General features: G+C 43.4%; 2 protein-coding genes across 4 annotated transcripts; one reads left to right on the top strand and one right to left on the bottom strand.

Moving 5' to 3' along the window:
* Nucleotides 1-34,317: 34,317 nt before the first annotated feature.
* Nucleotides 34,318-50,148, bottom strand: SUPT7L (SPT7 like, STAGA complex subunit gamma). Of its 3 annotated transcripts, none has more exons than XM_052805414.1 (5): nt 50,055-50,148; nt 48,883-49,548; nt 41,601-41,925; nt 39,488-39,725; nt 34,318-34,803 (listed from the first exon to the last, which is right to left on the bottom strand). In XM_052805414.1, the coding sequence occupies exons 2-5, from the start codon at nt 49,293-49,295 to the stop codon at nt 34,541-34,543; spliced, it is 1,239 nt and encodes a 412-aa protein (XP_052661374.1). In that variant the 5' UTR covers nt 49,296-49,548; nt 50,055-50,148; the 3' UTR covers nt 34,318-34,540. The 3 variants fall into 3 exon arrangements, with proteins under 3 accessions (XP_052661374.1, XP_052661371.1, XP_052661373.1); XM_052805411.1 differs by lacking the exon at nt 50,055-50,148 and adding an exon at nt 49,887-49,956; XM_052805413.1 differs by lacking the exon at nt 50,055-50,148 and adding an exon at nt 49,817-49,895.
* An 11-nt stretch (nt 50,149-50,159) lies between these two features.
* On the top strand, nt 50,160-67,467 carry SLC4A1AP (solute carrier family 4 member 1 adaptor protein). Its single transcript, XM_052805410.1, has 14 exons — nt 50,160-50,708; nt 51,529-51,712; nt 52,417-52,539; nt 53,411-53,471; nt 54,350-54,489; nt 54,626-54,786; nt 55,548-55,617; nt 59,286-59,475; nt 60,320-60,431; nt 61,031-61,265; nt 62,049-62,123; nt 63,192-63,262; nt 65,480-65,552; nt 66,783-67,467. Exons 1-14 carry the CDS (start codon nt 50,181-50,183, stop codon nt 66,830-66,832), a joined length of 2,073 nt encoding a protein of 690 aa, XP_052661370.1. The 5' UTR covers nt 50,160-50,180; the 3' UTR covers nt 66,833-67,467.
* Nucleotides 67,468-71,412: the final 3,945 nt, after the last annotated feature.

Raw genomic sequence — 71,412 nt, 5'->3', positions numbered from 1 at the left:
CGCCAGCATGTCAGAATTACTGCACCCAAATTACTTCCCAGACGTGATTTTTAACTAGTAGCTTCCTACAGATTGCAATCAAGCCTAGAAAAGCTGCTCCACCAGCATATTCCTTCACCATTTGAAACAAATCCCCCAAACATTTGAACAACGTGGCATACTGTCTGTCTCTGCTCTACTCCTTTCCTTATGTTTCTAATGCCAGATAAATATTGCCCATTGCCAATCACAGTTCTACCCTTTTACTGCCTCTGTTAATTTGTAAACACAAAAAAGCCAAGCTTCATCTTCTCCTTGGTGAGATGGGATGCAGTAGCATTGTCTCTTGATCTCAGCCTTACTTTTGTTTTTGCTTCACTTAAGGAAATTCACAGACTGGCTTTTTTTTTTTTTTTTTTTTTGACTTCAGAGTCAGGTTATGTGCAATCTTCCATCTGTTTGCATTCTGCCAGTCTTTTCCTGGGCAGTCTGTACCTTCCCATCCCAACATCCCAGTGGTACCCCATCATCAGTGACCTGTGCTGTGACTACCTACAACGAGCTCCCATTCTTCCTTGCTATCTCTTACGCTCCCCGAGCACGTACAGGCCACTCACCTGCCCTGCCGCTGCCCTTGCGCCTCCTTTGTCTGACATTTCATGTCTTTTATGCAGCAGGTCTTTCTCCTTTTCCTCACCAGTAGGTTTTGATCCTGTGTCTTACTGACTCAGTGAAAAGCCACTGGCACCCAGAGGTGGGCAAGCAAGCGTGCGGGAGCGTGCTTTTGCTGCTTACCCCATGGCTGCATCCTTCCTGCAGCCACCCACATGGTCCTGGGAGCAAAAGCGGGTCCTATAGATAGCTAAAGGACAGCATATGACTGTTAACTGTTTTTCACAAGCAATCTAAAAAATCTCCAGCATTTTAGTGTCTGCCATGAAATTTATTGTTTTCCAATAAACTGAAAATGCTTTGCTTACAAAACAACCACTTTCCCCTTTTTATTTTTCCTTCTCATCTTCTGGAAATTGTCCAGTAATTGTTTTTTGGTTTGTGGTGGTTTTTTTGGTTGTTTTGGTTTTGTTTTGGGTTTTTTTTTTCCCACAATAACACCCTTAAAACATAGAGGAAAGGATACTTTTCTAGATAAATGTTTATTTTTTCTGTAAAACGGCTTTTATAGAAAATATTTAGCTGGTACTATAATTTAGTGATTTCTCTCTGCTAAGTACAACTTACCCCTCTTCTTTTTCTTTATGTTGTATCCCCAGCTTCTTCAGAAGGTGCTGGGAATCCATCCTGCAGGTCCTGTGATGCTATATCAGCTGCATTTACAAAAAGTCAGGTAAATATATTTGCCCTTTTCATTCTCAGTTCAATTTTATCTCTGTTTGTATTAATATGAGCAGTTCTCTTTTTCTGGGGTGGGTGGAAGGAACTAGGAAAAAAGAAATAAAAATCCATACCAAAAACCCTGCTAAGCAGGGGCATTACCTTCTCCTTTCCTTGTCTCCTGTCTTTCTGGTGCATATCCAGGAGAGATGTAAGCAGAGCAGAGGAATTCTTCTGTGTTCCCAGCTGAAAAGTGGGAAGGACGGGAAGGAAGTGAGGTGAAGAGAAAGATGGAAAAACTCCAAGCACTGCTGGGCTGCAGTCCATGAACTCGCTGTCCTCTCTTCCTGATTACTTTCTGCCTGCGATTTTCTCAGATGCCTTCTCACGCTTAGCCGCAGAGTCCCAAGCCACAGCACAAGGGAAGTGCTGTGTTTCCTCCAGTGTCTTCTCCTATCTTTCCTCAGACTGCTTGGCAAGATCATTCCCTCTCTCTTTCGGGGCTCCTCTTGACACCTTCCAATGATTTTATTTTCCTCATCCTATCCCTCTCTGCACTCTTCCTTCTCACTTTTTATACTCTTTTTCTCTCCCTTGCCCTCATTTGGGATGATATGCCAGTATGCCAGGTTCTGAAATCGACCCTCAAGCACTGAAGGTATCAGCTGTAGAAATCTCTGATCTGTTCAGAAGTCATCCCTGAAATTCATGGTATGGACCAGCATAAAAGAACAGCATAAAAATCAGAAATGCTAAAGCACAAAATTAATTACAATTACTAACGGACATAAAGCCACAACCAAAAGTGCTAGGGTATCAGCAGAGGCAGAAAAAGAAAAAATACAGGCTATTATTTAATGGGAAAAGAAAAAACAATGGCTGATATAGAGAAGGATGAAGTAGCCTAATCCATCTCTGGTTCAGGCTTCATAACATACTTCAAAAATTAATTCAAACAAGGGGACAGAAATGCAAGCAAGAGCACAGAAAGAAAAAAATCTTGAGATAAATGACATACGGTCAAACTATCAGTGCCTTCTGAAATCGACCCAGGTGCCAGCTGTAGAAATCTCTGATCTGTTCAGAAGTCATCCCTGAAATTCATGGTATGGGAGAGATCCCAGAAGACACAGGGAGGGCAAATACAATATCTCTGTTTAAAACAAGGGAAAAGGAGAAAATGGAAAAATGTAGACTAGTCAGTCTCCCCAGAAAAACACTAGAACAGTCTATTACCAGATCAATATATTAAAACCCAAAGGAAAACCAGTTGATAAAAACCAGTTCAGCGTAATGAATTTATCAAGAAAAAAATCATTTCAGTTGTTCACTTCAATGAAAAGTACGCCAAATCAGTTGTTCATTCCAGAGAAAACTAATTTTCCTCTTTGGCAAGGTAACTAGCTTTGTGGACAACAAAGAAGTAGTTGAAATATATGTTTTAGCAAAGCTCTCAATATTGTCCCACATGGCCATAAGCAAACCAAGGAAGTACATTCTACCTTAGCAGTTCTTCAGCTTTTTGGACCCTTGAGCATAGCTGGCCATAAATTCCCTTGCTGTCTGGCCTTACCATCAAAGTTTTAATAGGAAAACATTCATAAGAAAGAATGCTTCTTTTGATCGAGTGCAGACCACATGCTATGGCTTTGCGGTGGCTCATCAGCAATTCACAGATGATGGTGTGGGAGTCACTGGCCTATACAAAATTGCCTGTAAGTGCAACTAGGTAGAGAAAAACCCAAACAGGCAAAGTGTCAGGGATTAACTACCAGTCTGAGATTCACCTGGATCCCAAAAGAATCTGTTGCAGTCCCGGATCTGTTCCAGTTCTTCATCAGTAACTTGAACAACGGGAGAGAGTGTACATTATAAAATCCGCAGATCACTCTGACTTAAGAGCACATTTGTAGAACAGGACCTGAATTCAAAATAATCTCAATGAATTGGAGAAATGGTCTGAAATCAACAAGGCACAATTCAATAAAGCCTTCAACAAAATATGAAACTAGGAAAAAAGAAAGCGAATGGTGAGACATTAGGCAGGGAATAACTGATAAGTTAGAAGCGTGTGTTTCAAGATACAGTGAAATGCAAACTCAAGGTGAATCCGGTCTCATTTTGGCACCTCTTACTCAGTGTCGCCTGCAAAAATCATGAGGAAATCTCTCTGTGCTATCCCACCCCAGTGAGGGCTGGGCTGGTGTCTGGTATCCAGGGCTGTGCACCAGACATGAAGACCGAAGCAGGTGAAAATGTAGAAGACAGCTGCAAGAAAGACAAAAGCTAAGGAAGCATGGCACCAGAGGAGATGGTGAAGGACACAGCATTGTTTGGCCTGGAAAACAGGAAAGGTATTTTTTAGAAGAAGTTGTTACAAAAAGGTTTCCAATGGAAATTGACCTTTTTTTTTTCCCCTTTTGCGCATTTTGATGTTTAAAAAATAAATTAAAAAAATACACATTCTTTCATCGTATCTGTTTTAGAGCTTAGTGGAGGGTTAGATTCACTCCTGTTATTTTCTCTTCACTCTACTGAGTTAAAAAATAGGATGATGAAAATGAAAACAGAAGGTGAACTGGCGAGAGAAAAGTAAAAAAGTTAGAACTAAAAACTTGTTATCCTGCCAATTTTCAAAGATGGCTGTTAAACAATAAAAGATAAAATCAAAATAATTAATGTTATTTCCTCTTAATTAAAAAAATATGAAAGAAATGGGAATACTTCCTATTGTTTTCTATGAAAGCATAAACTGGATATTTTCACCAACTCTGGATGTTTTAGCCCTTCAAGCTGCCTCAAGAGCTGAGATTATCCACCTCTGCCACCAAAGACAAGTGCAGATATCACAGGTCCCTCCTCATGACACTCTCCGCTCGGCTTCCTCCCAATGCAAGCTGAGACTTTATTGGCAGTACCACAGTAGGGATATTTTTTTTTTCTGTTATTCTGTATTGGTTTGGCCACCCTGTTAGCAACAAAATAGTTCTTCATCAGAGCTAATGCTTCATCTTTGATCATCCTCCTAGTTTACGTTTCTCATGTCTTTATTCACATCTCACAACCCTCATTATTATACACATTTCCAAAATTTCATCTCCCAAAGGGCAGAGAATAACAGGGAAGTTGGAATTTAACAAGATTTGGCACTAAGCTTTGATTTATTGAATCAAAGGACAAGGGGAAGGAGCACAGAGAAAGGAGAGGGCAGGAGAGGAGGAGCGCACAACAATAATTTGCAAAGATCTTAGGTGCCAGCAAAACCTTGACTGTTAATGACCAGCTGCTTTCTGCAGTGCTGATGGTGAGGAGAAATCTCTCCAGCCTCCTGGCCCCACAACTTCCCCTGGCATGTGGAATCAGGGAGGCAGCTAAGATGGAGCCCAGCCAGCGGCTCGAGGGCTGTTACCCTCCCCATGTGCAGATACGGACCCCCCCTGGGAAGGTGCCTCCCCCCAGGCTCAGCAAGCCTATCGCCCATCCCACCGCCACCTCTCTCTGCAGGGTGAGACCACAGGCACAGCCCAGCTCGCTCTCCCTCTCGTCCCACCTCTTTACTCAGCTGTGTGGGAAAACTACTGACCTCCCACCCCTCCTGCCATGTCCCCCTTCTGCCTAACAAAGCAGCTCCACGGGTCAGAGAGAGCAAGGTCAGCCCAAGGGGAGGGAGCTGTGGTGCACCCCAACACCAGCTGCATGCCTATGGCAGCAAAACAGGGCTGCACAAGGGGTGCTGAGATGGGACCAGAGAAGGTAGCTGGTCTCCACCACCCTCCCGCTGCGCAGCAAGGTTGCTGTTGGCCCTGAACAACTGAAGATGGTGTTTTTGACACAAGTCCATCCGCCAGAAGTGTGCCAGAAGAGCAGCAATGTTTAACGCCCCATGAAAACCTCCTGCTCCTCTCCTGATAGGAGTCGCTGCTCCCCACAAAAGCTTATCATCTCCAGCATCGCTGACTTCAGTCACCCCTTCCACAGATCAAGGATGCAAAAACTGAACTGCACTTGGAAATGCTGCCTGCTTCAGCTAAACGAACAACAAAACTGCCTAGCAGTTTGCAGCTCTCAGGACAGAGGGAGCAGCTACCGGGAGCCCACTGTGGGGTCATGGAGGGAGACAATGCTCTTGCTCCCTGTTGCACAGCTATGTGCCATGGAAAAATAATAACGGCTCCATCTGCAAGAGCCCTCTAGCTGTCGACACCTGCAGATACACAAATGCTTTGCAAAAGACAGACAGACACATTTCCCAATTTACAAATCATTACTCGGGACACCAGAGGTACAGGCAACCAGCCTGCACAGTCAGAGAAGGCAGAAGTCAGCATAAATTTATCAGAAGCTTTGAGATCCTCTGTGCAAATATACTAACCATGTGCAACACAGAAAGGATAGACTGAGCATGGGAAGAGATGGCATTACCGCTGCTTGTGTTGTCCCTGTTTGCTGGATAAACAAAGGACTCCCATAGACAAACGAAAGACTGTGAGTCTAGCACTTTTCCCACTGATAGCTATAGAGATAAACACACATGTGAAAAGGGTTTCTTAGAATAAGCTGGACTGTTTTGGCTTTTGGCACTGGAAATGACAGAGGTTTGTGTCAGTGGGGCTCCAGAGTACATTAATCCTTTATAAATGTTTTTTAAATAATACATGTGCCCTGAAAGAACATGTGAGGACCTGCTTATTAAACTGAGATCTAAATTTAAAGGCATATTTGGGGAATAGCATCATTTATTAAACTGGTGCCAACACCTTCCAGTCTCGCAGGAAGCCTGCAGCACAAACATCCCCTTCCTGCCCTGCTGGATTGCTCACCAGCCCCAGCAAAGCCTGCCCTACCCTGCCAAAGCAGAAGGGCAGGGAGCTGCATGGCCCTGGGGCACCGGGATGGTCTTCCCATGGCCACTGCCAGGCCAGACCAGTGCCCCCATCACGGGGAGCCCCTGCCAAGCCTCCCTACTGAAGGGCTTGGTGCAGAGCCCAGCAGCAAGAGAGACAGCGAGCAGCAACCCGTGAAGTCCTTGCTTCCCCCAACAGAAAGCCAACACATGATGCAGCGTATATTAAGACATCCCTGTGACTTTTGCCATGGCTGTTACATGCATCGGCTTTGGCTTCTGAACTTCTGAGCTAGCAAACTCTGTAGAACATGCTTGTTGTAAAGCACCTGGACAACTTCCATGCTTAAGGCAAAGCTCACAGTAAGTGTTTTGGTCTGTTGCAGACCTGTTGACCTACCTTCAGAAGCAGAAACATGTATGTCCAGAAGCTGAGTTCTCCACACAGACCCTACCATCCATCCCGGGCCCCAAGTAGGTGCTGGGCTGGTCTCTTGTAGTTGACTCCAAAACCAAAGTTTGATCCTGACAGCACTGTGCTGCCCAGATGAGTTCGCTGATGCCTGACTTCATCTCTTCCAGGGTACGTGTATGTACACCTGGAGCTGTGTCTGTGCACCTCAGGCCTGATCTGCAAAAACATCTGCTTTTCAGGTATGGAGTCTTCCTCTCCCTCACTGTGGTTGCAGGGTCCTTTAGCAGTGGGCAAATGGGGATGAGGACTACCCGCAAACACCTTTAATCCACTTGTGCTTTACAGAAGCCCCAGACCAGCAAAGATTAATATCTGGTATCTCTGGGAATTAATCTAGATGGAGATGTAGTATGGATGGATCTTCTAGCCACTGCTAAGCCATACTGGCAATTCCCCTTTTGTTCTGGCACGACAAGCAGGAACACCAGCCGCCTTTTCTTGGAGAGGCAGCCTCTGGGCAGAGGGTGCATTTGGGGATCTCCAAGTGCTTGGGCTTTAACCTCACTGTACTAGAGGAAGCACTATCGCAGAGGAGATGAGAGCAATTAGCACCCAGCCTCCTGCCATGAGGCCATGCATGGCAGGGTGAGGAGCAGAGCATCAGAGATGTGAGCTGCAGACCTGAACACCTCCCCCCTCCCCTTGGACCAACACAGGGTCCGCCTGGCCCAGGGCTTGCTGCTGGCACCAGGCGTCCTAGTTTACCTGCTCAGTGACAACAGTTTTGACAGCGTTTATTATCAGGTGAACAACCTCATGCCCAACAAAAGCATCAAAAAAATAGAGACAGAAAAAGAGAAATTCCTGACATGGCCTAATTTGTGGTGTAACACCAAAGAGGTCTGCAATAAATTGGAAATTTTCTTCACATAGCAGAGATCAATAAATGTAATTATTTGGACTTAAACCTCATGAATTCTGAAGAGCTTCTTGGATTACTTGGAGAATAAGTGCTATTTTATACCATGTCAAAGCTGATCAGAATAACAAAGCCCACAGCAAAGACCCCATCAGCAGGAATGAAACCTTACAGTATCTCACTATGCCTTGCTCTTCTTAAAGGAAAATTACCAGGGCAGAAATCATGTTAAGAGAATTGATGTCTCCTCTCTCGAGCTGTTAACAAAGTGAGGTGGGCTTGTAAACCTCTCGTCACTCCAGTCTCCATCTCTGATCTGAAACCTAACACATTCTTCAAATTTCATTTGTTTTCCTCAGTGACACGGGCTCTTCAGGCTTATGCTTTCTTTAAGATGGATGGTGAAGTTAGACAGGACTGGCTGTCAGAGATGGGGCCAAAATCCAAACCATATTGCCACGGGCCTGCATTCTGGGATTTGAGAGAAAACAGGATTGGCATCCAAGTCACCCTTGATATTGGAAAATTAAAATGTGAGCAGCAAGCTAAGTCAGACGCAAAACCCGTCCCGGTGTGGTCTGTTCCCAGGACCTTTACGTACACTGGTATGAATCAGGGGTAATTCCGCTAAAGTCAAGGTACTGCTCAGCTGGAAAACTGGCATTAGACGAGAATTTCTCAGGCCCTAGGGTTGAATCATTTTCACTCCCCATTAATCCTCCCCGGTTTTCTGGCACTGCACAGGGTGGATGCACTGAGCTCATGGCAGTACAGGACAAAGTCTGAAACAAATTTTTTCCTAGCAGCAGCCTACCAGCCCAGAATTCTATGCATTTTAACCAAGGCTACATGCTGGAGCTGAAATGCTGTCCTTAGAGATCAGAGTATTTAGGTTGCAGTAAATGGAATTTTAACCAATTTAGATGGTGCATGACCTTGTCTAAGCTGAAAAAACAGGTCAGGCTCTCCTGTGAACCGTGTGGCCGAGCAGCCCCTTCCTTGCTGCCAAATAGGCGTGTCTGTCTCTGTGCACCACTCCCGGGACCTGGCACCCACAACCTGCCTGAATACAACCTGATAGTCACTGTTAGGGCTCTGGTGTAGAGTTATGTATATTCCAGGTCAGCATCTGAAACACTCAAGCAGAGGCAGACCACAGACCCTGGCTTTTACAGTTCCTGCAAGACAGGCTTCATGCCACGCTATGTGCAGAGAAGGCTGTTCTTTTCCACTTAACTAAAACGTGAGGGAAAAGTGCATCCCAGCCCTTTGGCTAGAGCCTGAAGAAGCTGTCACTCCACATGGTTGAAAGTTGCATGTGGAGTGAAAGGGGCTGGTCAGTATAGGCACAGAGCTGTAATTATCCCAGCAAGTCTTCCTGCTAGAAATACAGATTGTCTTTGGTTTTGTCAACCTGGTTCAGAGCAGTTCCCAAACTAAAATAAGCAGCAAAGTCCACAAAACAACTTCTTAAAATTGTGGAACAGTGTTGTTGGCTTGATTCACCCACCCCACCTGGCTGCAAGGACAGAGCCTACAGGCAAAGAGCAGGTGCCTGTGAGATGATGAAAAAGGATGAAAATGCCTGCAATTTCCCACACTTCAGGAAACAAGCTGGAAAAAATCTTCAATGCAGGAATAAACTTGAAGGAGAAGTGAACTAAGCAGTGCCCTTCCTTTGCATTTCCAGCCACTGCAGGACAGGCCACCTTACAAGGCTGCTACTGAAGGTGGACCCACACTGGGATGTGAATCCTGCCACTTTACAGTGCCATGGAGAGTTTTTACAAAAGCAGGAAGAAAAACCAAGCAGGACCAAGTCAGGCAGAGGAAACGGAATTGATTTACTTTGTGCCAGAGCCTTTATCTACCCCAAGAAGTCCAAAACAGATAAGATATTGAGGTAGCTGATGGTCACCCTAGCCTCCCTTCCTTGGGGCTGGGCATATCTGTGCATGTGTGGTTTACTTCTTGGAGCCAGCTCTCAAGACATCACCCACCGTTTGTCAAGTACCAAGGCTGTACCCAGGCTGCCAGTGCACAGAGACCTAGCCAGCAGCTCCCAGCAATGAGCTCTGTGAAGTGCTCTCTGACACTTGGCTCTGGGACACCTGACGCGATATTCAGCTCATCTCAAGTTTCCCATCTAAGAAGTGGAAGAACAACATTCTTCTTCTTCTTCAGCCACACGGTGCTCTGTTTCTGTTTTTGGGTTTTTTTGGTGGGTTTTTTTATTCTTTTTCCATCCCCAAACAAGTAAATTGAGTCTTTCAGCAAATAATGACAGAGGATAGTTGGGGGATAGATGTCAGAAGCATCTCTGTATCTGTGTCACACTCTTGTTCCTATTATTCTTCTTCTACATCTTCTGTTTCAACCTGTCTGCATTACAGACAGATATTGCTTTCTGTTCTGTGGAGATCATTACATTTGTAATTGGAAACCTCAAGAAATTTTTCTTCCCTCATCGTCTCTCAGGAACAGCTGACAATAGAAACTTTGGTGTCACACTGTCATTCAGATTATGGGAAAGGAGATACAGCTAGGGAAACGACCTAGATTTTTTTCCCCTTCTCTCTCTCCCTTCAAGTACAGTTAAGAGCTGATAAAGAGGTTGCATTAAAAGCCCTGAGTAACTGGGATCAGGGTGAGCACAACGATGGTAAGTAGAGACAGATGGTCTCATCGAGTGCGATGCAATTTTAAATCCAGATGACTTTTATATGCAGCTGATTTTCTCTTCCAGTCCATTACAAGTCGATCCTGCTCCAGGTTTCAGCTCAGAAGGAGAAATGTCCTTCCACAGGGGAGTCTGTCCTTCCTGCCATGCTGAAATCACACTGACCATATCTGCTTCGTTGTGCCACCCCTCTCTGTGTTGTACCACATAGTATAAATTGAGATTTTTTGCACCTGGGAACAATAACTGCCATTTTGCCCTGTGTCTGTGCAAAGCTTGGCCAAAGTGACCCTGACCACAGACAGGGTCTCCTGGATGCTCTGCCAACAGCTGTATTTCATCATCCTGAGAAATTGCAGTAACCATTAATGATAGTGATGGATATTTGATATTCCTTCTTTTACTGGTTTTACCACCTTGTGATAAGTCTCTGAGGCTGTGAGTGGAAAAACAGAGCAAGAGGGGAGCCTGGAGTGGATCCTAATGGAAAGGTCAGCCCAAAAGGAGGGATGGCAAAGAAATTTTCCTGGGTAAAAAGACGGAAAAGTTGAAATGGAAACAAAGGTATAGGAAAGGTTTCCACTTCTATGAAAAAAAGGTTAACTTGGGGCTTAAACGCCTTGTTGTATGCAAACAAAATCAAAAACTGCGGCAAAAGAGCTTTCTGTCTAGCTGTGGTGGAAGAGCAGTGGAAATACTTAAAGACCTTTTTTTCTATATAGCTGAAACGTAGCATAAGGACTGCACCAAGGAAGTGAGGAAAGCATTATGTAATAATAGAGAATTCTCTAACAGAAAAAAAAATATGAGAGTTTCATCAAGAAACAAGAGAGTGGAAATGAGGAAATCTCCCTGCATCACTCGTTAGCTTAGAAATCTTCTGCAGTACATTTTGTATTGATAATTGTTCATTAAACGTTCTGTCTGCTTGAAAGATAAGGAGTCCTGAGATGGGCACTCTGTCCACTGTCTCTTCAAACGAGTTCGAAGCCCAGGCTGTAACCTGTTGTGCTGTACTTATTTAGCACATGTTCACAGCAGTCTGCCACACGTGCTGAGCAGTTTCCAAATACTGGAGAAGGATGGAGCCAGATCTCAAGATCTCATACTCTGAGAGAAGATGACAGAGGTTAAGAGAACAACAATTTGCAATTTAGGCTTAAGGCTCATTTTACACGCAGGCCAATTTTCATCACTTTGGCAATGTAAAGAGGATTTCACATAGTAAAAAATGCAATTTATTATTATTTTATGGCTCCTTTATGTTTTCAAGATACCAAAAAACTTTTCTATAACTGAAAATCAGTCTCCAGTGTACAGATCTGTTCAGTTCAAAGTAAACAACCCAGCAGAAATGTGTCTCTAAGGGAATGGTAAAAGTGGAAAGGAAAATGCTGCCACACATCCGATGTTTCCACACGCCTTTGGCTTTTTCTGCCTTCAGGTGTGCCCTGCACAGACTTTTTAGCCATTTAGGTGGGATTTCTGCTTTGCTGGAAAAGACATGCCCTCTCTGCTCAGCATGCGCACTATACATTACTCTCTCTGGGATCAGCGCACTGAGAGTTCAAGCCCCAGGCAGGAGAATGATATGTATTATGCATGCAACCCACTGTGGGCTGTGGGCTCCCATGTGGATGATAAACTCACTCTGAGGACAAATGCACCCTAACGTGAGCACACAGGATAATGTCTGCTTGTACACCCTGGCAGACAAGCGGTGGGCTCCGGGCAGCACCCAGAGCCGGCCAGAGGAGGCAGGTGTGCAGAGCTTCCACTACAGCTGCTGGCAAGTCCACAGGGAGTCCATTCATTTTCCCATGGAAAACACTGGGGAAACGTTTCTCTGTTCAACTACCTTTGCAGATCTGGTCTTTTCCATGATTGACAACCCTGGTCATTGCAGAGCCCGCTTTGCAACACCAGTCTCTCCAAAATCCTTCCCAAATACCTTGCTCCATCCATCCCCAGGACCAGACACACCATTCCCATGTAGCCAAGCCATGTTCTACCCCTGCAAAGATGGCACTTGCTTCATGACTCAGCAAATTGTGCAGAGCAAGGTTTAATCACTGATTCGTGAGACTGTCCTGCTGCAGACCAGATTCCCATCACCCAGTTTGTAAATCTGTGTAACCAAGCCCTGTCTCAGAGCATTTTTCCAGCATATGCTGCTGTAGTAGATGCGGTTGTCAGCATGGGATCCTTGACAAGAAACAAAAGATTTTTCCTGGGTTCTGTAATGCAGTGATTCATCTTTTTTCAGGTTTCATCTATTATTAATTGTTATTATTATTTTTATAATTTGTTAAGCACTTACAGCATATTTCTCCACACACAAGACTAAATTATGGTCCCGATCTTTGAGAGGCTGTATTTTAAGTAGACAGATTTTTCTCACAAACTGCTATGAGCTCATCATAATTTCTGCAATATTTACAGTATGTCTTAAAGGCCTACCACTTAGATCTTCAGCTTTCTTTTTATTTTTGTGGACATTTCTTCTCCTGTTTGCAACAAGATAAAACAGACTTAGAAACCTAAGAGGTGTTAAAAAAAAAAAAAAGAAAATGCTTTTAGTATTTTCTTATTAATCATATGATTTCCCAGCAAATCCCATGACTTTCAAGAACTACAGAAGACTCATGAGAAAACCCAATGAAAGCCAATAGTGGTAAATTTACACTCTTCAAGCAGGGCAAAAAGAAATACCCCATGTTTTATGCATGTGATCATGTTTCCTATAATGTGGCTTGTCCTACATGAGGGTATACAGAAGAAATGCTCTTTGATCTCTTCCAGACTACGTGCACGGTTCACGCATGCACTGGGTAGTCTCTGATCTGGGGGTCTGGGCTTGGTGTTGCTCCTGCCCGCCCTCTCTGTCTGACCATGGCTGCCTCAGGGCACATGTAGCCCCTGCGCACTGCAAAGCAAAAAAATGGTCCAAGCTTTGAGGCGAGGACTGTGCTCACTAGGAGAAGTTTTTACTTATTGCCTTTACAGTCCTTGCACTAAGCACTGGAGTTTCTGGTTCAGAGCCTTCTTTTAGACATAATGAATAGAGGAAATCATTTCCATGACCATGGGCCGGGGCAGTGAGTGCTGGGACCTTCTATGCTAAAATGGCCAGGGCAGAAAAAGCAGCTTGCAGCAAGGAGCCATGATGGATATGAAAGCTCAGGTCAAAGAACAGTATTGCAGCTGCTTCGTGCATCACCTTTGAGAAGCAGATCTCTTTCCAATGCCTGGAGGCAGGAAAAGAGTTCAGAGAGAGTCTCAGTGCCTGTTTCTGCTGGCCAAACAGCCCAGCACAGCACCTTCCGCTCCCAGCCAAGAGCAATACAATAAATGAGGCAGGAGAGAGACCTGTGGTTATTTATCGTTTTAAAATGAACTGGGCATATTGATTATTTTTCCCCTTTTCTTTCTGAAAACACAATTAAGTTGGTATAACTAACAGCTCCACTAATGGACTGTGTCAGTAACTGATGTCCATCCTGAGCTGAAATGAACTGCATCCTTCCCTGCTTGTTTCACCCCAGTGTTCCCTTCTCCAGCAGCAGTCCACATACTGACTCATGAAATCCTTCCAGACCCACTGCGCAGGCCTCTCCTCTCAAAGCAAGGGTCACCATTTTTTTCCCCCCAAAGGGCTGTGGTGCGTGCAATGAGCAGATGCAGGTCCTTCATCTGGCACTGACTCCTTATGCCGTTTAAACAGCACAGGGCAGCCATCACCAGCTAGAGGCTCAAGAGAGTGCTTCATGTCCATTCGGAAGCTGTCTGCTGGGGAAGCACAGGAAGGCAACAGCCCCCTCCTGCTACCACTCCCACTCAGAAAACATGCCGGGAATGGAAGACGCCTCTCACAAAGGTAAATCGGAAAGACGGCGACTGTGGACATCCAGCCACCCAGCCAGTACCCCACCCACTGGCTCTCCGGGACCCATCCCAGAAACCAGCCCCCGTTTCCTGAGTCCAGAGATGAGACTGAATCGAGTGGGACCTTCCTGGCAAACATCCCACAGGCAAGGAGGGACACTCTCCTTCCCTTCTTGCTGTCAGATCCTTCTGGGACCGCATCCCCAGGTTTCCATCACCAAAGCATCACAGTGCCATGTCTTCAAGCCCGCCTTGGGGGGGTAGCGGCTGTTGGGCTCATGACAGACCACAGGATGCCCTCTGTGCTTACAGTCAGCGGGTCTGAGCTGTGCTCGAACAACGACAGCATCGGTGTGGGCTGGCTTTGCATGGGGCCACGCACTATGGCTGCTCGAAGGTCTTCTGCTGGCCCACAATGTGAGTTTGGTGGAAACGGCCACGTCCATGAACTGAACCACAAACTGGTGGGGCTGCTTGCACATCTATAATTCGGCACATGATTCGAAGTGCCATTGAATCAAGGGCCTGTAAGACATGGGGAGTGGCCCAGCTGAAAGCACCCCCACCCCACACCATTTTGGGGGATGGAAGCACCTTGTGCAGAGAAATGAGCCCCAGGCTGAGCTGGCAGGGCCGAGGGTGTCAGTCATCTCTCTGAAAGGGTTACAGAGAGTGGCCTTGCATATAAATAACAGGAACGTACAACCCAGGACTTTCTGTCCCTGCCAGACAACCCTCGATAAGCAGTTGTGAGAAATACAGCAGCCATATGGTAATAAAAAATGGGCTTACATTTGTCACCTCATTGAATCCGAAACAACAAGTATAAAATATGATGCATCTTTCTCCAGCAGACAATGTCTTCTGTATCACCTGCAGGCCAGGTTCAGACCCACTGAGGCCCGTGAAGGAAGGTATAAATTACATGCATACATATGCATAGGGGTACTTCCACGAGCACCGAACACGGTGCATTCACCATCTGCCTGTAGGGGAAACCACTGCACAGAGGCTAAAATAGCCTGTCCCACCCCACTTCTGCCTATTTCTTTCTACTGCCTTCAGTGAGAACCATGAACATGTACTCAAAGGCAGAGGTAAGTGTCCACCTCACCTGTCTAATGAAGCAAAAACCTATATTTTCAAACAAGCTGACTGTCACGCAGCATTGCCTTCTCATCACACTAACAGCTCAGATACTAGCAGAGCTATTGGTGTGAATAAAATTATATTTATACACAGCAACTTTGCCAGAAGAGCCATTCGGTGTTTCTGCATGGACAAGGCACTGCCAGGGAAGATGCACCTGCTGCTAACACTATGCTTTTCTGGATATTTTTCTACCAAATTTTGTCAGGAATAGGGCAGTTCTTCCAGAACCGTAGCGGGGCTGCAAAGCTGCGAGAGCACAGCTCAGTACCCCTATGCCACCAACCACTGTAGCCGCACAAGCAAAACCCTACAAATGCAAATATTTGTCAAGGAAGGCACAGTTTAGGTCCCAAATTTATAACTGAAGAAGTGATACTCAGAACCTAGAAAGTATGGATACTTTCCCCAGCTCACCAAAAGAACATTCCTCCTGGATGTCCTAGGCTCTGTCAGCACTGGAAAAAGGTGAATGGCTGTGATCATGGTTACTGGATTGAGTTACATGGCTAGTTGATCTTCTTTACATCAGGGCAGTGTGTCTCCCTCAGGGGACTGATCATCTCTGAATTATACTTGAGAACCTCCTGTGTGTGTCTAAGGTTGGTTTCACACAGGTAGTGCTTCACGCTGTTATCTCAGTCTGATGCTGCAGTTCCCCTCAAAGAAATACAATGGAGATATGAAAGTGGTTTGCAGGGGACTGGGTTGCACTGCCCACCTTGTAGGTGGGTAACAGGGTTCCAAAATCTTGAGCTGCACTCTTTGAATCCAGCCAAAACAACTGTTATAGTATGCAATTGGGGGTTTTACTCTTTTGTTATCTTTGTTTTCTTGTTTCAAGGGCAAAAAGAAGATGGAGAGAAAAGCAACCTAAAAATCAAACCATTTCCACTCATAATCAGGGAGAAGTCCTCCACATACTCCCAGCTTGTACAAAATGAAACCTTTGCACTTTCTTCTCATTTTTCATGGAAAAGAGTTTTAATTCATTGACCATCTATTTTAACCATGTAGATGCAAATACAACAAGATTAGATGAAGTGGAGAGATAGGACTTAAAATTGTCTTTCAACAGAAGTCCAAGGCTGTCCAAGAGTACCCTGAGACTGATATATTACTTCCATTGCACTCAACAGCCGTTCCCCACACCACCAGGACCCTGAAAGTCCCCAGTGCTGCCATACCCTATGATGGGACCTGTGAGCCCTGTACCTGAGCCAGGCATCCTCCAAAGGGCCTGCTGGGGAAGGAGAGAAAAGCATTACTCTGGGGAAGAGGGGCATCAGCACAGGTCAAGGCTAGGAAGGCAGGTAGTGCCAGGCAGGTATTGCTAGAAATTATTCTGAAAGTTCAGCTTTCGGTTTGAGCAAATACTTGTCTTAGTACCAAATCACAGCTGCCTTTCTCAAGTGCTCCCTTGTAATGCCTTCATTCATAATCCTCTGTACTATTCTGTGTTTGTGGTTAAGAGCCTCCATACACTCCTCGGCACGTACCACTGAAACGGGGTTACTTCATGCTCAGGCAGATAGATGGGATTGTACTGTGTATATTTACATTTTTTAAAAAGATATTGCTAATGCATTTCAGTAACGATAATAAAAAAAAGTCTTTCTAGCCATTACAGTAATGGCTTTGAGCTAATTGCTTGCATTTGCACTCAAATACGGTTCTCCCCTCTCTGACTCATTTCCATTTTTATGGAAATCAGCTTGCTTGCTAGAGTTTTAACTCACAGCTCTTGAGGACCAGCTGTTGCCTGACTTCCTCACTCAGGTAGGAACTTACTCCACTGATTTGTGGTAGGACTGCTTATGGAGGAAGACGCCACTTAGCACAGGTAAAATTGCCAGAACCCAGCTTACAGTCCATAGGCTGTGCTGGGAGATGCTGTGTGCTTTCAGTGCCTGAGGAGGTACGCCCTGAGGGATGCAGGCAGCCAGAGCCATCTCCCCTGGGAATTAGCTTTCCTGCAGCTCTGCCTGTTGCCTGATGGCATTAGAAAGTAAACAGGGGAGCTGTTAGTGACTCATGAGGTCAGTCCCTGTCCCCTCAGCCTCCTGGCTGATCAATGGTACAAGGTACCTGGTGGCTAACTAATTTCCATGTTAACAGGCCATCCTTCTTCACAAGGGTCTATGCTACGCTTGGCACAACTCAAAAGGGGGGAACAAGGTTGCTTTAAATTCCTTTGAACTCCCGGTTTGACAAGTTATTGGAGCCACAGGGAAAGACAACGGAGTATGATGTTGGAAACTTGCTTTGGCTAGCCTACAGGTAAGACAGCCCATTCCACAACAGATAAGCTGAGGCCACTGTCCAACAGGCTCCACAGTGGCTGGCAGTCCTGCTCCAGTAACTACAGGATGACTTCTTTTCTCTTGAGCACCAAGGCAAGAAAAATGTGGCTAGGACATGCATTTGGAGCCACCTTCAAGCATTTACGGATGAACAGTGACTGACTCTGGTCAAGGATTGTTGCACTTTTCACAGGGGAGCACAAAGCCTGTCAGAAAGCCTGTCTGCTTCCTAAATGCTGCAAAGCCGCCTCTGCTCGGAGCACATCCAAACTAGCTCGCAAAAACTGAGAACCACAAGCCACAGGCCCTGAACACATGGGACGCGAACTCCAGCTCTGAAACCTGTGTTGGACACTGACCTGCAGAGGAGGGGAAGATATTCCACTGCCTCCCTGATGTTCGCATGCTCTTTTTCCACATGCAATCTGGCCACGCAGAATCAGAAGGTAGGAAGGCAGAGCTGCCTGAAAGAGGCATGTATGCTGTGCTGGTGTCTTTTCTTCTCCAGGGTGATTGAGAGAATCATTAACACCTGTTGAGTACCTGTGTTGCATCTCTGTTCGGCCATTGTGAAGTCCTAGTAACTAGCAGGAGGAGGGGAGCTGTTCTTGAAATACCAGTTTGTGTTGCTGTCAGACTCAAGTTTGGGCTTGAGTTCCCACTCAAGGTGCAATTCTAGCATGGCTTTGGTCATGTTGGGTGAATTTCCCTAGGTGCCTCTGCCAAAAGAGCAGGGTCTGTTCTGGTCATCTTCCCTTTCCATTCAGTAGCTCAGCTGTTTGGCATACCACCAATATATTCCCTACATCCCACTTTGCACAGATCCATGTACTCAACATTCTTCCCATCTCTTTACATGTTATTTACCAGTTCTTTCCTCCCTTTCATTCATTCAAGACTTAGAAAAAGCCTTCCAGTCTTTCTTCAGGCAAAGTATCTACAGGTGTCCCCAGGAACTTTGTCTGAAGGTTGCTGTGCCCACTTCAATGCTGGACATAAATTATGTGGCTGTACTCCTGAAAACTGAATGAAGTTACTTTATTACTGTGTCCTACTGCATAGATGTGGCCCTTTTTTCTCGCTTGTGAACCAGCTGAGGGAAAAATTAAATTAGTATCTTATAGATCTACATTCCCAACACAGAGTTTGTTGCTCTATGTCCCTAAATCTATCTGTCAGCTTCTATCACACATCAGGGCCCTTGCTGGAACAACGGCTCCACCATTCTTAAATTAGCTTTCCTTGTTGGTGTTTAAATGAAAAGAGACATCTAATTTGTGAGTGAAAACATTTGTCATTTCTTAGGGGGATCCAGACACACAAAATACAATTAACCTCTCTGAAGAATGTTGCACAGAGGTTCGGCGGCAGCTGACAGGGAAAATGAAATGAAAACAAATAAAATCACTTATTCTAATACCATAACTTGAGTGGCAAGTGTAATCTTCTCCTTTTATCTGAGGTCGGAATTGCTTTCCTGCAACAGCTTTCATTATGAAAATGCGGCACTTCTCATCACCAGAATATTAAGACAACACATGCCCACAGGGCCCAGATCATTTTAACGAGGAACAAACAATCCAGAATGCAGCTTTTATGGTTTTTCTGAGCTGACACCTGCTTTGCAGCAAGTGAACAATGGTAATGATAAGCACGACAACTCACACATATCTGGGCTGAGGTGTGTGTCGCTGGCATCTTTTTCTTCCTACCAGCTAAAGAAAGGCCCGGTGGCCAGTGATACTTTTAGGACTGCCAAAACCCTAGGCCACAGGCTGGGGACAAGGTCGGTGTTTCATCGAGCTGTCAGTCTTGTGGGATGGTCCTGAACTCCTCAGGAGACTGTAAAAGCAGCCAGGCTACCGAAGGTCTCTCAAGTAATTTATTGAGGGCTGCATGGATCTTTTTACCCCTATTTTACTGCTGCAGCTCAGGATGCATAAGACATTTGCTTATAGTCACAGAGTGAATTGATGACCCAGGCAGAGGAGAAAACAGAAGGTCTGATCCCTGCTTTGTGGCAGCTCCCCTAAGCGTACGCAGCTGCATATTCCGCCCCCTTAATTTGGGAGCAGGAAGAGAGGGACAAAGGAGGAAGCTGCATACCCACCTGTCATTTTCTACAAGGAGTTATTTCAGATACCTTTCTTAAGGTCTGAGTGAATGCCATCAGCACCCAGAAAAAAAAAAGAATTCCTTGTGAATTTACTACTTCTTACATCCAGCTTCATTTATTCTCTGAATGAGCAGTTATCAGCTATGGCTGTTAAACTTATGTGCCAGAGCTCCTCAAAGTGGAATCTCCCATCCGAACCAGATTTGATATCTTGGGGCTGAACCCTGCCAAGATTTACACCATGGCACGTTTCCCACCTTCCTGGGAAGACCCTGTGTTTTCTGCCACTGCCTGTGCCTCTTGGAGAGCGGCTGCCATGCGCTGTCCCAGTTCTGGCTGGTGAAGGCAGCGTGACACCTGGCTGCCACAGCCGACCTGGAGCCAGTGCAATGCCTCCTGCAGAGAGATGCAGCACGCTTCAGGGAGAGAGAAGCCACCTGGATGGAAGTGACCCAAGGGATGATCCAAGCTATGAGCTGAGCCATGCTGTCCTGTGCAATAATTTAAGAATAGTGAAATGTAACCTAGCGATTGAGATCCAAATGGTATGGCAGGTAGTGAAAATATTATTAATAATAGGTATCTTCAATTCAAACAGGGATTTCCCAGATAAAGACATCCTGGCACTTACTGGAAAAACAAAAAGTATTAGCTTTGAGAATCTTACGACCTGCCTTCAGTTATTTGCCATCGTTGTTTTTCCAAAACTGTTCTGCATGTCTTGTCCTTCGTTTGCTTCTACCCATTTTTTTCACTGCAGATGGGATGATGGAAGAGAGATTATGCTTACAAAATTTGCTAGCACTAAGCTGCAAGGGACTGCATGTACAATGGAGGACAGGGTCAGGATTCAGAATGACCTTAACAGGCCGTGGAAATGGTCTGGGGAAGGACCAGGTTAGAGAAGGGGTATGCACGAGATTTTACACTTTGTTGAATAACCAAGAGCACAAAACCAGGATGGAAAGGTATGGGTCAGATAGGAGTTTTACAGAAAATCAGCAGCAGACCCTATGGTACCTTAACCTGCAGCAAGAAGCATACACGCTGTTTATTAGATAATACTTCTAAAAAAGTAAGGAAAGTAGCTTGGTCACATAGATTGCCTGGGAGCCTCCCGTCTGTGGAGTTTCCCATCACTCAAGAGCTTCAAGGAGAGATTTGGACAAATATCAGTTACGAATGATTTGCATACCAATGATCCTGGATGAGACAAGGCAATGGACTACAGGACCTTCTACACCTCTTCCAGCTCTATATTTCTACGGACCTATGAGCTAGACCCGTTGTGGGACAGCTCCATTGCCGCACAGGGGATTCCAGCCAGGGCACGGGAGAAGGAGGAACACCCAGTTCATCCGAGGCCTGGAGATGGCCAGAGGCTTGAGATCTGGGACAGCCAGGGGCACAATTAACCTTGTAATCATCACTGCAGAACAAGCCTGGTGAATTTGCCAGTAGCATCTGCAGAGAATCTAAGATGATCTTGACCAAAGGATTATTTTTCCTCTAGTTTAGGATTGAATCACAGTTTGTGGTATGGCCAGTAAGATGACTGTCATCACTTAGGTAGTGACTTGCACAGGATTTGCAGTGCTGTAAAGCCCAGACACTTGGAAAGAGTTCATTTTCAGAGGAAACTCATGTAACTGAGCAGCCAGTCTGTGATCTAGCTCTCCCTCTGCATGTCCAGTCCCTAGAGCTTACAGGTCTCTTACAGACCTCCTACCTTCAGCTCAGGTTATAAAGGGGGTCATGCTTTTAAGCTCTGTAAGTTCCCCAGTTCTGTCCCTGGTGTTAGCCAGCATAGCAGTCATCCCTGTCAGATTGCTGCTGCATTATTTTTGCTCCGTGGATGAAAAGAGGATTAAAGTCTTCAGAGCTGCCAATCCAGATTCTTTTGGTAGCCGTTGGCTCATTTATGCAAACAAAACCTGCAAAGCTGGAAAGAGACTGACGCATAAGATTTAGAGCGGAGTATGGAATAGTGATGCTGTGTTTTGCCAGATAGCAAATCTATGTGCATCTCACCGGCAAACCAAGTGGAGACCTTAAAGAAGATGGAGGAGAGCAGAAGGGTTGCCACAATTCACACACACACACTGAAAGGAAACTGCCAGGAAGACCCTCAGGGCCTAGAACTGACAAGATAAAGAGAGAGTGTAAACAGCATCGACTGAGAACAGGCTTTGAAAACATGTGAAATTATTTCTGTGCCTTCTGGTTACTTCTGTTCCCCTTAGGGAATCCACCATAGCTGGTGGGACAGCATCGGAAGTGACAGAGGACAAAGAGCACTGGTTTTGTGTTGGCAGGACTCTGTTTTTCCTCCCTCGTTTTCCTTGGAACGAAATTGTGACACTTCCATTCTCCACAGCCCGCTCCATTTCTCCTTTCTCAGAAGGCGATTTCAATATTTTCTGGTTATATAAAATAAATAATGGAACCCAATTCAGATGCATGAACTACAGATGCTCTGCTCTCCCCTTCTCCCTCTCTCTTGTCCTTATGAAGGTCAGAAGCTCATCGCTCCTTTTGGAAAAGGGTAGAAAAATATATTTGCAAGACAAAAGATGTATTTGTACTTAGTCTTCAAAGAATTATTGCTCAAAAATTAAGATCTGTTTCAGGATTACACGCTGAACATCTACATGTAAAACAGAATTTCCAGGACAATTAGGGATTTCTCAGAAGGGTCCTGAAAGAGAAATTTTTGTAAAAAGACCTATTCTTGCCTGAGCTTTGTTCAGTCTGCCAAAAAATTACTAGCTTTGTCTTATCCGTCATAAGATATGATAAATCAGAAAGCATGACACAGCTTAAATGAAGGGCGGTATTTTGTGAAAGCGACTAACCTCATGCCAACACCCGTCTGCATTCCAGCTCTGCTGGTGTCACGGTTTTGTCTCTCTTGTTTACCAGGGGCTGGAGCCCACCCAGAGCACCAGACTGCACACACAGGCATCCACTAGCAGAAAAATATCATTGAAAGCAAACGATTACTAGTGGCTAGTATGCTTTAACTTCTCTGTGAGCAAACTCAGTCCTGACAGAAAATGGCAAGAGTGACAGCCCTGGCTTTTGAAAGCCTCTCTAGTGAGACCAGGGAGCATAATGAGAAAGCATAAGTTATTATATATTCACAGGTTGTCCCAGTGCCGTTCTGTGGGGAGATGGGCCTTCAGCTTCCATTCAGACTTTTCATGCTCCTCCGAGGGTACAGCAAGGGAGCCAATTAGTATTAACGATGGCAGAGGTGATTTAGTGATATGGACACTTGTGTATAAGAAAATGACGGGTGCTGTCAGATCAGTGGAATAAAAAAATCATTCGTGGAGCAGCCCAGACATGCCAGTTAGCTAGAGGCATCAGGTGTCCAGAGAGATGAACTGCAGATTCTGACCTAAATGTAGCCTGATGAGCTTTTTTTTTTTTTTTTTAATTTTGCTCATTACTCTGCTGTACTGCTCTTATCCAGCAAAGCATTGAGGTATGCGCATAATTCAAAGCACATCCACACCCTGTTGTTCACATACTTAAAATTACAGATGTGCTTATCCGAACTGGTAGATGAAAGACTAGGAGCATTACATGGTTATCTCAAGCACCCAAAACCATTCTGGTCACACATCCCACAAAGCCAAGATGCTGACAAAAGTAGCATGGGAACCACTCACAATCCTTTGGGAACTGTAAATTATATGATGGTAACTGCATAGCCACATATATAACTGTTCTGTACATCTCTGCATAGATAAAAACACATATACAAACACTAACTACATCAGTATTTCCCAAATACATACCTACGTAGATTGCCCTCTCCATCTCTTCAGCCTTTCCTAGGTCACTTTGAATCACTGAAATCTCACAGATGCAGCAGGATTCAGGGCAGGGGGAGAGGGTGGAATCAAGACTTGTAATTTTTAACTTTTACAGTTCCTAGAAGAATTTGCCTCATCTTTCTCTCTTCTCTGGCTTTCCTTTCACTTTTAGATCCTTCACCCCTGTACGAATTTTCAGTAGATGCTCCAAGACGCTTTCCCTCCGGGTGAGGCTGCCCACAGATTTTCTACGCAGACCGTCACTGTCTCTTCCATCTGCTTTTCCAAAAAGAAACACCAGTGCTTTCACAGTCCCACACTGGCCCTCACGGGTACACATTTACTTGCAGCATGAGTCTGCAAAATTACCTCTGTGTCTCATTAAAGCACCCTAGAAACTCCCACAAACAGCACCAGAGTCTGCATCTGTGGGTTCTGAAACTGCTTAAGACTCTGGAAGATGCCAGACTCATGAAGAATTTATGAAATCGAGTAAACAGAGTCTATGCATAAGGGTCTGTGCCAGGCCAACAAGCAATCTGTTTTCTAGCCCACAATTGCAAGACCAGGCACCTTTAACTCCCACTTGCTTCAGGAGTACTCAGTAGGACCAGGCCATTAGTTTGTGCCTTTTCAAGGGGTGATTCTGTCTAATCAGATGCTGTCCTTGTTTCGGCGGGGATAGAGTTAACTTTCTTCCTAGTAGCTGGTATAGTGTTAAGTTTTGGGTTCAGTATGAGAAGAATGTTGATAACACACTGATGTTTTCAGTTGTTGCTAAGTAGTGTTTTTACGAAGTCAAGGACTTTTCAGCTTCTCATGCCCAGCCGGCGCGAAGGCTGGAGGGGCACGAGAAGTTGGGAGGGGACACAGCCAGGGCAGCTGACCCAAACTGGCCAACAGGGTATTCCATACCATGTGATGTCACGTCTAGTATATAAACTGGGGGGAGTGGGGCTGGGAGGGATTGCCACTCGGGAACTAACTGGGCATCGGTGGATGGGTGGTGAGCAATTGCATTGTGCATCACTTGTTTTGTATATTCCAATCTTTTTATTATTATTATTGTCATTTTATTATTGTTATTATTATCATTATTAGCTTCTTTCTTTCTGTTCTATTAAACTGTTCGTATCTCAACCCACGAGTTTTACTTTTTTTTTTCCCCGATTCTCTCCCCCATCCCACGGGGTGGGGGGGGAGTGAGTGAGCGGCTGTGTGGTGCCTAGTTGCTGGCTGTGGTTAAACAATGACAGTTGCGTTATAAGATAGGCATCTTACAGGGTGTCTTATTAGATGCTCTATAAGGAGAAGTACCTTAATTCATTATGGAAGTGCATTTTGCACCCAACCCAAGAGCACAGCTTATCAAAACTGAGCATGCAAACAGAATTGCAAGGCACAGAGAGAAGAGGAACAGAAATCAGTCCTGAGAGCTGTAGAGCTCTCCCTGACCTGTTGTGCAAAGCTCATTTCTTTAAAGACTGGAAATGAGTGCAGGAAGGTCTCTGAGCTTTGGGCCGAAGGATCTGCATACATGAAGGAGAGTGTCTTTTTATTCATTTAATTTCTCTGGTTTCTCTGAAGTTGTGGAAGATTTGGATATACTGAGATGTAACTGGTTTGCTAGCTCTTTCCCACAGAAAAATCCATTCAGTAGACAAACAATTACACTTTATCCTACCTGCCTGTTTAAAAATACGCTGTATTATAGGGCGTCTGTAGTTAATAGCACTGTGACATCTCAACCATATCAAACAAATTTAATTCAGATACCACAATATAAATGCAACTACTTTGCTTTCAATGGGACCATCAAAGAGGCTGGGAAGTGGAGGTGTGCCTTTGTTTCTTTAGAGGGTGTGAGGAAATCTTAGAAGGGTTTTAGATACTAAAGCTTTTTAGGTTAGAATTGTTTCATGTCATTTTGGTTAGGCATTAAGAGTTACCAGCAATTGGCTTCCTTGCTTCTTTTCTTTACTAGAGAAATCCAGGACTGCTGTATGATAGAAGAGTTTATATCGGCTTGAATAATAGCAAAATTATGGTATTACAAGAGTCAAGAGAATGACAATGGGGGAAGACGGAGACTGTTAAACTGGTCTGGTTACATTCATTTAAGTCCATTCACTGCTGGGCATTGCAGATGAATAAGAATGGTTTTGCTAAACATTCAGCATCCCTGTCTTCAAAGGAGCTGCAGCAGCAGCAGCAGCAGACACATCACGTTTACCAAGTACGCTGAATTTCCTCCAGCAAAATCAGGAACACCAAAACCAACATTGTGGCTGCTCCATGCTTGGAAAATGTTAGGGGGGGGGGGGGGAGGGGAAGAAGGCCTGCTTTTGTTGTTTATTTGTTTGTGTTAGTATTGGCAAACACCATCATTTTTCCAGCCTTTCTCAAAACACTCTAAAATTGATACCCAGAAAGAGCAAGCTTCTGTAATTCACAAAAGCTTTCATGGGGTTACCTTTTAACAAATGCCAGCTCTGGCAAAGCAGGGCAACACGGACACCGGAGCATGCTCCATGCCTGGCCCAGGCTGCCACAGCAACCCCCTGCCTGATCTTCTCCTATGGTGCAAGTCCTGCCTCTCCCCCTCCTTCGGCCTGAGGGCATCAGGGCTGAAGGAGTGTTATGCCAGAGCTGGAATCCAGCATGCCTTCCACGCTGGGCCACTAGTTTGTCCAGCAGCAACAAGATGGAGCAGCTGAGAAGAACCACCAGCATTTACAGCAGAGACAAGGGGTTCATTTCTCACCAACCTCCACAGCTTCTCAGAGGAACATAAAGTCATTAGTACTCGCTCTACACTAATAACAGCCCAGATTATCTCAGCACCTGAAAATCCATAGTTTTCCCACAATCCAGTATCCCACTTCTCCCTTGCCTCCCAGTCGGATGGACTCCATGAGCAAGGGCACAGATTAGCCCAGGGGACTGTATAATGCTCTTAACAAAAGGATAGAGGGTCACCTCCCCAAAGTCTCATCACAACCAAACTTGGCCTTTTTAGAGAGCATCCTTCCTTCAAAGCATATCCAAGTTCCAACTTCCTTTCCTCCATCAAAAAAAAAAAGAAAACTTTGGCTAATACTAAGATAAATGATCTTATCAGATTTTTTTTTTCACTTGGAGAAAAAAGTTGCTTCTGAAGTCTGCTTTGCAATGCAAGATGGGCAGCAACATTGTACCAGAAGCAGCTGGGCTGCGAGGGCACAGAAACGCTGGCAGGAGCTCGAGAGGAGAATGAGCGGTGCGGGTCAAGGGAGGGATGGGGGCAAAGCCAGGGGTAGCACAGGGCAAGCAGAAGCAGTGCGATGCTTGGAGGGGGCACAAAGCTGAGAGTGAGGCATAGCTATAGGGACAGTTTGGGCCCAGAGGCGGCAGCCCAGATTTGAGGGAAAAGCACAGAGTAGATGCCAGGGCCCTAACAGACACCAGAAGCAAAGAAGACCCCTCATGACACCCAAGCCTTTCATCCAGCTCACTGTTGGGGCCCCGCTGCGTATTGCAATGACACCCCCCACACACCCCAGAGCAAGGGCACGTGCAGCCCAGGCACAGAAGTGATGCAGCCACGACTCCGGAGGCAATTCCCAAGGGGACGGGCAGGTCCAGGAGCAGAGGCTGCTTCTGGCCTGCTGAGCCCGGAGGGAAAGACCCACAAGTTCTGCAAACCACTGAGCACCAGTGCAAAAGGGGCAAGCGCCCCACCACCCCAGATCCCCCAGCCCCATTCTCCCCACTGCAAGGGTACTGGGTGCCAAGCCCACCCCAAAGATTTCATCATAACTCATAATGATGTAATCTTCTTTCATGTGAGCATTTCCATAGCAACAAAGAGGCGATTCTAATCTCCAATATAAAAGACACAGCTAAAATGACATGGTTTGGGGTTTGGGGTTTTTGGGGGGAGGGGAGAGGTTGTTGTTGCTGCTGCAGGCAGCCTTCCCTGGGCTGCAGCAGCCCCCCGTCAGCGGCATGCGGCCAGCACCACCATGAGGACACAGCCGCCCCCGGCCCCATGGGCCACCAGCCCCAACCGCATCTGCAGCAGGGCAGGGGGCAAGAGTCACGGGTGGAGGAGAGCTCATGAGGCAGCGCAGGCAAGCAGGGTCCCCCGCTGAGATCGCCTCAGTCATCAAGGCTCCCAGCGGCCTGCCCATTCAAGGCTGCCCCAGCACGGGCCCTGCAGGTTGCTGGAGCAGAGGGAGGTAAAAACGGGATGCAAGTAGGCGTGTGCTTTAATCTGGTGGGGTGCAATCCAAACAGGGATTGCTGTCCTCTTCCCCGAGACCCTGTCAGGGAAGGGGAAAGCACACCCCCAGACTAACCCACAGGCTGGGAAATTAATTCAGTAGTATACACTTCGGAGGACAGCAGTTGTGTGGCAGACTCCTCTCAGGTACAGGGGTGATGGGAAGCACTGCATTATTATTATTCCCTCTCTCCTGGCAAGCAACACAGGCCTATACCCTAATTCATGGTGTGCTATTTGCAATTGCTTAGCAGGGCCATCAAGCATCAAACATCCTCCCTCAGCTCTACTATGACAAGAGCAGAGGGGAAAATACACTGTGCTTCATTCACTGCAGTCTAAAGCAGTCCCTGAAAAAAAAAGCAGTATGTAGAACAAGTAGACCGGCACATAAAAGAGCAAAGCACAAGGCTTGGAGCAGGGCTCCTAGGTAGTCTGGTCATCTAAGTAGTAGAAGTATATATAAGTAGTTGCTTCAGTAATAGCACTCGCTTATGCCAGATGAATACCAATACCGGTACTGTGGTACTAGTATCACTTCTGGGGCTCACTAGCACTGCCACCTGTGAAAAATAAGGCTTCCATTTTCTCTGGCCACATCTCTTGTCTCCCTAGTTGTGACATTAACACTGATACCATCTCAGTACCTTATTCAGGCCTACAAAAGGTCTACTCCAGATCCCACATAAGGGTAGACAGAACCCCAAGACTGGCCTTCGCATTCACAGCACCATTCCTCAAAACAAACAAAAAAATCCATGCAACACCATTAGGATTTTTATTTCTGAATACTTTTTTTATTTTATTTTCTTAGAAATTACAAATAAACTCTCTCTGGGAGAGCAAGGAAAAAATCCAACCCTGAAATATTTCCAAGTGATTTTGTTCCATGTAAACAGAAGCAAAGTTACATATTTCATTCACATGCATGTATAAAAACATTTTAAGTAAAACATCCTTCACACAAAACATGTCCATTAGTCTCAGAATTGAGCACATAATCAGATTGGCCTCACCTACCCTACCTAATGTTATTTTCCTGTTTTCTTTTTAAATTGTAAATTTCTATGCAGGAAACATCTCTCTGCACTGCACTGCATTATGCATATTCAAATTAGCATGGACAGTCTTGGAATTAAATCACTAGGTAGCATAGTCATACAGCTGTATGCTAAAGTTGTTACACTGCCATTTATACAGTGAACTTTTTTGGATACCAGGCAAAATTCTTCAGAAGTGTCATGGTTTAACCCCAGCTGGCAACCAAGCACCACCCAGCCACTCGCTCACTCCCCCTGTGGTGGGATGGGGGAGAGAATCAGAAGAGTAAAAGTGAGAAAACTCGTGGGCTGACATAAAGACAGTTTAATAGGTAAAGCAAAAGCCACACACACAAGCAAACCAAGACAAGGAATTCATTCACCACTTCCCATCTGCAGGCAGGTGTTCAGCCATCTCCAGGAAAGCCTAACGGTTACTTGGGAAGACAAATGCCATGTCCTGGTTTTGCCTGGGACAGAGTTAATTTTCCTTCTAGTAGCTGGTACAGTGTTATGTCTTGGATTCAGTATGAGAAGAATGTTGATAACACACTGATGTTTTCACCTGTTGCCAAGTAGCATTTAGACTAAGTCGAGGATTCTTCAGCTTCTCATGCCCAGCCGGCAAGAAGGCTGGAGGGGCACAAGAAGTTGGGAGGGGACACAGCCAGGGCAGCTGACCCAAACTGGCCAAAGGGGTATTCCATACTATGTGATGTCATACCCAGTATATAAACTGGGGGGACTTGGCCTAGGGGGGATCACTGCTTGGGAACTAACTGGGCACCAGTTGGCGAGTGGTGAGCAATGGCATTGTGCATCACTTATTATCATTATTAGCTTCTTTCATTCTGTTCTATTAAACTGTTCTTATCTCAACTCACAAGTTTTACGTTCTTCCTTCTGATGCTCTCCCCCATCCCACTGGGTGGCGGGGGAGTGAGTGAGCAGCTGCGTGGTGCTTAGTTGCTGGCTGGGGTTAAACCATGACACACCATAACTCCAAACACCCCCCCGCCTCTCTTCTTCCCCCAACTTGATATGCTGAGCATGACATCACATGGTCTGGAATATCCCTTTGGTCATTTGGGGTCAGCTGTCCCAGCTGTGTCCCCTCCCAACTCCTTGTGCACCCCCAGCCTACTCGCTGGTGGGGTGGTGAGAGAAGCAGAAAACGCCTTGACTCTGTGTAAGCACTGCTCAGAAGTAACAAAAACACCCCTGTATTATCAACACTTTTTCAGCAAAAATCCAAAACATAGCCCTATACTAGCTACTGTGAAGAAAATTAACTCTACCCCAGCCAAAATCAGCACGAAAAGGAATAAAAAGGTACTGCTAGAGGGCAAAAGGAATATGGTACACAGTGCTCTCTCAACTACAATCCTGTATGATTCCCATGCAAAACACTTCAAAAGCCAAGTAATTCACAGATCTTGCTCTCCAAATTGATATCAAAGTTCCCACCAATTTCAATCCTGGCAAAATAAATCACTATTAATCAATAGTGACATCAATGGTACTGGATATGGATGTGGACAATACTCAATATTGCAGTTTGCCATCTACCCACCTTTGGAAAGAGAAGGGAGAAAGATGAAAGAACCAACAGAACTGCAGACTACTACTGAAGCAGGTGGGTCAGCAAAGCACTTTACCAGCAACCAGCAAAAAATGACGACTGCGAGAACTGAGCTTCATTCTAACCCACTGCATACTCTAACTGTGGCTTGAAATTTTGGAATTACATGGTCAACAAACTCCTCACTAGTTGCCCAAGGCTGCATTAACACCTGGCAAAACCTTATTTGATTCATCAAAAGCATATTGTCTGTATCTGACTTTGTGAGCTAGATTTGAAATTTCACTGTTTCATGCATGGTGAACACCACTGTAAATCTAAGGACAGTAAACGTTCAGAGGGGAAGGGCTCACCCAGAAGGTAAAGCTTCCACATGCATAAAAGGAAGTGTCAAGCACACAAATGTCAGAAGCAACACTTAGCATAATGGGGGGAATGAGAGGTACAGATTTTACTTTGCCATCATTTTTAAATGTACAAGCGATGCTGATGCATTTCTCACCTCTGCATAAACATGCATCCTAAAGAGATCTCTCTTACACTGCAGTGACACAGCTGAATCAACGGAGGGTGAATTTCCACTGTATTTAAATATATTTGAAGCACTCTGGCTTGGCTTGTTGCAGAGTGTGTGTTACAGGGTGAAACGGCTACGGAAAAGGGATGTGAAATACAAAAACACAATTAAAAGTAAGACAGAACATCTCTACATGAGCAATATAAAGAAAGCACTTAAGACTGACGCTTAGGAGGTTTAACCAAAGCCCTGGAGAACAGCAGATTTTCATTTTTAGCCCACTTGAAATCTTGCCAATGAGCAAGCGATGCTGGCAGCAGCTGCTCTGTCCTCTAGCACCTGAAAATCGTGCAAGGGACTTTGCTTAGGTACCCTGGCCTCAAGAATACTTTACTAAAACAGTTTGGCAAAGCATCTATGGAGAAAGGCCCAATGACAGGTGTTCTCACACAGCATCGAAGACACAAGGGCCAAATCAAGCTGAGTCTTGAGGCCGCAGCCTAGCACATTCTGTGTGTTGTTGAGAACACTGGATCTGCTGGTTTAGGTAAGATGAGCAGTCTGTTTTTAGCCCAGTACTACCATTTTAACAGCAAGTTCTACAAAATGTGTCGAAGAGAAAAAGCACCAGCCCAGCAGGAGGAAGTCTCCTCTGATTCCCAGACAGGAAGGGCTAAAGTCAGATCTCTTAACTCAGACATTGATGGTGTGGATGCCTTCAGCTGAGGTAGTCAAGTTGAACTCACTTTTTGGGCACACAAAGGAAAAATAGACATTTCTAAAAATGCCATTCATCTGACCTGCTTTATACTTCAAGGCCAGATGAATGGTGACCTAAAAATGACTATTTCTCTTCAGCTGCAAATGGGGCCCAGGGGAACAAATGTAGCTGTAGACATCTAAAGCTCAGTCAGAAGATACCACCCCAAATTACTTCCTTGTACCTGGGCAGTTGAACAGCACAACTGTGCTGTATTTCTTCATAAGTAGTTTTGCTTAAAACCAGCATAATATACGTCAGTAACATTTCAGTGTCCATCTAAGCATTCTCCAGCCAGCAACAGTCCTACCCAAATGGAAGAAAAGCTCACAACTCTCACAAAACTCTCTGAAACAGTGCCTTTTTTGAATAGTAACTAATCTCAAACACACTTCTAAGAGGCAAATACTACTATTCTCTTTTTTACAGCTGAGAGAACAGGGACATTGCAGCATGCCTAATGGTGACTCAGAGGGAATCAAAATAAAGACTTCCTGATACACTGGTCCACTGTTCTACTACTGACTAGGCTTCAAATAGCTAGAATTTACCCCCCAGGAGGAACCTTTAAAACTGTGATGGACTATTTTAACTCTAATGCCTATAAAGCCTGTGGTCACACATTCTTATTAGACATTGAGGAATTTTATGTTTGGCTTCCACTTCTATAAAGTGAAAGAGAAATACAGCCAGGAAAAAAGAATTAAGGCTAGGCATGTTATACAGAAACAAAAATACTATGCCTGAAGCTCATTCTTTCAAAAGATAAACTTGCAATTCTAAGGACAAATGGGAGGTTTGGTAAATCTCCCTCAAACATCCCAATGGATTACAAGTATAAAGCCAGTTTAAGTGGCTGTTCATTCTTGATTCATGTTCATTCTGGCTTTTTTGAGAGAGATACTCACTGAATCAAGTTAAAGACTGAGTTGATCAACTGAGGATTGTGCAGAACAAAAAAAATGCCATCAGTCAGCTGAGCCATAAAAGCAAGCAGCAAAATAGATTCTGTTTCAGACTAAGTTGTCAAGATAACAACTTTGAATAGGAAACCTCAACCGGTCTGCAGTTGCTGCACTCAATCCAATAGTAAAAGCTGCTTCATTCTCTCCAGAAAACCACATCAGCTTACCTGATTAGATGATCAAGAAATCAGCTAGAGAAGAAGCTCTGCTGGACTTGTTTCTAAAAAGGAAGAATTGGTGGAGAATGTGAAGGTCTTTGCTGCAGTGGATATGAAATTGTGGCATTTAAAATCCTGAGAAACGTGTACAAGACAGAGTCCTGGACCTTTAGGACAACATATTTTGGTTTATTCAAGGAACACCTTGGCAGGATCTCGCAAGGGACTGCCCTGGCCTCCCAAAGGGGCCCAAGAGTGCTGCCTTATCTTCAAAGACAGCTTTCTCAAAGTAGAAGAACGGTCCTTTCTGATGAGCAGAAAGTAAAGCAGGCATGACAGAAGGCCAGCACATATGATCAAGGAACTCCTGACTGAGTTCAAACACAGAAAAAAAAGTACACAGAGGTGGAAGTGAGGATGGGCTGGCCAGCAGGGATATAGAGACACAGCCCAAGCATGCAGGGACAGTTAGGAAAGCCAAAGCTCAGCTGGAGTTGAAACAGGTAAGAAATGTGAAGGGCGTTTTTAAGTACACAGGAAGCAAAAGAAAGGTTAAAGAAAACATGGGTTTACTGTTCAACGATGCAGGTAACCTGGTGACAAAGGATTCCCTTTGCACTTTGAGGCTGATATACTCAACACCTTTTTTGCCTGTTTCCAGTGGGGAAGTCTGCCTTCAGGCCTGCCAGGTCCCTGGGTCTACTAGCAGAGCATTACCTATAGCAGAGGAAGATCAAGTTAGCAAGAACTTAAGCCAATTGGACATACTTAAGTCCATGGAACCAGACAGGATGCATCTGACGGCACTGAAGGAGCTGGCTGATGGCACTGTGAAGCCACTCTACAGCATCTTTGCGAGGTCATCATCATCATCATCAGTGACAGCTCCCCAACCAGTGAAATACCCTGACTTAAGACTGCCTTGTTGCCTGCAACAGTTAGCAAGAATGTAGCCAGCACATTGAGGGAAATTATTATTTCTCTCTATTCAGCACTTGTGAGACCATATCTGGAGGACTGCATGCACTTTTGTGCTTCCCCTTACAAGAAGGGCACTGCAGCAATTTCAGTCAAAGGCCACAAAGCTGGTTAGGGGGCTGGAGCACAGGATGTACAAGGAGAGGCTCAGGGAGCTGGGTTTCTTCAGACTTAAGAAGAGAAAAGGCTAAAAAGAGATCTCATTGTATACAACCACTTAATGGGTGGGTTAGAGAAGACAGTCAGACTCTTCTTGGAGATGAACAATGATAGAAGAGGCAATGAACACAAGTTGGAACATGGGAAATTCCAGCGGGATACAAGACTGTATTTTTTCTTACTATGAGGGTAGTCAAATATGGGAAAATGCCCAAGGAGGGTTGGCATCACCCTCCTTGAAGATATTCAAAACTCAGGTGGACAAGGCCCTGAGCAACCTGATGTAATTTGCTGTGCTTCAAGCAGGGGGCTGGACTAGAGACTAGAGACCTCAAGATGTCCCTTCAACCCCAGTTATTCAATGATTCTATGACTTAGAAAATCTCCTCACAACTACTTCCCACTGGTAACCTCCTCATTAATCTGCCAAAGCAAGCCATGACACCATCAAATGTATAGGGTGATCTTCAGTCTCATGAGTCAGGGTGGAGTACAGAAGCCAGCAAGGGGGGGAGCTGAAGTGCACTACACATCAAATGTCTCATAATAATTTTATGCAAGGTCCCTCATACACCTGGGCCAGCCCTGTTCATGAATCATAGCCATCATAGTGCTCTCTCAGTTCGTTTCAAGTCTATTACATACCGTCAGGATTAAAAAGACTGTCTCTTTTCACATTTTCTTCATCTTTTTCTTGCAACGCTGGTTGAAGACAGGGGAGGATCCCATCAGACTGTCAGCAGAATGAGAACCATAGCTGCTCTCAGAGCCATTGGGGCTCTGTGGCATCCCAGCTTCACTCATGCCTGACATCGGTTCCTCAAAGACATCGCTGCCTAGGACCCCGTGGCCATGTACATTGGCCTCCTCATTTTCCTGTGGCTCCATTTTTACCTGTGACAAGTTCCAGAGCGGGGAAGCATTCACCTCAGCCCCTAGAGAAAGAAAAAGCACACAGTAGTAACCGAGTAAAAAGACAAATTACAAATGGCATGCAGATGCAAGGGACAGCAGCACTGGTAAAGAAGGAGCAAAAGCAAAGCTACAGGTGAACTAGGCTGGGGGTGGGAGAGGGAAATAAAACACATCAACCAGTGTGAAACAGTCAAAAAAATCTGTTGGCTTTTTTTTTTTTTAGTAGCCCAGTAACTGCCACTCGAAAACACATGATGCTATCCTTTCACAGCAATCCTCCACATGGTTTTCTCCATGAGAAACAGAGTCCACATCGTTCTCCCTCTCCAGAAGGAGTGTGTTGGCAGCAATGAGTGCACCAACAGCACATGGACTAGACCCTTCATAAGGAGGACTTAGAGGCAGTCCAGAAGTCATTCATGATAATGAGGTCCTTGCAACATCAGCAATCTCTTTTAAGCTGTCAGACATACTGGACTTCTGGTAGTTCTGCAGGGGAGGTGTCCTGGTTTCAGCTGGGATAGAGTTAACTGTCTTCCTAGTAGCTGGTACGGTGCTATGTTTTGAGTTCAGTATGTGAAGAATGTTGATAACACTGATGTTTTCAGTTGTTGCTCAGTAGTGTTTAGACTAAAGTCAAGGATTTTTCAGCTTCTCATGCCCAGCCAGCGAGAAAGCTGGAGGGGCACAAGAAGTTGGGATGGGACACAGCCAGGGCACCTGACCCAAAGTGGCCAACAGGGTATTCCATACCATGTGGCGTCCCATCTTGTATAGGAACTGGGAAGTGGGGGCGGGGAATTGCCGCTTGGGGACTAGCTGGGTGTCGGTCGGTGGGTGGTGAGCAACTGCACTGCGCATCATTTGTACATTCCAATCCTTTCATTATTGCTGTTGTCATTTTATTAGTGTTATCATTATCATTATTAGTTTCTTCTTTTCTGTTCTATTAAACCATTCTTATCTCGACCCACGGGTTTTGCTTCTTTTCCCAATTTTCTCCCCCATCCCACTGGGTGGGGGGGGGAGTGAGTGAGCGGCTGCGTGGTGCTTAGTTGCTGGCTGGGGTTAAACCACAACAAGAAGTGAAGTGAGAGGGCAGAGGACTTGATAGATGAACAGTCTCAAATACCACTTCCAGGACTGAAATGCAGGGATATCAGAGCTGCAGTCAGCCACCTGACTGCCTGTCTCCTTGTACTCAACACCCGCAGGTCTCATCCCATCCTTCAGCAGAGTGGAAAGAAACCCTCTTGGCTCAACCTCACAGACATCCTGCTGGAAAACAGCTCCCCCCATTTTTTTTTTTTTTTTTAACTTTTGGACTAGTGTGCAATCTGAGCAGATTGAGATTTTTCTGTACAAGATTATGAAACCATATTTCTTGATAACACCACATGTTTTTCTCCCCAAGAGCAGTAATTATAGATTGCATTATTTCTGCTTATTTACAGTTTTAAGAGACACAAAAAACCTATTAAAAGTACACTAACTGGGCCCCTTGCTGAGATGGGTATAAACAACCCAGAACCGAACAAAGGCTGAAATCTTCTCACTTTTAAATCTGATCCCTTCTGTGTGGCATTAAATTCACATGGAAAATAAAAAAACCTAGGAAACCAGTTTTAGTAGGTTTTCCAAACCTTGTGTCTCAAGAGGCTTGGCTACAGTTTGAAAGCACCACCAACCCTCTTGTACTGAGCCAGACCTACTACTATTCCCTATTATCAATATACTACTAACAATAGTCCCTTATTACTAGCAATTACACAGAGAAAAAATCTCCCACCACATGTTTGTACTGTGAATTTTCCCTTACAAAGGAGTCAGGAATCTTTTCCAGAGCAGCTTAGCCCAAACCAGGATTTAGGAGACCTTTGTGGTAACACAGCCCACATGAGCTCAGCAGTTAGACAGCAAGCCAGAATGAAAGTGCTTGCTGGTGTCCAGTTGCCTTAATGAAAAGTCCTTTTTATGTTAATCGTAAGTAAATGTATTCCTCTCAATAACAATGGACACATCATTAAAACACTACCAGTTCCACAGAATTACAGCTCCAGTCTACGCAATAATCAAATGTGCTCGCTAAACTTACTCTGTCTTTCTTTCATCAATTGCTCTTCATTGCTCAGACTTATTCCTTTCAGCTCTATCAACTGCCATTGAGTGTCACTAATGACTAACAGTACTTAAGCATTGACACAGGACGTTTCATCTTCAAAGCACTTTAATTTCAAAGTACTTTACAAATGAGCTAATCCTCATGTCATCCTGCTGAGTGGAAGAACAAGGTCCCCAATTTTGCCTCCATTTCCCCAAATGCAATGAAATTAAGCAGCTAGCCCACAACCACAACGTCAGGCATAAGCGGAAACAAAAGCAGAACACAGAAGGCTGTAACGAGAGTTTTGCCTTCAGACACTGAAGCCTTGCTGCCCTCTCTAAGGGCCTCACACTTGTATTTTTGAGATGGTGGTGTCCTAACTGCAGCAGCTTTTTCTCGCTCCTTATGATATTACGCTCTCCAGGCTGCCCAGCTCTAGACTGGGATTTCTCACAGTGATGAGATTTCCAAAGGCCCTTGTGAAGTGAAAAGGGATTTTCAGGGAGGAACAGAGCACTTGTATTCTTAATTAGAAAACATCAATTTGGTATCAGAGAGGCAAGAGGCATTTAATGTACAGCTAGCATGCTAACCTCTGGGTCTCAAGTGGTAGATGCTAATACAAAGCTTTTCAAATGAATGACTTGCAACCCCAGATGGGCCAGAGTAGTCTGCTGTTCCCTCTCTCACAAAAATGCAAGCACTTCACATTTCAGAGGTACTATGGAAAACAATATGAACTTCCAGAAAAATTTTAGATGGATTTGTACTTTTTTAAAACTTAGCAGAATGTGCTATTTTAAAAAAAACAACTAATGGACTCAGAAGTATTGTCCTGGTTTCAGCTGGGATAGAATTAATTGCCTTCCTAGTAGCTGGTATAGTGCTATGTTTTTGAGTTAGGTATGAGAAGAATGTTGACAACACACTGATGTTTTCAGTTGTTGCTAAGTAGTGTTTATACTAAGTCAAGGACTTTTCAGCTTCTCATGCCCAGCCAGCAAGAAAGCTGGAGGGACACAAGAAGTTGGGATGGGACACAGCCAGGGCAGCTGACCCAAAGTGGCCAAAAGGGTATTCCATACCATGTGACATCACGTCTAGTATATAAACTGGGGGAGTGGGGGCAGTGGGATCACTGCTCGGGAACTAACTGGGTGTCAATCAGCAGGTGGTGAGCATTTGCACTGTGCATCACTTGTATATTCTAATCCTTTTATTATTACTGTTGCCATTTTATTAGTGTTATCATTACTAGTTTCTTCTTTTCTGTTCTATTAAACCGTTCTTATCTCAACCATGAGTTTTACTTCTTTTCCTGATTTTCTCCCCCATCCCCCTGGGGGGGGGGGGGGTGAGTGAGTGGCTGCGTGGTGCTTAGTTGCTGACTGGGGTTAAACCACGACAGGTATACTCTAACCTCACTATATATGCTACTTAGTTTAGGGTTAATAGGGGGATAGGCTTCATTGGTTTTTAACCAGATTTTTAAGTGAAACAGTTACTATTGCAGGGATTTCCAGAGTTCAGAAAGTTCTATACAAAAATCAAAATCTGGTTTCTTTGGGAGAAGAATGTCTTCTCCATTTTCCAGAAAATTCAGCACTACTAAACAGTGCACAGAATAAAACTTGCATATAGATACAGAAAAGGCACAGCTGTAGCAGATTCTCCCATGCTGGCCACCAGTGAGCTTCAATACCAACATCAAGGGATGACACTTTGAGGAAAAGAGTGCAGTCTCCATAACCCCACTACTTCACTCACCATTTCACTTTCCACGGCCTCAGCTAACTACAGCAGGCTTTGGGGTAGAGATGCTAGAACAGGAGAGACACCCACAAGCCCATTTCACATAAGTCACTGATAAGCTTTGATAAAACAATGATTGTCACTACCACGGTGACTTCTGAATATGGAGGACTGCACCAAGTATCATTAGTATTTCTATAACTCATTCAGTGCCTAACCTATACAGGGTCTTAAGTTTACTCCAGTCACAGGGAACATGACCTTCAGCTTTTCAGTAACATGAATCTCTGGAAAAGAATCCAAAATTACCTGGAAAAAAACAAAGGAAAAAAAAAAATCCAGTACCCTCCTTACTAGAATCAAGGATAAAACTCTAGTCTCTTTTAAACTAAAATATATACATATAAACACCAAAGTTATTTTTGTCTTTGTTACATCAGACTGGAAAAAAAACCCCAGTATTCACATCTGCAGCAAATACCCTAGTTCACAAAACAACAGTAAAGCCCTTGGGCCATCACTGTAGGAAAACAATCTACCTCACACCAGTAACAAAGCCAAGAACTTTAATGATCCCCTAAAAATAAACACCATATAAAGCATTTTGTGTTCTACAGGGTCCACAAATGGAGTAAATATTTAACAAATCTTCATAATTGATACCTTTGATTCTTTGGTTTTCTATTTAGAAAGCAAGCAAGGGTTTCTCTCCCATCCAAATCTTTTTATTAAAACCTAATTTTTTTTCTCCCTCTCCTTCCTCACATTGGGATCTGCTCTTAAAAATGGAAACAAGATCACATGCAACAGCTGATAGACTGTTTCCAGCAATAGCAAGAAACCTCTACCTGAAGTCTGCGGGGAAGCTTCTACTTCCAAGTTGGCAGAGAAGCGCTCACTTTGAGCTCCAAGGACTCCAACAGGCAAAGACTGATCACCAGAAGCCAGATCTCCTTCCAGCTCCTCACTTATGGGGAAAGTAATATCACTAACAGGTTCCTCCTTAATCTTCACAGGCTTTGTGTCTTCTGCTGCCTTTTCAGGGTTGACAATCTTCTCATACTCTTCAGAGAGCTGCTTGCTAACCTGTCAAAGATCAGTGGGGGTGGAAAAGAGGCCAGAAAGGTCAGAGTGACTTCAGAGACTCTGATGGCAACTACATTGCAGTGCGCTCTGTTCCCAGAATATTATTAACATCTGACCTGAATGAACAAGTAAACAGGTTATCAGCTACACAGGAAAGATTCCCCCCCCCCCCTGCCCCTTTAAGAACACCTTCTGTCCTGTAACAAGGGGCTTTAATAAGAGGTTTAATCCATTAGCACATCCATCTACTTGATAAATATGAGCACCTTTATTTCACGGACAGTGATGATGAGGCCCAGAAATTTAAACAGAGCACGAAACAAAAGCAAAGTGTCTCATCCGCCAGTAACAAATTTACTCCAGCATTAAAAAACAAGCAGCTCAGATATTCATCAGCTCTGTAGTCACCACTGGGCAAAGCCTGGGCACCTTCTGTCAGATTCACAGCAAAAAACACAGTAGTTTTCTGTGGTCAGAGAATTGAAACAAATACAGGAATGAGATTTAGAACTACCCTGTACTTCTAGAAACTTAACAACTGTAAGCAATTAAATTAAAAATTTCAGATTTCATCTGCTTCTAACAAATGCTTGTATATACCACTGAATCCCAACAGTCAGTGAACCATGCTCAGGAAAAGCCCAAGGCTTTTTAACAGCAGAAGCAAGGAGGAAAAAGAATAGCAAAGCCTGTTTCCCCCTTCTAGATATACTTCCAAATACAGAGGCTACTGTGGACCTCAGCCCTGCATGAAGAACAGAACAAATAAGACAATGACCAGCTGCATGATGAGAGGGAACTGCATTAGTAGAATGATGCAGAAAACCCAAATTCCAAAAGGAGACATCTGAACAAAGACATGCACAAAAATGAACTGGTTTTTTGAATAAAAATGTTTTTAATGTTTAACAGATCTTGATGATGTTATTTTTATGCACAAACCTCAGAGTCCATCACAATTTACATATTACATGCACTTACAGGTGTCTCTGATTTATACTGCCTCTGTAAGCCACAAGGTGCCAACCCTGGGAAAAGAAGGAGCTTGAGGTAGCTGCTCCAAGATAAGTCAACTGGCACTCAGATAACATGACAAGGAGGAAGGGATGACAGGTTTTGCCTTTGGCCACGGGCCACCTACTTGATTCAAGTTTTGTTTTTTGATGAGTAGGAGTAAAATTTCCACTTCAAATCCTTGCATTTCTGTAAGTCCACAACAGGCAGACAGTCTTATATCATTCACATAAAATGCCTATGTTTAATTTCACAGAATACCTGGACCAAGAGAAACCATACCCTTATTCTTACAATCTATTTTGATATGGCACCTCTTATTCCAAGGAATTTAACAATTCCTCTTCTTTCTCCACAGAAGCACAGTCGCCTCTAGAGTGGAAGGTAGCACCTGTGTGACAACTCAGATCAGCACAATACTACCCTATACTCTTAAAGCTTAAGCAAGTCACCCCTTACTTAAGCAAACACAAGCCACTGTACAGCCAAGTAATTTTTGTTCATCTGCTTACCTGTATTCTGAAATGGTAAGCAGCCAAATATGCCATTAAAGCAGAAAATTCAGAGGTTTTACCTCTACTTGATATTTTTGTCTGGGCCATTCAAGAGCTGGGGTCCTCCTCTTAAGCCCAGACAAACCATCAGTAGAGCATTCTTAGCCTCAGTAGGGACACAAATAAGGGGCTCTGTCTTCCAGCAAAAAAAAATCCTGTTTCTCTTTTCCTTGATGACTCCCCTCCACACCCAAGAGGTTTTCTGATTAGATTTTACTTCAGTAAGACCCAGGATTTGCTACAACAATAAGCAATTGTACTGGGGGTACATTTACTGGTGCTGTCAGGTCCCTACTGCCGTTCTCACCTGAAGCATATAGCTGTGATAATCCTTAATGCGGTGTTGCCAGAACTTCTGCAGCGAGAGCACACTGCCAATGCCCACTTCATGGAAGACCTGCTCCATGACATCAGGGAAAGGGGTGTGCCCAAGTCGAGCTTCTCGATCCACAGCAAAGCGCAGCAGTTTGGTGAACTTCAAGCAGTACTCATGGGCAATGTCTGTCAGGGTCTCCAGGACACTCTCATGGGCACACTCAAAGCCTGTGTGAGCCAGGATGGTAGCCATTGACTGGTAGAGAAGCTGCCGACAGGAGGACCAACTCAGCTCAGTCACTGGCTCCCCTTTTCCTCTAAAAACCAGAAAAGACAAAAATAGCACACCTCCAAAAACTGAAAGAATGTATCAGTTGAAGAGATATTGTCAGTAATAAGATGATGTACGAAGGGAAGGCAGATTGATTTGGGTTCTCCACAGCTTCTCCATTACATAGGAACACTACCTAGTAAGGGTTTATCTGCTTTGCCTTCTTCCCCTCCCTCCAAATCAGCACTGCCAATTATCATTTTCCCTTCTAATGCCAGAAGATTCCTTGGGTAATGCATGAATGTGGGATGCAAATCTTCTGAACCCTTAAGCAACTCCCTTCCCACCCAAGAGCTTTTCTCCTGGAGATGTGAATTAAATGGGTCCTTGACACAAACAAAAAAAGGCATTTTAAATAACATGAATGCAAATCATTTCCCCTCTCAGTTAATTACATTTCCCTTCCATATTATCTCTGATGTCACAGGCCTAATAGCCAGATACAAAGGCTTCTGGGATAGACAAGATCTGAATTTATAATGCAAAAGACACACATAAAAAGCAAGAAACGGGATACACATACATTTCATAAAGGTACACTGTAGCCAAAAAGACCATTTCCCTCCCCTCATTTCCAGTAACCACTAAGCATGACACTGAAAGAAGTATCCCCATATGCAACCTAAGAAGTGAACACCAGGCCTGGAGAGGTTCTGCTGTAGAGCAGCATTCCCCAGCCTTGGGTTTCAGACCTGTCTTCTTGATGTTGCTAAGCAGGAAGGAGTGACCGTGCAGGATGAAGAAGATGGAGAACAACTGACTTGAGCACTTCAAACATCATTCATTTACAGTCAGGCAACCAAATTTTTCATCAAGATGAGTTAACAAATAGAAATTCCACATAGGAAAAAGAGAAGATGATACAGGGCAAGGCCTCTGAAAGGTAAACATACTTCTACCAGATTTTTCAACCCACAATTAAATGCATGTGAAGTATTTGCCCATATCAGTAACACGGTCTTCAAATGCTAATGTCAAAAAATGAAATTTCCTTTCTGCTGAGTATAGTATTTATATACTCTTTTACACGTCATTCAGTACCAATGGCAGAATTAAGCTAACAATTTCACGCTTCATCTGTTTCTGATCAATTTTTCCCAACATCTTCTACAGCCCACCCTGAGATTTGCCTCGCTCTCATCCTACATTACTTGTGTATCACCACTCACTCTTTCCAGTAACAAGACCTGATCAAACAGTACACAGACAGCATTGATGCCTTGATAAAATCCTCACTACTCTTGTTTCTCCAACAAGTGCATTAGGTACCCTTCAGTCTCGCTGAGATGCTGGGTCACAGAGCCTCAGTTCTCCCCGATCTTCCAAACTGACCCATAGAAAACCACTGAAACACAGCAGTAAAAAAAAGGTAACATTTCAGGGGAGTGAAAATGGAACGTTAAACTCAGAGCTATCAGGACCAAAATCATTCATTTTCAAGAACACCAGCTCAGCACTTTCTGGTTATTCAAATAAAGGGGGGGATCACACTATATTAAGAGCTGCAGATGATGATATTTCTAAGTGGATATTAAGAACAGCATGTGGCTCTCAGGTCATGGATTCATCCCAGTTATTAACTGCTAGAAAATGACTCACACCCCAATTCCTACTCAATTATGTAACTACTTTGTAAAGAAGACAGCAGGCGCTCTGACAATACGAATTAAAAGATCATCAATCAGTTCCCTTATAAACCAAGTGTCACCCATACTGGTTTTACATCTCCCTCACTCCCCCCTCTACCTCCCAGTGACAGATTTCTGAAGTTCACAAACAGCCATATGTCTCATACAACACTGGGACCAGGAGGTTACAACAGAAAAAAACAAACATCAAACAAAACCAACCAGAAAACAAGCATCAAAATTTATTCCTATGAAAAAGAATCTCTTCTTTTTTAACACATATGAAGGACATACCTAGCTGTCCAGCAGCCATCAGTTGGGAGCATCTTATGCTACCAAAACCACCAAACACCAGACTACTGTTAATACAGAGACAAATAAAGCGCCATTACCGATGCTCTGCCATTCAATCAAAACACTATGGACAAACTTAAACTAGACACAGAATTTGGCAAGCCCAAGCAGGATACTCAGCCCCTTATAAAGTAGAGCACAACAACCATTTAGCAATGCATATCACTGCTTGGAAGCAGCAAAGAATGTTGTATCTCTTTTAAACTCCTACAGGAAAAGAAACTAATTGCCAGCATTAAAATGCAGCTAGGTCACTATGCTGAAAGGGATATAATCAACTTGAAATCTAATCAATTAAAGACAGAGAGAAAAGAAATTTCAGGTACTGTACTCAAATCCAAACCCCCACCTCTTGTTCTTGGTAAGGTCAGTCAATTATGTTTTGTTTTTCTTACGTTTTCTTCTCTTGTTTTCCTGTTTCCCACAATAAACAATAGAGGAAGATGATTAAAAGCCTGATTAGACAGCATATGTTGAAATATTGTTGTAGATGTTAACGGAAAACAACAAATGAGAAAATATCTTTTCTTCTTCATCTCCTTTAACCTTCAAGTACTGTCTGATAAGAACGCACATAAACAAAAACAGACATATAGACACATTTAAGTTGAAAGCAGCTACCTAATGTCAAGCCTTCCCAAAAAGGAGCAGCAAAGTTCTTTTACCTGATGATCATAGGTAAAGAGCCTTGGTCTTTGATCCCATCCAGGTACATAGCACCTACAAAAGCACCCTTCCAGATACTATCATTATGCAGAATGCTACCCTCTGCACCACTTACTGCTTTCCTGAAAGGCTCCCCATCCAGCTACCATCCAAAGCCAAACCTATTTAACATATTACCAGGGTCATAGAGCTGCAACTAAACAAGAGCACTTTAATCCCTAAAATTCTGTCACCAGAGATTAACAAGACCAGCAGTTAGGCCTGTGACTTGGAGTTGATCATCTCTACAGAATATATAGTATGAGATTTATCACAAATACTGGCCAACTTGTCACTCTTCAATTTTGTATTTCCAATAGGATCTATATTTTTATATATGGGTCACCAACACTAGATGATGTTCCAGACAGAAATCTCCCTGCCAAGCCACGAATTCATCAAACTAAAGCCCAGCCTTCTCCCACTGCTGCCAGCAAACCTGCAACATGCAGAACCTCACAACAGAAAACTGTCCGTCTATACCAACCAGGCTTATTTTCAGGATTAATAAGGTTTCAGAACTCACAAAAGGCCCACCTTCTGTGTCAACAAGACATTACCCAAAGGCACCACAATCCATTCACCCAAGCTCCTCTCCTGTAAGGCTATTTTTCTTAGAGGGAAGGAGATCTCATGGTTCATTTCCCGTGCAACTATATTCAGGGGAAAGTGTTTGGGCTAAGTCAGTACGAGGATCGACAGGCGAGGTTCACTCAACTGCAATAATGGATTAAAGGGCTCTGCTCCCTCCTAGGTGCGCATAAGCTAGCAGCAGATGGAGGGAGGGATTGTTTTTCCTTTGAAGACATCAATTTTATCAAACATTACATTGTGGAGTTGAATTTCTACCAAATGAGGTGCAACAAGGTCACTTCAGAGCCACTTCCCCCAAAACTGCAAAATAAAGGAGAACATTGGAAAAACAAGATTATACTAGTCAGTGCATCAAAGCACACAGCACACTAACTCAAACCAGAAAGTTATTTCCTTTTGGAAGAGGGCCTCTTTCCACCTCTTCCTCAGTAAACCTCTTTTTAAATATCTCTGCTATGTCTACAGAAGGCTGCACAGGTATAAAAAGAAGCTGCTGAATAGATAATGGCAAGAGGTAACATTTGGAAAATAAATTGGGTCCCAGTGGCCCAACGCAGAAGACCAGACAGTTTAGGGGCTAAGCCAAAGTGTTTAGTCCAGCACGGGAAGTACATTCTGCCTGCTCTAATTTCCACTGCTCCAAATCCTTCCCAACATTAAACCTGTTATCCCACCTACACCGATCCCTACTTCTGTACTGACATTTCTTAACTACAAGCCATTCTGCTATGAACTGTCTTCCCATTGCAAGCCTCCAATTTCGTTCACAGATTATCTTTCAATGCAAAGCACACATCCAATGTGGTCAGGAATGCAAATGAGAGAATGGCAGAGAAATCTGTTAAGAAACCAACCATGCACAAACAAGAAAAAGCATCTGAAGAGGCACATAATGAGTAGGTTAGGTTTCTTTTGAAGATAGAACCATGCTAATCAGAGGAAGCTGAACAGAGAAGGAAAAGCTAGCAGCCGTATTATGGTAAGCCTCCTGTTCAAATGGTAGTTTCAAGTCTACAGTTCCTTACTCATTCATCATCGATTATGCTTTAAGCTTACCTTCTGTTTCTATACCAACCAAAACCAAATGTTAATCCCTTATTGTGTATTCCAAGAACTGTAACATCAACAGTTGCAAATCACCAGGACCAGATGGTATTTCATCCAGGAATACTAAAGGAATTCAAGGATGAAATAGCTGAATAGCTGTGGTGAGTCACCTCTTGCTTTAAACCGCCTTGGCCCATGAGGACCAGAAGACAGAAAACGTGAAAACATTTTCTTTTAATAGCTTCAGAAGAGATGTATGAAGAACTGCAGCCTGGGAAGCCTGATATATTCTGGTGCACCAGGGAAATTCAAAGAAATTATAAGAACAGAATTAGAGGACACATGGGTAAATATGTTACACTCAGAAAGAGTCCAAACAGCTTTTGTAAACGGAAAACCCGCTTCACAAACCTACTAGAGTCCTCCAAATCCATCAGCAAGCAAGTATGTAAGAGATCTCCACTGTGGAGCCCAGGTCTTCCCTCAGGGATCTGTGCCAGAATCAAGGTTTGTTTCAACATATTTATAAACAGTCTGGAAAAATGGAGGAGATGAATAGCATCATGATTAAAACTGCTGGTGATACAGATTTTGGGGTGTTGAAAAGACCAGAACAACTGAAAAATAGCAATAAATTAGGTTCTGCCTCTTCCTCATCTCAAAAGGGGTGAGGAGATAAGGGTTACAGGTCTGGCAGGGCAGACAGGAGGAAAAACAAAATGAATCCAGGGGATAACAAAATAAAAGACAAGGGTGTGGGGTTAAAGGATGAAAATGAGTAACAAGGAAACAGAAGAGGACATGTCTGTATTAAAGAAACTTGTGGTCTGATTCAGGCTGGCTGCTCTTATCTTCCTTTCTTCCTATGTCTAAATATACCTTTACACTGCTTCTCAGATCCAGGTTACTGCCAAAGAAAATGGAATTAAAATACGGATTTAGTCAAATACTGTAACTCTGACAATGGCACCCCAGAAGGCAGCATAAAATTAAGGACCACCATATTTTATCAAGGGGAAGAGTGGTCTTTCTTTGTTTTGTTTTTACACACTAAGAACAAGCATCTGCAAATCATATAACTTTATTTTTACTACTATAACATCACCTGCTATTCTTAATTCATGTGTCTTAAAACAGTTAAGAACAAACATGCAACAACAAACTCAAAGCCTTCCTCCTGGAAAAGAATAAATGTGTATGGTTTAGCAAGCATATAAATTCTAGCCTACACTGCCGCTCATTATAAAGCCACTCTGTCAGCCACAAAACATTTCATTTCAAAATTGCCTATCCAGTTTTTAAGTCTAGTCCTTAAACTCCCTCGTGTGGTTGACTGCTAAATAACATTTCTTTACTCGGACCCCAGAAACTCGCAAGGGACAAGAAAAAAACAAAGCAGCTGCCAAAACATGGACAGAGCCACAGAAAACTGAACTTAAAGCTGAAGCCACCGGGGAGGACAGAGCAGAACACTGCTCAGTTCTACAAACCACAGGGCCAGAAAGAGCAGGAGTCACAGGGCTCAGACTTTATTCTCACAGTCATATTTCCATTTACCCCTCTTGGCTAATTACTTTATTTCTTCCAAGAAGGATGACAGTGTTCCTCCACAAACAGCACCAAAGAATCATTCTACTGTTCAGAGAGACTATGTTACCAAAAGCAACATCTTTCAATAAAATGCATTTTATACAACCTCAGGCCATTAAAGATCTCAGTGGCATTTAACTGATAAGTTATATTTCACTGATGCACGTTTTCCCCATTTTAAAAACTAAAATGTATTATGCTCTCCCACATCATCTTCCTTGGTGCACACTATTTAATCTAAGAACAGAAAGTTAAGAGTAGTGAGGATTAATCTCTGAATTTAAATGCACATAACCTACAAAGCATCATCAGATCCTGCAAGAAATGCAACACCTCCTTGTGAATTTAGTGCTTGTCAGAGGGTTATGCAGGGAGGTGGTAGCAATACTGTTTAATCAAAGGTTGGCTGCAGAGGAAGAAGCAACATAACCTTCCTTTATATTTTCTGGTGAAGCCAGTATCAGAGACAAGAATTCCCTTCACCTATACTCAATGCCACCTCTGACCAGAATAACATCAACAAACAGGGTGAAATGTGATAGTTACTGTGTCACAGGTCCTTGGCCACTGAAATCTTACAAATACGTTATCAAATCATCTTTTTGGAACCTACAACTAAACAGCCAAAACCTAGTCATGTGTCTTCTGGATTTTCAGTTACAATAAGGCAAGTTTAGTTGTAAGTGACCTAAATAGAAGAAACTTCATATTCTATAACTAAACTTGTCAAAATACCATTAGAGATGGCAAAACCATTCACAAACGTTTAGTGTAGTACTACAAGACAGAAATCAGCACCACATATCCACATTTTATAGACAGAAAACAAAAGCACACTTATTTTAAACAATGCACGTGTTATCCACACAGGAGAAATCTAAATCTTTCCTTTTCAAAGCCCATTTTATACTTTACATACAACTGTTTGACTCTTCAGCCTAAGGGAATCAACATAACTACGTATATATTTAAAAACACTCAGCTTTCCTTCAGCCAAGAACTAACCCAGAGAAATACCAACACACCTGTAGAAATCACTCTCTGGGTCACTGTGCCTCAGCTGAAATGGCATTTTGGAGGTCTTGCTATCCAGAGGAAGCAGGTCATCAGGGAGAGGTGGAGAGGCCGGACAAGATGGCAGAGGTTCGTTGTCTTCAGTTTTTATGCCCTCCACTTGCTGCTGGTTTTGAGCCTGAGCCATGGAGATCAGGCTGCGCAGCCGCCTGTTGTGCTGGATGAGCTGAATGGTGTGAATTGTGAGGCTGCAGGGCTCCGAGGGGATGTCCAACATGGTGGTTGGCCGAGGTTTGTTTGCAGATGGCTGATGCAGTGGAGGATCTTGGACTTCCACAGTACGAAACTCACGCTGAAGCAGGTCAAAGGAGCTGCGGTTGGCCTGGTTAGATGAAACCGGAATCTCACCCCAATATCGCAGCATTGTTACAGAGGTCACGTATCGTCCTCAGAGCCCAGAAGGCGGCTACCAAATACTGCAGTACAAAGGAGCCTTGTCACAAGGAAAAGCGCTAGGCTTTGGGCAGCAACAGAAAGTGGAGCTGGGATGATGCTCTGAATAAAGCAACTTATGACTGTCAAGAAAGCTGTCGCTCAGAGCCTCACTGAGCAGTGCAGTTTCCACGATGGCATCAGGACGCAAGCCTGGCATTTAACAGATTACATTGCTGCTTCTCCTGGGGGGGGGAGGGGGGGGGGGAGAAGAAAGAAACGCACCCGTGAGGCAGCAGTTATTTCTGTTTGTAACAGGGGCCGGTGTGGCTCCACCTGGGCCACACCGGCACCTCGCTGCGCGGGACCCACGGCGCGCCCTGATTCGCGTGGAGAAACTTTGGGGGCCGCACTCGGCTCGCCCGCCGCCCCCACAAGGCCCCGCCACTCGCCCGCCCTCCCTCCCCGAGCCCAGCTCCAGGCCCGCGGCTGCCCCGCACCCCGGCCCCTCACCCCGGCCCGCGGGTCGCCACGGCGGCACCAAGCCAGCCCGCCCGGCGCGGAGCTCCCCCCCGTACCGTACTCCGCAGCACCCCCACCGCTCCGGTCCCGGCCGCCGAGCCGGAAGTCGGGCCCAGTCCGCCACCAGAAGCGGCTCCCCCGCCACCAGCGCTCCTTCGCTCCGGCAGGAGGGAAGCGATCGCCGCTGACGCTCCCGCCTCCCCTACCGCTGTTTCCCTCCCTGTCTTACCCCTTACGCTACCCTGGGCTGTGGATGAGGCAGTGGCGCGACCCGCTGGAGCTGCGCCCTACCCCCGGTACTGCAGGCGCAACGGTACTCGTCCCCGGGCGACTCTATTTAGGACGGACCCGGAAGATGGCGGAGGTCGAGGAGGCGGCGGCCGAGCCCGCCGCCTTCAAGCGCCCGAGCTGCCCGCTGCCTGCCGCGCCCCGCGCCGCAGAGGGCGGCGAGCCCAGCCCGCCACCCCCCCGCCCTGCCGCCGCCGCGGCGGCGGCGGCGCCGCGCTACGAGGAGCCGCCGTGGGGCAGCCGCCCGCCGGCCGGCGCTGGCTACGGGCTGGAGGTGCTGAAGGGCGGCGTGGCGCTGGGCTCGGTGCGGCTGGAGGGCCGCAGTTGGTTCCTGGTGGGGCGGCTGCCCGGCTGCGCCCTGGCCCTGGAGCACCCCTCGGTGTCGCGGCACCACGCTGTGCTGCAGTACTGCGGCGCTGGCTGCTCCCCCGACGGCCCCAGCGGCGCCGATGCCGCCGGCTTCTACGTGTACGACCTGGGCAGCACCCATGGCACCTTCCTCAACAAGGCGCGGGTGCCGCCCCGCACCTACTGCCGGGTGCGGGTGGGCCACGGGCTCCGCTTCGGCGGCAGCTCCCGCCTTTTCTTCCTGCAGGTGGGTTGGGGCCCGGGCGGCCCCGCCGCACTCCCTGGGCCGTGTGCCGGCTGACCCGTGTGGTGCAGGCTTCCCCGGATCACCCTCGGAAATTTACCCGGCCCCATCTACATATCCCTGGCCGCTCGGGGTGAAAGCCGCTTCTGAGGTGTGAGGCGGTTTGGGTGCTTTGGAAGCAGCCCAGCGCTGCCGTGGTTGTTTTACTGTGGAAAAGTAGTCAGCTGTAGGTATCAGCTGCTGGCTCTGCAGTGGGGTTTGGGGCTGAAGGACAGAGTAGGGCTGCTGCTGCATTGCCCTGGTACACTGGGCACAGGGCAGCTCTGCCGAGGGCTCAGCGTGAGAACAGGCATGGCAGCTTCTGCCAATGTGCAGTGAGCGCAAAAGGCGTTTCTCTCCAACTGTATGATGCATCAGTAAGGTAAAGCACTAATATGTCTTTGTGAACAAGAGCAGCTTTTATTAGCAGGAGCTTAGAGAGCACTTGGTGTGCCCTACACGCGCTTCAGAAGCTGCTCGTTCTTCACATTCTCCTGTGTGGCACTGATGGAAATTTTTGCCTTCTGCCATTAAAATACAGTTATATTTGAGATTGATCTGACTACAAGTACACAATAATGCTCCTTTGTCCCCCCTCCCCTTGTAAAGGGCGTTAAAACTAATATATTTGGGATGCAAACCATAACAAATGGTCTAATGATTCCACTTTCTGAAGAGCACTATAATGATTTGTTTGTTATTGTACATAATCTGCATGTGTGTTCAAAATACTTCTTTGTTTCTTTTAAAAAACACTTATGCTAAGTTACTGTTTGTGACTTAGGGACCCAAAGAGGACCGGGAGTCTGAGTCGGAGCTAACTGTGACTCAACTGAAGGCACTGTGTAAGCAGCAGCAAGCAAAGTTAGAAAAGACAATGTTGGGAGAGGACTCTGATGAAGAAGATGAAAAAGAGGGGAGGAGCGAGAGGAGTCAGAACACTGATATGAGCTGCTCGTGGGGAATGGGTAAGTGGTGATGTATAAATCAGCTGACACGCCTTGGATGGTCTTTCAGCCAGTTTTCAGTGAATACTAGGGTTGAAATTCCAGCTGGTTGCCAAGTGCTCCGATCCAGTGGAAGTTCTTGAGTACAAATTAATCCTTTTCCTTTTAAAAAGAAGTGCTGTGACAAGGCAAGCTTGTATCTGGTGAGAAGTATGCTAGAGCTCCTTTTAAAAGGAAGAAGGTAATTTGCCTACACCTATAAAAGGCCATGAAACTGAGAGTTTAGGTTAATGCTCTGTGTCTTGTTCCTGTGATGATGTCCATACTTTTGCCCGAGAGGTGAAATGTAATTGCTTGAGACATCTATGCAGTATAGCTGTCTTTAAACAGGAAGTCCACATCTTAAAGCTGGATAAATTGTGATTAATGAGCTTTTCAGTACAAAATGAGTTGGCCTTTTGAATGGAGATGTATAAGCACATAAAGCCTTGAAAGCGCTGAAACTGCAGTGATGTTCATCTGTGAAACTGTATCTTATGATAGCAAAAAAGAAGCAGGGTTTTGGTTTTCTTTTTTTTGATTGGATGCAGAAATAATTTTCAAGTTAAGGGAAATATTTTTAGGATGATGTAACTGCTACTTCTTTCAAACTAATGAAACTTAAACATACTGGTGTTCTTTCTAATGTTTCACCACTTTTTTTGCACTTTTATGTATCCTTCTAGGGGAGGATGCTGAGGAGGATGGGGTTGAAGAAAACCCTATTGCTATTGATTTTCAGGATGTACAAGATGCATTCTATATGAAAGATCCTAGGAAGGCCTTACAGGGCTTTTTTGACAGAGAAGGTACTATTTTTTCTTTTTTTTTTTTTTTTAATTAAATGTAATTTTTTCTATTTAGCAAAGTGTGCCGTTTGTGCTCATGTGTTTTCTTTGGGATTTAAGGTATGGGAGCTAAACTTTTCTGTTACATTGTGGGTAAGGTTTTTTGTTTGGTCAAGTTGGGGGGGGGTGTTGGTGGTGGTTTATTTTTTGGGGGTTGGTTTTTTTTATTATTGAAACTTAGCTTACCGTTTTATATCTGAGACTTAGTTACTAATTCCTAAACTGGGAGTTGCAGGGAGCACCTTGTATTCCTCCGGAGTGATGCTCAAACCACACCCATGCTTTGAAGCTATGCTGAAAAATCCAAACCCGTCAAATTCCAGACTTCTGTTTGGAGATGGCTATGATTGTGAGATAGAATTGGAAAGTATAAAAAGACAAAAGGCAATAATGAATTGGTCTAAACTTTCAATTATTGCTGGCGAAACTTACAGATGACTCGCTTATTTGCTGAAGTGAAAAATTAATCTGTGAATCCAGACTGCAAACTGTAATTACTTCAATATCATTTACTTTAATACAGGCAGAGGCAAGACTCTTTTTTCTTTGAACTACATCTTCCTGAACAGGCCACTTAGAGGTGTTTGTTGTTGTTGTTGTTGGTTTTTTATCTGAAAAGACTTGATTGTGAAAAACAACGAAATAAGCATAATACCAACTGAAGATCCCATGGCTTAAAAAAAAAAAAAAAAAAGGTGGCAAATTCAGTCCTTTGATATGTAACAAGGGCATTTTATCTCTTTTGTTTAACCATGACATTCCTCTCTGCTGTAAAGATTATTCCTGCTTATTTCAATTTTGGTTACTACATCAACTTTCTTTTCCTCTCTAGGAGAAGAGTTAGAATATGAATATGATGATCGTGGGCACAATAGCTGGGTATGCAAAATCAAGTATGTATCTCTCCATTCGCTTTTGTACATAGAAGCTGACTTCATTGAATTCACGAACAAAAAATGAAGGAATTGCTTGTCTTGTCTTGGCAAGGATGCCAGCTGGAATTAGACATAAGCCCTGATACTGAGACAGAAGTTCAAGGATCAGTGCCTAGTTCAGTATCTGCACTCCTTTCTGGTCTGGCAGCAGTTGATTTTCCTTAGAGATGAAAATTGGGAAAGCAAGAGCCTAGGTTCTTTCAGTTCCCCTTGTTTTGAGAAATATGTGAAACTGAAATACAAGAGAAGAAACCAGGAGACTATCTTTCAATTCCTAATGGGAGAGAGAAAAAAAATCATAACATTCTACTGTATACCCAATTTCAGTTCTTTTATGGTATAGAAGATGGGTTCCTGTAAGAGGCCACTAATGTCGTTCTTTTATAAGACAGGAGAAGGTGAGGTGGAAATTAAGTCAACAGGATAGGTCTCAAATGGATAGGTACAACATTGCAATGATTGTACTGCTTAGGAAACCTTTGCTTCAGCCTAGAAAATATTTCTTACTGGTGTGGTATGGATGCAAGATACTGGTGCTTAAAGTGATTTGGGGATTGACGTTTAACCTTTTAACTTCTTGTATTCCAAATGGAATGAATACAGGAAGAATTAGTGTTTGGACTAGTGAAATAAAAATTTACTTGCATGCTTTAGGAGATCCGTGCTTGTGTTTTGATTGGTACTGTATGAAATGAAAAGTGAAAATATTTAACCCACAAAAAAAGACTAGAGTGAAATGGAAAGAACAATGCTAACATGATAAATAAAATATCTGAGTAGCATCTGTGAGAAGCTGTTTGTATCTGAGCTGTTCTCTGATCCTTCAAACTGAACAGGTTGCCTGTGGATGATGCATCAGGGAAGCAGCTGGTGGCAGAGGTTCTCCATTCGGGAAAGAAGAAGGAAGCAATGATACAGTGCGCACTGGAAGCTTGCAGGCTACTTGATGCTCGGGGAGTACTGAGGCAAGAAGCAGGTGAATAACTAGTCAAATGCTGTAATTGTTCTAAAAGCCCTAAATTAGGGATTTGAGATTGCCATCTTGAATTTGTTTTATTGCTCAGTGGTATGTAAATCACTTTGTTTCTTGCCTTCTCCCTTACCTTTCCCAGTGTCCCGAAAAAGGAAATCAAAGAACTGGGAAGATGAGGATTTTTATGACAGTGATGATGACACCTTCCTTGATCGAACTGGTGCTGTAGAAAAGAAACGACTGAACAGAATGAAAAAAGCTGGTAAAATAGAAGAAAAACCAGAGACTTATGACTCCCTGGTAAGAAGAATTATTATGATGTGCCAGGCTTATTCTCTCATGCATGTATTTATTACTAAGAAGGAAAATAAAAAATATTTCCTGATCTTTCTCTGTTAGCTTAAACTCCAATATGATTTCGGACCTTTAGCTCTCAATTGGCTAAGTTAGAATAAAATAGTGGGGTTTTGATTTGTGGACAATATCTGTAAATACCTGAAAATATTGTTTGCTTTATATATATTCTAGTGGAAGCATACTACCTTGCTTTTGCCTGGGTATTATTGCCTTCTGCTTGGCGGATCATGGCAGCACGTGAATGAAATACCAGAACAGGATACTTTTACAATAGTTTTAAAGCATCAGAAAATAATTGCAAGCTTTCAAGTGCACAGGGCGCATCCCAAAGAAGGATCTCATTCTGCTTCAAAGAATAAGCAGCCTGGACTGACAGGCATGTGACAACTGAAAGTTCTACACAGACAATAGGGTGTGGGGGAGCAGGGATAGGGAGGGTTGGAGGATCACAGTGGTGATATAACATTGCTGCAGAAGCATTATACATATTTTTGTCTTTCAGAAAGAAAATTATTTGAACAGTATGTGAAAGGGCTAATAAGTTGTTTAGGAACAATCTAGACTATAATTTTTTCAGCCCAGAAACTCCTGGTCAAAGATCAGAAGTAGAAAAATGGAGATAATTTGCTAGGATATTTGAATAACTTTTAAAAGGGGATTTTAAGAAGATAAGAAGATCTCAAAAGTGTGTTGTTCTTTCATAGGTCACAAAGCTAAATGAAGCTGAAAATGAGCTTTCTGAGATAACAGAGAAGCTGAAGGCTTCAGGAAAAGGTAAGGCATGAAGTTCATTTGATCGTAGTGCTTTCCATAATGAACAATAAAGACATGAAAAAGTATCTTATGGATTTCTGTCTTAAGTACTCTTTTTTTTTTAGTGTGTCCACTTTTCACAAAGGGATAGGAAGATTTGCAGGTCACTGAGTTAGCTGGAGAGGATACTTATGCTCTTCATCCAATAGTTATGTACTGTGTTTGTATAGTCACTTGCTAATGAATGCAGCTTTTTCCAAAGCAAGCAACATCTAAGTTAAGGTAAGGAGGTGAGTGTACAAGCTCCTGGAGCTTAAGTGGGCATTTTTACTGTTTATCTGCCTGTATTAGTGAAACTGATCCAGTTTTTTCCACTCCCTCCAAAACCATTTATAACGGAATAGCAAACAACTGACAGAAAAGACAGTATCTTTTATTTCGCGTCTCTCATTGTAAGTGTGCCTTAAAAAGGAAAGGTGGGAAAAGAGGAGTGTGGAGTCAAAGCAGTTGACGCTTAGCCCATATGTTCAGTGGACTTGCTAGCTTATGAGAGGGTGCCATTCAGGTTCTAGGATTATGCCTTTGTGTACAAAGGCAGAGCCTTTCTAAAGTGGTGGTTGTGTCTGGTAGTGAGTTAGATTTAAAAGCTGTACAAATAGCTGCATTTTGTTTTCTGTTACTGATGATGTCTGGTGGAATAAAAGGAAGGCATGAAGGAAATGTGTTTAGGCTGGTTCTTCATACAAAAACCTTTTTAACAGAGTTGGCATTAATAAAGGTTGCAATGTCAGTTTGTCAGAAGACAAACCTCTCTCCAAGAAGCCTAGCAACAATCTGATATCTGGGCTATCTTTTGTGCATTATATGGGTATGTTTCTTTCTAGTAATTCAGCTCCACACCAAAACTCATTTGTATCAACATTTTTGTTGGTGATTGATTATACCAGATCACTGTTTAGAAAACAGTAGTGTTCCACTGAAAGTTCTAACTGATGAGTCGGTTCAGTGTGTGTGAAGGAATTGTTTTCAGCATGACTGTTCTGAGAAGTAGTTAACGATTGACTAGCAAGAGAAGTTAATGCTTTATATCGACTGAAACATGTAATTCCAAGCATATTATGATGCCTTTGTTTCTGCTGATACTGTTTATCAACAAGACTAATCATATTGTAATAGAGGCTGGGATAAGGAACAATCAGTTTATAGACTTCTACTAACACCATATAATTCTGATATATGTTATCATGGTTTGGTAAATTGTAACTGGTTACACAGCTAGAACCTTAGAAAAATTGCAGTCTCGGCACTTACCGCAATACAGAGTAATTCAGTATTGGATGGGAATTTCCTAGAACTAGGCCAGGATACAACACAGCAAATATTGCATCATCAGTTACTTTGGGGGTGTGTGTGTTCTAGATACTTGTGTTTTCTCTTATTTCTTTGGGTGCTTCAGGTTAATCACAGATGCCAAGTACAAGTGTAAGCCCGGAGCATGCGTATTGATCATGGGTGATTCTTACCGCTATCATGAGCCGTCTGGCAAAGCTGCTGCATTACATACAGTTCTGAAACCTTAACGCACTTTTTCTTGCTCTGAATGATTATTTGTAGCCTAAGGGCAAGAGAGTAGAGAGACCAATGAGTAAATGACAGGCTAAATTGCAACACCTCTTACCAAGCACTTGGAGAAATTAAGTGGTTGTCTAAAAAATTGCAGTAGAAGTTCACAAATTGTTCTTTGGAGTTCTTCAGGGCTAATTACTGATGGACTGACTTGGTATCTCTCATTCACTGATGCAGCTGAATGAAAATCAAATACATAGAACTCTTCAGTCTCATCTTTGTTTTCATCTTCAGAAGAAAACTATCAATAAGTTGATGGTGCAGTAAATAGCCCTACAGCTTTTTTCACTGGAATATAAAGTATAATAGCCATGATTGATTCACTGCCTAGCGATGTCAAGTTTTACTTCTGTAGTGTGGAAAACTGCTGCAACAGATACCAAATGCTAACAGTAACCCTGTAAGCTGAACTACCTGATCTTAGGCACTGTTGGTGGAATCAAACAGAGAATCCTCTTCACAAGAAAGGGTGATCTGACTTGCTGAAGATGACTCACTGACTGAAGCACTTACACTGTTCTGCAGCTAAAGAAGCAAGCTGTGGAACTATATCTTTAATTGTTCTGAATTACCTGACTAGACACTAAACCATGTCTTTGAAATTTGGTGTTTAAATTAAATGATCATTCTGCTCAGCTCCTGCATGCTACAAGTTTCAGACTGGTTGTTAACAATACCTTTTCATTGATGGTTTTTGTCTTGGCTCATATAAATAGTTAAGAGGAAAAAGAAGAGTATTTCTATCTGAATTTCTTTTATAACATGTTTTGTCATCATTTATATTTGTGTGGAGGTGGATGCTCCAACTGTTTCTTATCTTTTGAAGCCTCCTAATTCTGTATATCTTTGAACAGTTACTGTTGTGGCTTTCATATATTTGCAAATTGTAAATTGTGGTTTGTTCTAGATCAGAAATACCCTTTTCAGCTGAGTCCATTTGTAAACATGAGTCCTATTAGACTTTTCTCTAAATATTTAAGTCATGTAAAACTGCTTGAATATGTACTCTTAACTTCTACTATTTTATTTGTACACAGTTAAAATTTCAAGTGCTCCCTAACTAGCTCAATTTGAACTGAAAGTGACTCATTGGTCACATAATTATGCTTGTGCATATATACATAAATGCTTATAATGCAGCAAATAAATATCGGATTTACCACTTTTCATACAATATTAAAAGGCAGAAGACTGCCTGTCAAAAGGCTTGTTAAAATTCTAGCAACAACATTTTTCTTTGTTTGCCTTCAAGTTATTTTTGAACACCATATAAAAACTTCTGAAGCATTGTTCAAGCCCAAGAAAGGATTTTTTCCTGGGCTTTTTTGTTTGGTTATTTCAAATTCATGTGTTAGAATTCTGTATTTATTTTTCTTAGTCATTAGAGCTTTAGTTTTCCCTCCTGAGTTTTATTTTACTTAGTCAAATATGCATAGAATTATTAATATTTGAAATCAGGTGGAGTAGAAAGACTATCGTTACTTTTTCAAGTACAGAACAGTGTTTTCTTGTTAGAAAACCCAGTCAAAACAAAGCTAAATTTTGTGTGATTGGCCTAACATATGAAAGTATTCTTGTATGCACTCAGTCATCCAGGGGTAGGAGGCAGCATCATGTGTTGATTCATTTCGAGCTTTGCAAGCGTTATTACATAATCATTCCAGGAAAGCTGAAATGGGATTCCCCATGCAGTGGTGTGGGATTCTTTGTAGCTGTGTTTATTTTAGTCTTTGACTACAAAAAGAACCTATACACCACTTTTTTTTAGGGACAGCAGATCTTGAAGTGAGATGAACAACCTAGAATAGAGACACTTACTCATAAAGAAACATTCAATTTTAAGAGAGGCTTTGTTAGTGGATTAAAGTTTACTGTCAGGCTTTTGTTAGGAGAAATGCTTTCATTTTCCAGGGCTAACAACCTCCATTATTTCACTGTTCAACAGAAACTTGCAGAGAGGATAGTTGTTCCTATATACCTTATTCTCTAAAGGTAGGACTTGATGAGTACAACTCTCATCTCCCCACCTGTAACAATATGTATCTTCCCTTTATCTTGCCTAGTCCAGTCCCAGCCAGCAGCTCAAGATTCTTTGGATGAATTCATGACTGAAATAAAATCAGGATGTACCTTAGACAGTGTGGCACGAAAGAAGCTTCACTTGCGGTCGTTTGAACTGAAGAAGGAGCAACAGAGACTCAAAGGATTAATAAAGCTTGTCAAGCCTGCAGAACTGCCTGAGCTGAAGCCCCAGTAAGTCTTGGCTAAAGTGCAAAACCATTACTTTTACCGTTGTTGTTATCCATGGGCAGTTGTGCAAGCCCAGTAAATAGACAGCTTTCCAAACACAAAAGCACGATGACCTTCCAAACTACCTGGTTCATCTCTTTAAAAAGCCGCTGTGCCTTTTGGCTGTTGCAGCATCTGTGGTTGAGGCAGATGTACCGCAACACTGGACTAAGATAAGCCCACACTGGGAGTATGAAAGGGGGAAGGGATTGGAAGCATGGTGTCAGCTTTTTTAATTTTTTTTCCCAACCTGCATCCAAAAGGAACTGAAGAATTTTACAGGTATTACGTGCAACATGAAAACCACTTCCACTCCATGAAATGTACCTGGAAGTCAAGCGTAGTGGCTGTTCATCAACTGCCTAGCAGTGCTACTGCACTTCAAAAGGGTGTGTGCCACGTTCATCATTTGCTAGTGGCAGCTTGATTAGAGGTTTAATTACTTAATTAATTTACTTAAATCGAGTTTTGGCCTCGAGTATGGTTTTATATATACATATATGTTATATACATACGTTAGTATGTGTGTGCAATTGAATTTGAGGGAGTCTGTGTGGTATAGATTTTTTTTTTTTCCTCATTTATTTATTTTTTTGCTTCCTGTTATGGCAAGTGCCTGAATCCTACAACGTGTATATAGGATGGAGGAGTCATTTCCTGCAGCTTCCTCCTTGGATGGTGCAAGTGAGAGAGAAATAGAATGATTTTTATATATCCACTTCTAATTTGCAGATTTTTTTGCATTTGTTAGTATAAGACTTGTTTGATACTTTGTACACTCTTTTTCTTTGTATCTAATTTTTATTAGGAGTGGGAGTCATAGTCTGGAAGCAAAGAGCAAGCCTAAAAAGATTGCCCTGCCTCTCTTTGGTGCAATGAAAGGGGGGAGCAAATTCAAGCTGAAAACTGGAAGCCTAGGGGTAAGTTGGACTCATAAGTGCTGCGAGTCAGAGACTATTTCTCAGACACCTTCTCAGGCTATGGAGACTGTAGGTGGCAACCGTGCCTTCTCACAGGCATGGAACCAGCATGGAGGCGCAAGCGTGCAGCAGTGGAAGGTGCACAGGGCAGCAAGCAGTGGCTGTTGGATGTTGTTTGCTGCCAGCAGTTACCATTCCGTGCCCTTGTACAGCCAGTTTCCTGGGGCACAGCTGCAGTCAAAAGGTCAAGTAGAGACAGTCTGCGGACATCAGGCTGAACCGTTGCTATACCTCAGCAGCTGGTCCTTTACTTTCTTTTGTTTTTCTTGATCTTATAGCTAAGATCATATCCAAGATTGATTCAGTTACCAGTGTCCCTCTTATGAAAAGACTGCACTCCTTGTCTATGTACTAGACATATTTTTTCATCTTCCATGTCTACTAATAACTTTTCCTTAAAACCTAACTATTCTTCATCCTGAGAATGTTTCCTAACCAGCTGTCACTACCACAGTAATATGTGTGCTTTCTCCTGTAGTGAATATGTGACGTCTACCTCCATTTATCTTAGCACTGATGCACAAGTCTTTCTCCCACAGAAGTTGCCTGTTAAGCATCCAGACATCCCTGAAAGCTTGTTAAAAATGAAAGATGATGGACTGGAGGAGGAGGAAGTAGACGAAGAAATGGAGGAGGAGCAAGAAGTAGATGCAGTAAACAGCAGAGCATCAAACCTGGAAATGAAAATGACAACAGAGGAAGAAACAGGAAAAGAAACTAATGCTCCTGATGGTTCTCCTTGCAATAACAAGAATCTAGAATCTCTTCAGGATGGTAAACCATTGGTTTTGATTTTTCCAGTAATGAAGCTGAGTCTGTTACTGCTGAATTTTTCAGAGCTATGTGAATCTCCTAAGGTTTGAATTACAGGTTCTCCAGCAGATTTCTTTTCCATAGATTTTTGCCATGAGTCCAAAGTCTGTGTGCCAGCAGCTGAGTTTCACATGGTTCCGGTTGAAACTCTGCTTGGCAGTCAGTTTTTCATGCTTTTGGTGAAATAGATATCTCCTGGACTCAAGAAAGGTCCTATTTTGATAAGCCCTGCTTTCATTAGATTAAGTGTCCATATGAAAACAATTACAATGTTGGCAGGGAGAGTGACTTAGAAAACAAATGTCTGTGTAAAGCTTCAGATTCGTTTCTAAGGAAGAAAAATAATTTTAAAAGTGGTAATGGAGAGGTATCTTCCTTGTATCTGTGTGGTTTATCTCCAATCCCTCCTTTTCTATATCAGCTTGATGCATTTGAAAACTCAGTAATGATGTTTCTCAGTAAATGATGTGTTTGATGACAGAAACCTAATTCTAACTTTTTGTCTTAATGCTGGACTGGTTGCTCTTGGAAAGTAGGTTTTAACTGGTCACAAGCTTTTCTTTAATATTGTATTGTGATGGACTTGGTGGATGAAATAATTTGGAGGACTTTTGAGAGAAGAGTTCTTTCTGAGACAAATGTAGCTAAGAGTTCCCTTTTGTACTTTGTCTCAGGGATGTTAGCGCTCTACTCATCAGAGTTACTGCAGAATGCTCACCTAGCTCTTTCTTTTTTCTTTTACAGGGGGTAATTTTCTGCCTGAGCTAAAGATACTAAGGAATAAATCTCAGATGGGACCCTCACAAGAGAAATCTCAAGGTAAGCAATACAGTTTAGACTCTATTGTACAGTAGCATGTGGGTTTAGAAACTGTCTAAAGGACTTACTGTCTTCTGTCGGTAGAAGGAAACTAAGCCTAATCTAGAGCCTAAAGAATCTAGAATTGAAATGAAGGATTGTTGTGCTTGGGAAGTGGTAAGTGTATGGTGAAGACAGGTCACTTCAACCATGTTTCAGTTCTCCTTGCTTTTCATAGCCATTAACTGCTTTGAGATCCTTCGTTTAAAAAAAAAATAGCAAGAGAAGAAAAATTATTTTAATTTAGGAGCATAAACATAATGCTTCCCCCTCCCCCCCCCTTTACTCTCTTGCAGTAGCTCTTAACACTACAGGACAGAACTTTCTTTTATAAAGTGACAAATACTGCATAACATTAGCTAATAATCTGTTAATGACCCAGATGACCCCTCTACATGTACACCAAAAAATAAAATCAGATCCTCAAAATGAAGACTGTTTGATGTACTGAAAATGGAGGAGATCTGTACGAATTTTCTATTTTTTTTCATAACTCAGACTCTTAAGAATGTTGTCCTGACCTCATCATCTCATTCATAGACTTAAGCCACAAGAGTCTCAGTACTTCACAGATTAAGTGGCAGAAAAACAAGGCATACTTCTCCCTTCTGTATTCCTATCACCTATGTTACTGTAAAGTTATTTTCTTTAAAAAAAAAAAAAAGGCATGTTGGTCCTGCACATTTCCTACTGTTTCCTTCTAAATCAATCACTGCAGTGATTACAGATAGAGAATATCCTTTAGAAAATAAACATCTGACATTAACTAAAGTGTGTTACAGAATCCCAAATAGAGGACCTTATTAAACTGCATGCAGGTAGCTGACTTAACAGTGTATTAAACGTAAGTTATTAAATCTATGAAAAACAAAAAGATGTTCAGCAGTCTTAAGTATGAATTTTGTTGCAGTGAACTGTCTTGGATTTCCTTTTGGATGTATCCATTTTTATGTGAACTTCCTATAAGCTTATTTCTCATAGAATTGGTCATTTGTGATGTGTCATAAAACAGATCTTCTTTCTTGCCAGCATCTGAGGCAGTATATAAGGAACCTGGAGAGACATCTGAGAAAGTTAAGAAAATGAATAGCTCAAGCAAGGTCAGTTATGACACCATGACTCCTGCAGCTTAAGAGTTTCAGGACATCATTTAGTAGGCTTTTTAGTGAAATAGTAACAATTTGATTGAGTATGACTTGGTGATAGTAGTGCATTTCTGCTGACTAAGACCCAAATGTAGAACCACACACTGCCATTGGACACAGATTTTGGAGCCTCCAATGAAAAAGTAAAGCACAGCATTTCAAGCATGATAGAGGCTCTCAATTCAATCACAAATTTTTTTTTTTCACCTTTCCACTTAGCAGTTAGCTTCTGCTAAATGCTGCTTCTCCTGTATCACAAGTGTTGTAGAATGTAGGTGCTCTCTGGGCTTTGGAATGGCATTGCAAAACTTTCCTTTCAGAATAGCTTGGGAAGCATGTATTGGCTGACACAGAACATGCTGTACTAAAGTTTTAGCTAGTCTGTATTGCCATTATCAAACCTTGTCCTTCTCTGTAAGATGTGGAAACAGGTGAGCCTAAGAGATTGTCTTTTGCAACTGAACTATTACTAAATTTGAGTGGCTGTACCAGATAATGTTCCTCCTGTGCATAAGATTTATATGAAAATGTAAAGTATATGAGCCTTGCACATTTTGGGATGCAGGCAATTTATGCCTTCCTGGAGCTGGGAAGGAACTTCTCTGACAGCATGCTCTTAGCCTAATGACTGTGAGGATCTTCCCTTTAGAGTGCATCCCACCCTTCTGCTGACTGCCATCAAAGATTACTGTACTTGGTGGGCTGTGAGTTCTGACCATTATGACAATTTCTTTGTGGTGACCATCTAATTTTAGCCCTGCACACTTACTTAAAGAAACTTAACTCCCTGCAGCCTGTGTGTGCTAACTGCTGCCTTGTTAGTCCTGGCAAAGGACCTAAGGACTGTATAGGCACAGCCTTTAGAATTGTCTTTTGTGGCTGGCCTATAAAGCATGTTGATAAAGAAAGTAAGAGTAAATTTATACTGTTAAAACCCAAGTTATACCATTTCTATGACTAGGGGCGAACAAGGCAGCTTCTCATGCTGAGGCAGTCAAGTCAGCACCTCTCATCAGCATAGAGTTCACTCTAACACTGAGCATTCTCCAAATGCCAGATGGCTTAGCTGTGTTCTCTCTCCCATCACAAATCACTTTTTCTACATGCTGTCTCTGCCTTGGGGCTCAGATCTTGCATGGAAAATATCAACCAGAAGTCAGCTTTTTTTTTTCTTTTCTCTTTTAATATTTGAGGAATAACTTTGAATCATGTAAAACTAGAAAAACAATTTAAAAGTGACTGTTCACAAGCCATATTTAAAAACTGTTCAACTCTGCAATCTAATGTTCTGGAAAACACTAGTCTTCTAAAAAAACTGGTTTAGAGGTTAATTTGGGGAAGGAAAGTTTTTGAGGGAATGAAAAATTGCTTCAACTGCATAACTTAAGACTGTGTCATGATACTACAGAGTAATGCAAATCAGTGCTAAATAACTTGGCTACATTTTGAGCTCTTAAGTCTTGCGCTCTACAGTTGTATGAATTTTTTTTGATAGCTACATGCAGTTGTTGAAAACAAAAGTTGTTGAGAAAAGGATGCTGATGTGGCAAAACTTGAAAATCTAGGGACAAAAAGACATTGCTTTGTCAACATTTAAATTGCAAGTGACCTGTTTTGGTTTGCTTTAAACATTTCAGTGATGCCAGTGAGACCTGAAAAAATTGGGTTTTCTTTTCTTTTGAAAAACTAAGTTATCCTTATATAACAGCTGAACTTTTATATACTCCAGTTTAAAAGTCACCCTAAACCCGAAGTTTTCAGTGGGATTGCATGTTGAAATCAGTAAAGCACTTGAAAAGCCTACTCTAAAGCTCTTCCCTGCATAAAGAAATTCTGTGTCGAATGACACTACCAAACATAAGGATGACAAGATTAAACTGTCCAGAGGTGGCAGTTGGCCATGGTTCTGTTTTGAGGGGGAGATTGGACTGGATGACCTCCAGAGGTCCCATCTAACCAGCATTTCTATTCTTCTGGGAATCCACTGGGAATAAACTGGATCTATTTGAGGGTTTGATGTTTCTTCTTTCCTCTGTATTATTGTTCATCCCCAACTCTTGTAGAAATAACCCTCACCTTTCAGTATTTGTCTCTGAATTAATGAGAGATTTAGTGGCTGTGACACACTGCTGGAGGAGTGCAACACCTTAAAAATCTTTTCTCTGTTTGCAGGTCCAACAACCTTTTTTTTCCTCACAATACCCAGATGATGACCCAGACTACTGCATATGGATTCCTCCTCCAGGTATTGACCATTTCCTTACTGTTTTTAGTCTTATAACTCAAGAATCTACCTAGTAGTCAGGGTGTCCTTGTAACTTCTTGAGAAAAAAGTAATTCATGAATACTTTACCCAGAACCTGATGTTTTCTGGCGTGTTGTGCCCCGTATTTGTTGTATGGCCGTGCAAGGCTTGCAGTGAAAGACAGGCCGTATCTGTAGTAGCTTCATCTCAATGGACAGATACACCTGAAGTTTGTTTTTCAGTTTTGTAACACCCAAGAGAACTAACTCCATTCACACATAGTGATATGATGATCTAGTTGAAAGACAAGCTCAAACCTTCACTAGGGATAAATGCTCCAGCAATCTTGGTATTCTCAGTTTTCATAGAAGTCTGTGAAATCTGAAAATCTACTTTGCAGATTTTTGCAAAAATCATTGGAATATACACTGTGGGTCATGAGTTTTGGAGAAAAGTCTTGGTAATGCTTTGGTGAAGGCACTGAATAATTGATGCACGCATCCAATTTATGTTAAAGTTGAACAATTTTTTTACTTTAGTTCCAGAGCATTTTTAGCTAAGTGAGGTTATTCTTAAACAGTGTAATGAATTTTCATTTTCTCTAAAATGGAAAATTCATTTTCATGCATTGAGGTTTTCATAGTAAGTTCAAAGCTTAGCTTTCATGTGGTAGATTCATTATCGTAATTTTTATAAGGCTGTTCCAGGCTTATAATATAGATAGATAGGCTCCAAAGGGAATAATAAAAATGAGAATAAATTTTACTGAAGAAAACTATAATCTGATGAATTATCCTTCAATGAAAAGACTGCACTTCCCTGGCAGATGAATCCACTGGAACAAAATACTTGATTCAGTAACTCAGAGGTCTGATCTGGGATAGCCAAGTGAGCTGTGTCCATAAGAGAGAGCTCCTTTTTCTGTCTCTGCCTGCTAATAATCAGACTTATTTTCTAAGCTGCATAAATAAGAACACCGGGGGGGGGAACCAAACAAAACAAATCCAGGAATATGTGATGTAATCTTGACACTATTAGTAAGGTTAAGACAAATTACAAGTATAAATCAAAAGACGATTTGACTTGTAATATCCACTCTGTCTTTTTATCCTCTTTGTGCTTGTCTAACACAAGATTTGGTGCTGCCTAGAGGCTATTTTGTACTTGGATACACATTTGTCTTGGATGAGGGGGGAAAAAATAATGCGACTCTTCCTCTTTGTCCATTAGGTCAAAGCGGTGATGGCAAGACTCATCTCAATGAAAAATATGGCTACTAAGCTTCAAGCACCCCAGAGTATGTCTGAGGTTTGAAGGACTGCTTGATATTGGACTCTTTCACCACACATCAAGTGAGGGATAAAAGAGTTGGTTTTTCAGATGCTGTTCCAAATTCAAGTGCATCAGCAGCCACTCTGGCTGTTTGTTAGCTTACCCTGTGTGTCCTCTGTCTTCCAGACACTTTTTTAAAAAGCCCACACATTCTTCTGCCTCTTCTTCCACTTTTAGCCTTGTCCTTTTTATTTGGCTTGAAACTGTAGGCTCATTTTTCCTTTTGTAAATCAAAGTATAAAAAAAACTATTAAAAAAATAAACCTCTGTATACTTACAGGCTTGATAAAATTTATTCATGTTGGTTTTATGCAATTAAAATGAGAAACACTACTGGTTTGCTTCTGTGGCTGCTGTTTGAAAATACTGTCATGGTAAAAACAACCTAAAACTTTTGAGGGGGTGGGTTTGTTTTTTTTTTTTCTTTCCTATGGAAGAAAACCTATTTTGAAAAGAAAACCGGTTTTACTTCTCCCTTGTGCAGTTGCTGAAACTGGAAATGGGGAGCGTACAGTGTTATAAAGATGTAGAAACGCCGAAGAACTGCAGGGGCTGGCACTGCTTATCTTGAATCAGAGGGTAACAGAAGGAGCGATGGAGTGATATTCTGTAAAAGTTTATAATGAAGCCTGTTCTTCTCCTGTCACAACACAAGAGCAAAGTGCCATCTTAATGCAATTTAAGGCATGCCTGCTCTTGATTTATCATGGATATAGTTTCGAATGTCTATATAATTAGGCTATGAAATTCTTTGTTGAAACCAGGACGCCACCTAAGGTTGTTAAAGCTACTAATAAAGTAAGGTTCAAAGAGCAAACAGGCATCTTGATAAAGAGGTGACAGCATTGCAAATGTTTATTGGAAGAACCTAATGCTTTTTCCCGTACCCTATGGTACATCACTGCAGGAAGGCCCCTCCCACTACAGCATGGCAGCCTCCTCACAGCACAGGCTAGGCCCCTCCTCTTTTCATAGTGCTTTGTGATTGGCTGCTTGCCATTTTATTTCTGAGACTGTCCTACTCATCTGATCTCAGAACACCCTCTGACTGGCTGCCCGTTTCCTTTGGACTAGGGAGCACTTAAGTATAACAATATAGGCTTTTCTGTCTCATATATGAGTATATATATCCAAAGGAGGATACAAATATTTATAAATATTTGTGTTATTTATTTGTGGATTCACTTCCTGTATGTATATATGTGCCTATTGAGTGTGTATGTGCTATATATATTAAAAAACTTATAATTTAAATACATATCCATATAAGTGCAGGTATAAATTGAATAAATGCTTTTTCATAAGAGGTAATGAAATTAATAATGGAAGTTTAAATGTGAATGGAAGTAATTAAACAAAAGCAAAAGGCAGGTCCATGCCCCCTACTTTCCAAGGCTGCAGATCAAGCCCTGTTTGGGGTGGGGGGATGTTAAAGAGGGCAGGGGGTGTGAGCAAGCTGGAGCATGCCCCAGAGCTATGGACCCCTCCAAGGAGGTCACCAAGGGGCTGCCAGGGCCCTGAGGGCACTGCCAAGCTACCTGTCCCTGCCCAGCCCCTCTGGGCTCTCAGAGAAAAATGGATCTTGTTCTGTTTGTGGCACTTGGAGTCAAGCCTTTAACTTTCAAGCGGTGCTTTCCTCCAAACTGCAAGTAGTGGTAGGATTTGGGACCCGAAGACCCCAACTCAGTAACATGGTCATCACTCATCAGCTCACCTAAACAGTCACCGACTGGGGGATCTAGTCCCCTGGTTGACTCACAATTGTGCCAGAGCCTAGTGTTGCATTTCAGGGTCACTTGTCCTTTGGCATGCTTCCACCGGACAGTGGCCATATCCTTGTGGATAAATGGCAGGAGGGTACATCAGAAGCTAGGGAGAAGGGATAACTGTACAACTCCTCTGGTTCTCGGAATGGTAGTGTTGGAGCAATGGAGCTCATTCCACTTTTACCCCACAGAGAATGTAAAACAGTTCGGCAGCTTGGCATTTTGTAGGGTTTTACTTAATATGCTCAAGCTGCAAAACATCTTCCTTCTGCCTGTAATCTTCAACATATTTAGCTTTTCTTTGTTAGCATGTGCACACCAGGCTGGGCAGCCTGAAGCTTCCTGCTTCTGGCAGAGGTATATCTCTACATAATCCAAGGAATGGCTGTTGCCCCTCCATTCAAAATGCCAGACCCCATAGATTTCACAGACTTCTGTAGCCCTTCTCCAGAGCCTTGTTCAGTTTCAGTGTGCACCAGGCACCTGCAAGGGATTTCTGTTCATCACTATGGGTGCAGAGAGCCTGACAGGTTTCAGACAAAGTGCAGCACAAGGGAAACAATAGTTTGACATTTATGGTTGTGAGAAGCACAGGGAAAAAGAGCGCAGAAGGTGGGTACACCTTTACTTTGACCATCCCAAAGTAGGCAGTCAATGTGTCAAAATTCTCAAAAAAAAAAAAAGGACTGCTGGATTCCCAAGAGGGTATTTTTTAGTTTTGCTGATGAAAGGATAGAGACTAGCAAAATCATAGCAATGTATCTTTTCGTCAGGGGCTGCTTTGTAGTACAGACAAATGGTATTTGTCCTGCTGCCAAAAAGCACATCTCTGGGGATCAGGGACTGGGCAGTTTGGTCCTGGCTAAGACCATGAGCTCCCCATCTGTTTCTTTTCATAGTGGCTCACTTGTGCTCCCATACAGATCTGATGGTAAAACCTGCTCATTAGGTGGTCCATTTTTTGTTGCATTGTGTAATATGAATACCCAAAGTTGGTCCCCACTGGATGGTTCCAGTCATTTTCATGGTAGCATTCAATACAACCATGGAAAAAGCACCCATTATATTTGAAAGTTGTTGTTATCCCATCAATGATCACTTAGCCGTCCCAGAAGTAGGCTCCCACTTGAAACTCATGGCTGTGTAACACGACAGGTTTGAGTATTTTCCTTTTTGGCCAGGTATACATGTAATTGATCAAATATCTCTTTTTCTTCCAATGATAGCCATAAACCAGTATGTCAACATGCAAGTAGAGGCTACCATATTATAGAGAAAGGGATCTACACAACAATAAACCTTGACCTTTTCATCACACTCTTTCTCATCGACTGGAAAACAGGCCATCACCATAATCTTATTTCTGTATGATCTGCAGGCCTCCCTCAAAATTTTTACATCTTGCTGGCAATAGTAACTCAGTTCTTACTGCAAGTCAAAGATCCCCTGATGGTCTGTGTACATGTCAGGAATTGCTTTTTTTCCCTTAAGCACCATGCTGTGCACCCTGTCATAATCCTGTTGTGGAAGAGGGCCTACATAACTTTTTTTCAGCAGTGTTGAAAAAAATGGAGGAAATAATAACTTTTGCAGCCCTTGACACCCAGCACTTAGAATCATAGAATCATTTAGGTTGGAAAAGACCTTCAAGATCATCAAGTCCAACCATCATCCATGCCCACTAAACCATGTTACTAAACCATGTTATGGAGTATCCTGTCTACATGCTTTTTGAATACCTCCAGGGATGGTGACTCAACCACTTCCCTGGGCAGCCTATTCCAATGTCTGACAACCCTCTCAGTAAAGAAATTTTTCCTAATATCTAACCTAAATCTCCCTTGCCGCAGCTTGAGGCCATTTCCTCTCGTCCTATCTGCAGCCACCTGACAGAAGAGACCAGCACCCACCTCACTACAACCCCCCTTCAGGTAGTTGTAGAGAGCGATAAGGTCTCCCCTCAGCCTCCTTTTCTCCAGACTAAACAGCCCCAGCTCCCTCAGCCGCTCCTCATAAGACTTGTGCTCAAGGCCCCTCACCAACTTGGTTGCTCTCCTCTGGACACGCTCCAGCACCTCAATGTCTTTCCTGTAGTAAGGGGCCCAAAACTGAACACAGTACTCAAGGTGCGGCCTCACCAGTGCCAAATACAGGGGACCAATCACCTCCCTGCTCCTGCTGGCCACACTATTTCTGATACAGGCTAGGATGCCATTGGCCTTCTTGGCCACCTGGGCACACTGCTGGCTCATATTCAGCCAGCTATCAACCAGCACGCCCAGGTCTTTCTCTGCCGGGCAGCTTTCCAGCCACTCTTCCTCAAGCCTGTAGCGCTGCATGGGGTTGCTGTGACCGAAGTGCAGGACCCGGCACTTGGCCTTGTTGAACTTCATACAATTGGCCTCGGCCCATCGATCCAGCCTGTCCAGATCTCTCTGTAGCGCCTCCCTACCCTCAAGCAGATCGACCCTGCCTCCCAACTTGGTGTCATCTGCAAACTTGCTGAGGGTGCACTCAATCCTCTCATCCAAATCATTGATAAAGATATTAAACAGAATGGGGCCCAACACCAAGCCCTGCCAAACACCACTTGTGACCCGCCACCAACTGGATTTCACCCCATTCACCACAACCCTCTGGGCTTGTCCATCCAGCCAGTTTTTCACCCAGTGAAGAGTACACTTGTCCAAGCCATGAGACACCAGCTTCTCAAGGAGTATGCCATGACAGACAGTGTCAAAGGCCTTGCTGAAGTCGAGGTA

This window comes from Harpia harpyja, chromosome 13 (assembly GCF_026419915.1).
Source record: "Harpia harpyja isolate bHarHar1 chromosome 13, bHarHar1 primary haplotype, whole genome shotgun sequence".
In the NCBI taxonomy this organism is placed as follows: domain Eukaryota; kingdom Metazoa; phylum Chordata; class Aves; order Accipitriformes; family Accipitridae; genus Harpia; species Harpia harpyja.
The sequence above is the reverse complement of the archived record's forward strand: the minus strand, read 5'-3'. Positions and strand labels throughout refer to the sequence as shown.

What these genes read in the sequence shown, in the direction of transcription:
- SLC4A1AP (XM_052805410.1), top strand. Translation starts at nt 50,181, where the DNA reads ATGGCGGAGGTCGAGGAGGCGGCGGCCGAGCCCGCCGCCTTCAAGCGC. An exon ending in CCCGCCTTTTCTTCCTGCAG is followed by an intron (nt 50,709 to 51,528) that starts GTGGGTTGGGGC and finishes TTTGTGACTTAG; the next exon opens with GGACCCAAAGAGGACCGGGA. An exon ending in GGGCTTTTTTGACAGAGAAG is followed by an intron (nt 52,540 to 53,410) that starts GTACTATTTTTT and finishes TTTCCTCTCTAG; the next exon opens with GAGAAGAGTTAGAATATGAA.
- SUPT7L (XM_052805414.1), bottom strand. Translation starts at nt 49,295, where the DNA reads ATGCTGCGATATTGGGGTGAGATTCCGGTTTCATCTAACCAGGCCAAC. An exon ending in CCAGAGAGTGATTTCTACAG is followed by an intron (nt 41,926 to 48,882) that starts GTGTGTTGGTAT and finishes TCTGGTTTTTAG; the next exon opens with AGGAAAAGGGGAGCCAGTGA. An exon ending in ATCACAGCTATATGCTTCAG is followed by an intron (nt 39,726 to 41,600) that starts GTGAGAACGGCA and finishes GATCTTTGACAG; the next exon opens with GTTAGCAAGCAGCTCTCTGA.